Raw genomic sequence first — 72089 nt, 5'->3', positions numbered from 1 at the left:
CTTATTCACAAACCTATACTAAAAACATGAGTTCAAGCAAGCTTCTAAGTCAAAAAGGGTTGATTTAATATCAAAATTGAATCACAGATAATTGTATTTTCAACCGTTATCAACCACCAACTTTGCTTAAAAGCTAAATCAATCATTAACTCCACATGAATCTCAAAACAATAAAGCAAACACAAGAATATTACTCATCACAAATAACAATTTATCACATCATATTGTCGCAACCGGAAATCGCGACGGGACGACGATCCAAAAAAAGAAACGGGGTGATAGAAAAAGAGATTTGGAGTCGCCACCATAGTTTATTCTGGAAAACTACGGAAAAACCATAAAATGATAAGACACGGTCCACGAAAACCAGATTCTGGGTTCGGGAGTCGGTTACGCGTAGGGAAGGTGTTAGCACCCTACAACGCCTGCCCTAAGGCAGTACCTTTAACTAAATACGTGAATATGATGTGGTTTTCAAAATGTTTAACTATCCCCTAAAATAAAATTCTAAATAAACAAAATATATTTTTTAGTTTTTTGGGCCCGACAAGGATTGACCTTGCTCCTACGTATTCTCATTCAAAATGAGAAATCAGGGTTACGTAGTTCTTTTGAAAACTGTTTGAGAAGTTTGTTTGGAAATTGTTTGAAAATTTGTTGTGAAATGATTTTGGATTTTTGGGAAGTGAACCTGACAAGGACTAGCCTTGCTCCTACGTATCTCCACTTTTGATAGAGAATCAAGGGTAACGTAGTTCTAGCAGAGAGATTACTCGTGGTTTGGGAATATTTTAGTATTTTTAATGAAGAAGGAAAAGGTTTTCTAGCACAAGGCCTACGCGAGCGGTCGCACGTGTACTTAAACCTTTTCAAAATATTTTATTTGATTTTTGTAAGAAGAGAAAGAAAAGATTTTCAGCACAAGGCCTACGCGAGCGGTCGCACGTGTGCTTAAACCTTTTCAAAATATTTTTATTTGATTTTTAATTTTTGTAAAAAAAGGAAAGGATTTTCAGCACAAGGCCTACGCGAGCGGTCGCACGTGTGCTTAAACCTTTTCAAAATATTTTTATTTGATTTTTAATTGTTGTAAAAGAAAAGGAAAAGATTTTCAGCACAAGGCCTACGCGAGCGGTCGCACGTGTGCTTAAACCTTTTCAAAATATTTTTATTTGATTTTTAATTGTTGTAAAAGAAAAGGAAAGGATTTTCAGCACAAGGCCTACGCGAGCGGTCGCACGTGTGCTTAAACCTTTAAAATATATTTTTGTAATTTTATATATATTTTTTATTCTTATGTATTATTATATTTTTTTTTAAAAGGTAGATATTTAAAATAGAGAACAAATTAAATAAGATACAATAGGAAACAAAACAAATTAAATAAAAGTAAATAAATAAATAAAATACAAAATTATGGAGGTGCCTAAATGAAAAAATGGGATGTCCAAATCCTTTTTCCTTTTGTAAACAAACTGGGCCTAAACCCAAAATGAAAGGGGGTGTGGAAGTGAGAACAGGGATGTCTAAACCAGGTTTATTTCGAATAACGGACTCGGCCAAGCCCAAACGGAAAAGGGTGTGAAAAGGAAAACAGGGGGTGCAAAGGGAGAAACAAAAGACTCCAGGCCCAATTGAAAGAAAATGCGAAGGGGTGCGAACAGGAATGCAGCGCGTCGGGAAGAAGATTCAGCCCACCAGCTAGGCCCAAAACTCCTTCTAACCTAGAAACCTGTAGGGGTTCAAACAATTTCAACTCATTCCACCATTCACAATCAGCACATAAGAGACCTAGGGTCTCTTTCTCTGATCGAACTAGCCTAGGGCTGGGATTGCCTCCCTTGAACACTTGCGCCACTACTTCTTCGAACCAGACCCCCGCGCCACCACCTTCTACCAGTCTCGGAATCGGCGGCGACCCCAAGCGCTACCGGAACTACTGCCGGCCGCGGCGTCACTGCCTTCTCCCTCTTCTCCCTTCGAAAACGGCAACCCTGGGAGGGTCTTCCTCCGCCGCACACGCACCAACGCTTCTTCAAATCGACTGCCGCGAACCGCCGTCTATGGCGTCGCCAGTAACGACGCATGCCGCCGAAGCCGTCGTCCGCCAAGGCACCAGGTCGCCTCCTTCTCCTTCCGCGTGGCGACAGCCGTCCGTCGAGCTAACGCCGCTGCTCCCGGGACACGTTCTCTCCGACACCGACGAGGTCTACTGCCGTTGATGCAGGGATGGTTTCTGTGAGCAAGTTGTTTTGTAAACTGAGGATTCAGAGCTGGTCCAGTCGCGTGAGCGTATTTGGGGAAGAAGCAGTGGTCGTCGAGAAAAATGATAGGTGGGAAGGCCTGGCCGAAGAGTAAGAACTCGTAGAAGGGCGCGACAAGGAGCGGCTCGCGGTGGCTGGCGAGGGGATCGGTGGATTGGATGTCTTGGAGCTTGGAGGCCACGAGCGGTGGCTCCCTCTTCGTCTCTCTCTGTGATTTGTTTTGTACTTGTTTTGTTTGGGAATGAGGTGTGTTGTAATGGTGATAGGAAGCACGGCAGGGGTTATGAAGTGAGTGAATTCTTCCTTATTTTTCCAATTGTTGAAGAAGAGGAAGGTGTTTCTCTATGCGATAAAATAGAGGAGTTGAGAGTTGTGGCGTGTGGCCAATGATGGATGATGGGTGTTGGAGGTGAGGAACTTGGAGTGAAAAGGAATTGTGGTTGGGATGGTTACGGGTGAGGGGAGTCAAGGAGTTTGAGGTTAGGCCGTGGTATAAGGTGTTGGAGATGAAAATGAAGAGGAAAGGGATGAAGATGATGGACCGTGGTCATGAGGTTATGATGGATGATGATTCAGTGAGTGTGGGGAGGGTGACGGTGGTGTTTGGTAACAATGGCCCGTATACAAATAACCATGACACAATCATATGCAAATTTAACAACAACTTAACAGAGGTATATTCATGGGAAAGTAACCAACTCAGTAGAACATGGAGTGCAAGGCATTACTTACCTCCTGAAGATCCGATTGCTACTGCCAACCTTGCGCCTCCAATGAATCTCTCCTTTCCCTTTGACTGGCTTCTTCCTCCATTTCCTTGTTGAATGATGTCTCTTATTTTGCTTTGCAGGTGCCAATGTCTCCTTCTCGGCAATGGATGATGATCCAGTGAAGATGAAAATCCCTGGAGCTCTCCAAAATCTCCCTTTCTCAATGCTTCTCTGTGCTTTTTGTGCCACTCTGCAATTCCGTATGCCCAAATCGTGTATGTGCCAATTACAAAACGTCTCTGCCACCACCCGCGGACTCTACAGACACGGTTTTCTGCTCCCCTTCATTCCAACATCACGACCTTGTCCCCCAATCAGAAACCTTCTTTTCCCTTTTTCATCATTTTTACTAAAAGACAAAAATGTCTTTTTCTCTTTTTTTTTTTTTAGTTATATAATATTAGAACAAAATAGAATATAAATGGAATAAAACTAAAAAAAACAAAAATAAAAATACAAATAAAAATAAAATAAAATAATAATAATAATAATAAAAAGAGAAGAAAAGAAAAAGAATAAGTAAAGTGAGAAATAAAAATAAAAATAAAAATAAAAATAAAAATAAAAATAGGAACATAAACTACAGTAAAAGCCAAAAAATCAATCTGGACGAAATTTGGTATTGACACATATCAAACCATTGCAGCACAATTCATTAAACAAAGTACATAAGCAAGCTAAAATAAAAAAAATAATAAAGTTCAAAAAAACATAAACTAAAGAAACAAAAATTTCCTGATCTAGTAGCATAGCATCCGTCAGTAGATGCTTTAATCTAGTAGCATCCATCAGTAGATGATCTCATCTGAATCTTCATCATCATAGCATCCATCAGTAGATGCTTTAATCTAGTAGCATCCATCAGGAGATGCTCCTCTTCATAGTAGCATCCATCAGTAGATGCTATCATTTGATTCGTCCTAGCATCCTTCAATAAATGTTGTCCAACATCCATCAATAGATGTTATCATTACTACAAAGCAAAATCAAATCCAAACCACACAAATAATCAATTAAAAAGAAAAAGTCAGAAATTGGGTTTCCTTCCAGCAAGCGCTTGTTTAACGTCACGAACCTGACACTAATGTCTCAATCCGGATTTTTGACGTTGGTGTTGTTATCTCCTTCATCACACCATCATAACTTCAACAACTTTCTTTTCACCAACTTGACTCTTCTAGAATATGGAGCTTCAATCTCAATAACTCCATTCGCTTTAATCTCCTTCACAACCTATAGCTTGTCCCTGTATATGACTGGTTTTCCAGGTTTGAGCCCTTCATCTTCACGCACCGAGTCTTGGTGAACTATTTTCTCTTTAATCTCTTTCTCCTCTTCCTTTACCTGTGACAAGAAACAATTTTTACCTCCCTTGACTAACTCAACAACTTGGTTAGATACACTAGTCTTTGGTAGATCTTCATCTACTGCTTTTGGACTGCTTCTTTACTGGAATCGGCTGCTCATCATTAAAAACATTGAAAATCACCTCCTCTTCTTGGTCTTTAAGCATCAGAACTTCATCATCTACATTGATGACCACGTTAGTTGTCTTCATGAATGCCCTTCCAAGAATGATAGGAATCTTCAAATCTTCCCCCATCTCCATCACTACAAAGTCCACCGGGAACTTCAGTTTATCAATTTGAATCACTACATCCTCCACTACACCATAGGGATTTTTGGTTGATCTGTCCGCCATTTGTAACATCATCTTTGTGGGTTTAACCTCAAGACCATCAATCTTCTTAAGCACAGATAGGGGCATCATAATTCCCAATAGTGCAAGGAATAGTAAAACTTCCCGGATCTTTTACTTTAGGAGGAAGTGTCTTCTGTAGAATAACACTACAATTTTCCTGTACTTCAATTGTTTCCTCATCTAAATATTTCTTCTTTTTTAGGAACTTTTTCAAATATTTCGCATACATAGGGGTTTTTTGCAATGCCTCAATCAATGGAATAGTAATCTCCAATTTCTTGAAGATCTCCTTGAAACACCCTAATTGTTTCTCTTTTTCTTTTCTAGAATACACTTTAGGATAAGGAAGAGATTTCTCAATTTTCTCTCTTTTCTCTCGCCCTCTTCTTCTTCTTCTCTCTCCCTCTCAACCTCACTTTCTCTCTCTTCAATTTCTTCTTCTTTTTCACTCAACTCAAATTTTTCTTTTCTCTCAATTTTTCTCTCATATAACCTCTCACTACTTATGCTCATAATAGCATTACACTCCTCTTTAGGGTTAACATTAGTATTAGCCCCAAACTGCTTTTCAGATTTATCCTGCAACGTGTTAGCCAGTTAGTCAACCTATATCTCCAAATTCCTTATGGCAGCTTTAGTGCTTTTATGATTAGAGATAGAAACTTGCATGAACTGTTGGAGTGTCTCTTCTAGCTTTGTAGTTCTGTCTGATAAGGAAGGTTGTTGTTGCCATTGTTGTTGTGGTGGTCTATTGAATTGCCCAGCTTGCCCTTGACCCATACTTGGGTGAGGTTTCTACCCTTGGTTGTAATTACCTGGACGGAACTGATTACCTTGACCCATAAACTTGACTTCCTCTTGGGTATCTTCTGGCATAGCACATTGACCATTAATATGATCTCCACCTCATAACTCACAAAGTTGTTGTTGAACTTGTGAAACATTCTACAACTCCTTTGGCAATTGAGAGATTTTCTTCATCAGAGTCACCAATTGTTGAGTCATAATTTTATTTTGCGCCAACAGAGCATCTTGAGATTGTAGTTGTAGAACTCCTTTCTGTTGAAGTTGAGTTCTTTCACTGTGCATCTCATTATCATTCGTAGCCATATTTTCAATCAACTCATAGGCTTCCTTTGGAGTCTTGCACTTGATATTACCTCTAGCTGAGACATCCAACATCAATTTAGTCTGCGAGCTTAGACCTCCAAGGAATAGAATGACTACTGTAGGATCATCAAAGCCATGTGTGGGTGTCTTCCGCAATAAACCTTTGAATCAATCCCACGCTTGACCTAATGTTTCATCCATGCCTTGCCTGAAAGAAGAAATTTCTTGTTTACCTTTGTTCACCTTTGATTGTGGGAAATATTTGTTCAGAAATTTTGCAACCACTACTTCCCACTAAGTAAAACTATTCTCTAGAAAAAAGTTCAACCATATCTTAGCATTGCCTCCCAAACAGAAAGGGAACAAGCTAAGTCTAATAGTTTCATCTGGCATGCCATTGATCTTCACAGTATTGCATATCTCATTGAATGTGGTCAGATGCTCATATGGATTTTCATGTGATAATCCATTGAATTAGTTTCTCTTCACCAATTGAATCAAAGCAGGCTTCATCTCCATATTTGCAGCATTAACCCTCGACCTTGAAATACTATTAAAATGACGAGGGCCAATAACAGTTGCATAATCTGCTAGGGTACATCTACCATTATGCTCTTCAACTATATTTTATGTTTCCTGGTCAGATCTTTGAGGTGAAGGTTGTTGAAGAGTCTTAGGAGAAGGGAAAAGTTCTCTGGATGTCCTGTTCCTCCTTCTTTTTCTACTATTGTCCAAACCTATAAGAAGAGGTTTAGAAATTTTCGTGCTTCTAGTCTGAATTGTTCCCTGCATACACTAGAGAACAAAACACTAGAGCACCCAATTAGCACCAAGAGATAAAAACAAAAATTAAAAACAAAAAAATAAAGTCTAATCGGTTAAGAATCACAAAAAAGTATAGTTTAAACCACGAGTCCCCGGCAATGGCCCCAAAAACTTGTTAACACATCGGCAAGTGTACCGAATCGTATCAAGTAATATAAAATGGTAAGATCAAGTATTGTATCCCAGAAGACTCACGACACTAGACAGTCATGTAATACCTTAACTAATTAAGACTTTAGAACAATTTCATTGGTTTAGAATGCAAAATGCAGAAAAAGTAAATATGAATGCAATTTGATCAATTGGGACAAAACACAAAAGTGAATGGATGATTTTAATAATATGAGATGATTATGTTGTTGGGGTTTAGATTCCACCATCCTTACTCTCATGCTTATAAGAATTCATCTTCTTCATTTAATTGTTAACGTTACTATCTAAATTACTTAAAACTCGATCCCTCGGCAAAGAAAGCATATCCTTAATTATTAGACCACAATCCCTTGCATGCCTAATAATTAATTTTGCATTACGAACAGAAGCTTAAGACAACCAAGCCTCCTATCCCCATCCCTGGGCAATATTGCTTTTGGGATAAATTCTCCAGATCGTGGTTTCTAGGTATTTCCCAATAACAAAGAATACCATAAAACCATGCCATGAATTATAAAAACATAACAAGCATAGAGCAAAGGAGAAAATCCCTAACAATTAATGAAAGAAGCATATAATGATTCAGAACAAATTCAAATACATGAGAGTTTAGAGGTTACATCTTCCCCAACAACAGATGAGTTTAGTTCTTCATAATATTAAAGAAACTAAGTGTACAATGGAATGAAAATGATAGAAAAACCCTATAAACTAAAAAGGAGAGCTCCCGCATCCAATTCTGGCTCTAGAAAGTGGAAAAGTGTGTTTCTGCGTCTCTGTTGCCCAAAGATACCAACCCTAGGGCATGCAAGTTCTTAAATAGAGCAAAAATAAAGTCCAAGCCCAATAACACTAGCACTCAGCTCCCCTACTTAGGGAAACCGGGCGAGCTTGCAAGAGAACTAGCGCTCAACGCCCCTCAAAGGGTGCCCAAGCGGTGTGCGGCACAAAGAAGTTGGCGCTCAACACCCTTAATGGGGCGCCCAGGCGTGGAGCGACACTTGAAGGTTGGCGCACAACGCTCTTAATGGGGCGCCCAGGCGATGATGTGTGACATCCTGCACTGAGGGCCCTTTAAAGGAACAACTAGGCGCCCTATGACCTTCTTTAGCCTTATTCTCTGATACTTTATCTGTCCCTCTTGAGTTCCAACTCCTTGATACTTTTTCTCGTCTTCCAAATCATACCAATAACCTACAAAATTAAGGGAATTTAGTGATAAAATCATTAATTATACCCTCTATTCACTTATTCACAAAACTAAACTAAGAACATGAGTTCAAGCAAGCTTCTAAGTCAAAAAGAGATTATTTAATATCAAAATTGCATCACAGATAATGATATTTTCATCCGTTATCAGGGGTAAGGTCCCCAAAGTCACTTGACTGCACTACAACATTTTTGGGGAGTTTTCAGAGTTCTGGATGTCCATTTTGGGCGTTCTTTAAGTCATTTTGGGGGGTTTTGGACCTTTCTGGAGCTGTTGGTGAGGGTTTCAAAGATATTTTCCTTTTCTAAGTATGAGTTTAAAGGTGTTTTATGTTGTTTAGTGGTTCTTCTTAGACTGTTCTTGTGTATTAATGTATATGGAATGATTTCACGTGATTTTTGATGACTTGTTGGGTTGTTTATGATACTTTGATGCATGATAAGTGATGACATATGTTGATATTCAAATGTGAAAGTGTATGGACATACGTATATAGTTTCAAATGGACTCAATGTAAAGGTGGAGAGATATCAATGGTTTCAAAGTTGTGAAAAGAGTTCCAAGGAGGAATTTCTTATTGGGGGTTTCATGTGGAACTAGTATAAATTGTAAGAATCCAATATGGAGGTTATTGATGACAAATTTATGAACACCGAAAACTGCGCCACAAACTTGTTTAACAATCGGCAAGTGTGACCAAATCGTATCAAGTAATAAAACTAGGTAAGACCAAGTATCGTTTTCCCAAAGGACTCACGGCCTAGTTAGTTATCTGATTTGTTGATTATTTAAGACTTGTGAACGATTGATTGTAGGTTTTTAAATGCAAAAGACAGTAATTAAATATGTATGCATGAATGTGATCAATGGCAAAAAGATTAAAACAAACACGTAATGAATGATATGGATGAGTATGTTGTTGGGGATATCAATTTCATCCTATCCACTCTCATATACTTTAGGAATTCATCAATCTTTTCATCAATATTAATGCCACTCTCTAAATTACCTTGTCGAGAAGGCCTATCCTTAATTACGAGTTCATACAATTCCTAGCATTCCTAGTAATTAGTTCTGAAGTGCAGGAGCTTAAAGGCAACCAATATGCTATTGGGAGAAATTCCCCGGATTTAGATCTCCTCGTACGTTCCCATATCGACAAAATCAATGATCATGACAATGAATGAGTTAAACAATGCATGCTTTGAGCAAAGAGGAAAAACCCTAACTAATGATGAAAGAAAGCATGTATCTCAAATAAGATGTTTAAACACTAATTCCATATATGAGAGTTTCACAAGATTACATTGATCCCCCAACAACAGTACAAGGTTTAATTCACCATATTCATGGTGAATCTAGATGAACAATAATGAAAGAATGAAAGATAAAACCCTAGAAAGGTAGAGAGGTAGCCTGAGCATCCAAGATCTTCCTTCAAAGGGGTAGAAAAGAGAGTGTTTGCTTCGTCCCAGCCAAAGATACAAACCCTAGGAATACCTAAAGCTTATATATTGTTCGTAATAATACAGAAAATTAGGCCCAAGCCCAAAATAATTCCGCTCAGCGGTAAACTACCGCTCAGCGGTAAACTACCGCTCAGCGGTAAGTGCGTGAGTTGGTTTCCTCCCCTCAACAGCCTTTGCACCCCTCAGCGGAGCCAACGTAGGTTTCTAAGTGCCGCTCAGCGGTAAACTGCCACTGAGCGGTGGTTGCGGCTTCTCCTTTTGCACTTTTTAATGTCTTTTCTGATTCCATTCCTATCCTTCTTCACTTCTTTCACCAAATTCACCTTAAAACCTGCATAAAACACTGAAATCAAGCATAAACTTGTCCAGCTCTCTTATTTCTAAAAATATAACCAAAAGCATGATTTCAAGATAGTTTCTAAGTGTTAAAGGTTGCTTTTAGTATCAAATTTAAGCATGAAAATAATATTTTTTCAACTGTTATCAGTTATCTTGACACTCTAATGATCATCCATGCTCAATTAGAGAGTTGTGAGTCATGTCGTGAGAGGAGTAGGAGGTCCTAGTCTGGGGGCTTTCTTCATGGTGGCAAAGGACGTATTTCAAGGACTAACCTTGTGTGGCAGCTTTGAATGAGTCAGCTATTTCACCACACAAGTGCAAAACCTTTTCATGGCTCGACATTTATACTAGATTGTAAAGGTTTTGGCCAAGCCTGAGTAAGTGTTGTAAATATGGAGAATGTATAATATTTGTGTAATTGGAATTGTTTGTTAAATTTTGTATTATTATGTATAATTGTTTTATCATTAGCTTACCCTTGTTTTTGTTTTTGTTTGTCTATGTTTTCACTTTTGCAATGATCACCTTGATGAGTGTAAACTTAGGGAGGGCATCTTTTCAGTTGTTTCAACGTAGGGGTTGGTGGTGAAGCAAAACCTCTTTTGCTTTTTAGGTGTATATTTTTTCTTCTCTTGAAATTTCAAATTTGTTGTAAGTTATCTTTTTTGTAACTCTTATTTTAGTGATTTTATATTACTAATGGATGTTACATAATTTTATTTCGTAAATAAGTGATATATATAATTAGTGTAAAAAAATACATAATCAACCAATTATAAATCAATTTTAGTATATGTTTTTTTAAAATGACCATCATAAAGTCAACTAGTTTATTACATATAATTATATAAGTACAAAAAAACTTACATATTAACATATAATTAAGTTGATTTTAACATAATTATGTTTAGATTCTTTTTTTTATAACTATATTACTGGAATAAATATTTTTTCGATAATTAACCTCCTTCAAAGAATTTAAATATTTTTTCGATAATTTTTATAATATTTTAACATGAAATTTTACTAAAACAGAGCAATTTTAACACCATCAAGAGGAATTATTTTTTCGTAAGTATTAGTTTATTTCTTAGATAATTATTTACATAAAAACAAAATTGAGGTGTTGTTATTTTATTCTCCTATTAGAAACCAAACATAGTCATATTTTCCAAATCCCTCTTAACATTTTTTCCTTCTTAATGTGTTTATAGTTGGCACCAATGTTATAAAGGCGACATTGAAGCTGTCAGATAGTAACACTTTGTTACAGAAAACGTACAAAAAAGACATTACCAGACTTCAGGTGCTTTCTCTCAAATCACATTTCTCATACTATTCAATTTCACTCACATATATATGTAATGTCTCACGGTGCAATCAATGATAAAAGTTTTTCTTGTTTTTAAAGCTATGATTCACTCACATTTAAGTTTTCTTTTTCCCATACTGAATCCACATATACTTATTATTTTCAGGGTAATGTATCATCCATATAACCTTTTAGTTTTCGGGGTAAAATTTGTTTTGGTTTTTGGGTAAAATTTCTTTTATGCCACTAATGTTTCAAATATTAAAAAAGGATAAAGATACATTTTTTTTACTGTGTTACAATTATTTTTTCATAAATTAAATTTGTAAAATATTTAATTTTTGTATTTATAAAACTAATGTAAACATTATTTCTAATAAATGATATATGAAGTGTCTTCTAATACTAGCTACATATCTTTAAAAGGTTGTAGGAGTTTTGATTATGTGACTCTTCCTTCTTATATCTTAGTTACTAACACAAAAACACTTTTAAGATCTATTATTTTGAGTATTTGACTTTTGTTAAAGGTTTGAAGTTACAATAAGAAATGTTAAATTGATATTTGTTTTCTTTGAACATATGTTAATTAATGTTAATTAATGTTTATTACATACAAACAACATATGTAAATTTGTGAGTTTATTTTTTAATTTTTTTTAATTTTTTATCAATATTTTTCTACACTAAAATTATGGAAAATCAATATACATTACAAAAATACACCACAAAAATGGATATCTAAAATAAAAGTATAAAGTATAGAAAAATGGTTGAAAAATACTAATAAAAAACCTATAAATTTTTGACAATTCCATAACATTTCAGGAAAAAAAAATATCTTAAACGATTGTCAGCACGTTCACTATAAGAACCTAGAAAATAGAGTATTAGAGTTGATAGATGTATTAAAATAATGAGACTGAATATTTTATTATAAAATAACTCTATAATATAAATATAAATTTCTAAAGCTCGGTTCATTATATAAAATACTTCTATCTCTCTAAAACATTGTTCTCTTCTCTTTCTCTTACTTCTCTCTACAATTTTTACTCCTCAATCATCTGTTCAACGATCAGGAAGTGTCCAAGTGATCCCTGCATCAAGGGCTACCAATTTAACCAATCAATTGGTTGAATCGAGCAGATAAGTGGTAAACCTTTTTTTTCCTTAGTGTTTAGGGTTCTTGATCATGTAAATTGGTTCTGTTTTGCATGGGTTAAGAATCCCTCTCCTTTGATTCTTAGTTTGTTTGTGGTTCTAAGGTTGGTCTCCAATGACCAATTGATGATTTGTAGGTTTTCTAGAAGATCCTTGTGTCGCAAGAAATCTGTGGAGCGTTTAGAGATTTTGGAGTTGTTGAGTCGAGGTAAGGAAAGCTAGATAATTGCTTTTAATTGAAGTGTGTAGTATAAGTTTAATGGTATGTGAGTACTAAACTATTTGGATGAAAAAATGTTATTATGTGTTAGTGATAGTTGAACTAATTTGGTGATATTGATGATTTGAGTAACAATGAATGTTGTATAACATGTTGAATCTGTTGTATGTATGTTTGTGAGATCGGATTGGATGTTGATGAAGTAAATTGTGTTGATTGAACTGTTAGAGGAAAAAGAGTAGTCTTGGTTGTAATTTTGTTAGGTTTAAGTGGAGGTTTAAGGTATTGAAATGGTGAGAAATGGTTGGTGAACTGAATTGTTGAAGTTGGGGTGTTTATGAACTAGTTTGGGTTATGTTCAACACTTTAATTGGGAGAGATTTCAGTTTGGGGTGAGTGGTGCTAATTGTGTAGAGTTCAACTTGGTTTAGAACTCAAATGGAGGAAGTGAAATAGTGAAAACTTAGTTTTGGGGTTCTGTATGTAAATGATCATTTTGAAGAGCTTTGGTAAGTTGTTTGGGACTTGTTTGAGTCCCTAAGTTGCTTGAAATTGTGCCACAAGTGATAGAATTCAATTTGAGTCTCTAAGTTGAGTTTTTGGTTGAGATCTTGTAGCCATTTGTTAAAAATAGGTTTAGACACACTTATTTAAGTATAATTGGGTATATAACATGATTTAGGAGGATTAGAAGTTGGGAAAAATATGTTCATTTGGTCAAGAGTGGTTTGGGGGTAATAATTATGCAATTTTCGTGCTGCAAAATTATGCAGACTCGTTGAGCGACGACTCGACTCGCTCAGAAAGAGGTCAAGGAGTCTAGGTCACTGTCTCATATTTTTCGTATAGCTAGAGGGGTCGCTGAGCGAGTGGTTGGAGTGTGGGACCACTGTCTTTTTATTTGCTCAACGAGTGGGGTCGTTGAGCGAGAGGACTTTGTGATCGCTCAACGCGCTTGGTCGTTGAGTGACTAGTCTAGGGGGTGTTTTATTCTTTCTATTCTTGTTTTCTTATGGAGTGGAGTTACATTTCTATTCACTGTGAATGATGTATAAATATGTATGAGATTATATGATCAAAGATGTAATGTGATGATGATGATCAAGTAATGTGTGAGGTGTGGATTTCAAGTATCATGTGAGAAAGGAATTCCAAGGAGGAATATCCTAAGTTGGTTATGTAGTGTTATGTATTGATGTAGGGGCTTCTGGATTGGGGAATGATCCTGACACCCTCAATAACCCTATTTCATGTAGAGATAGGTGATTATGTCGTGGAGAGTAGTAAGAGGTCCTAGTCTATGGTCACTGTTTATGGCCATAGATATTTGACAGATTAACCTTGGTGTATGGTATTGTTGGTGGTGGTTGAGGATGTGGTTATTATTATTATTTCTGAGCTAGGTTGCTCCACCATACACGGGTGTAGGTTCCCCATGAGTCCGATATCAATGCATCTATCCGGATAGTAACAAGTGTTTCAAGTGGATTGGACAAGTTGTTGTGTTGTTTGATTCATCATTTGCATGTATATTGTTGTTGTTTTAAATAGTATGCAAAATCTTTTGATACTCTAGCTTACCCTTGCTTTTCTGTGGTTTGTCTTTGTATGTTGTTTCTCTTTCGCGATGAGTACCTTAATGGTGTGAGCTTAGAGATGAAGTCTTTTCAGTTGGTGCAGCTGAAGGTGGGGGAGTGTAGCTTATAGTATAGGTAGTTATTTTTGTTCTTCAGGTGAAAAATTTTATTCACCTAATCTATAGTTCTTGTTCTATCATTATACATGTAGTGTTCAGTTTAGTAGTTTTATATTACTAAATTTGGGATGTTACATTCATCACCCATTTCCAACAATTATTATTTTTGGAGTATCTTCATTCGAGGTTTAATATCAAAAGTTGTGACAATTTGAAGCTTAAAAATTCAAAATTAAACTAAAAACGTAAAAACACAACCCTTTTGACGTAAAAAATAGCTAGTGAATAAAAACACCAATCAATGAAAAATGTAATCGAGGATAATGAAAGCTTGAGTCCAAACAAGCACCACAATGGAAAGATAAAGTGAACTTGATTAAAGAACTTCTACAAATTTAGCGTCGTTGTTGAACTTTGGAGGAAGCTTTTACACAAACATGTTTAAGAAATTTTAAAAGGAAAATTGACGTTAAACACCCTCACAACAATGTCAATTTGCAAAAATTAACCCTAAGTTCGACGTTAAATATCAAATTGACGTGTGTTGTGAATGAGTCTGACATTAATTTAGATAAAATATTTACAAAAATATTAGTGCACATTTGTGTCAAAACTTACTACTTAGACACGGTGACATTATAAACTTTTTTTATACTAGTGTGCATCCCAAAATTTTTGCACATTTATCTTGATTTCCAACCAAATATTTTCTAAAGATTACTACTATAAGATAAACAAAATTTCACAATATATTATAATATAGTCTCCACGTGTCATTTGTTGGATATGATATATTTCATATTACTTTTATAAAATGTAAAACTAAAATGCTTTATAAATTTAGTTTATAAATAAAATACAATTTTTTTTATAGAGAACAAATTTAACTTTATATTAAACATAAATAAAATATGTTGGATATATTAAATATGATATTTTACTTTACATTTACATTTCTGGGGTTATATATTAGTTTATTTTTCTAAAGATAAACACATATTTAAAGTATAGTAATAGTAGCCAGTTTACGATTTTATATATTACTCTTATAATTTAAAGCGGTTTTTTTTGTTATATGCATAATTGATGCTATGTTACGATAATAATATATCATAAACATAAGGTTTCTTTTATTTATTTATTTTTTGTTGAAAAGTTTATAAATTATATTACATTTTAAAGAATTAAAAACTATGTTTAAATTTTAGAAAGACCAAAAATGATATCAAAGATTTTTCTGGAGATGCATTTAATATTTTAAGAACTTTACCTGGATGCAAAACATAATTTTCATTTTCTTCGAATAACAAACATCAACTTTTTAATCAAAATCCTTAGTATCGGTTTATATTTTATCACTTTTAACTGTCTTTTCTTCATTTAGTTCCAATTTCAATGTCTTCTCCTTATTGATATAGCTGTTTCTTCACCTACTTTATTCACTTCTATCCATTAATATTTAAGATATTGTGCATAGAATAATAGTGTGTTTGCTTTACTCTATTTCACGTTGAAACCAATAATAATGTCTTTGGATTGAACGTACATTTAATACATTTTTAAAAAAATATGTATAAACACAGGCTAAATATTACTTTCTTTTCAACCATTTTATTTTTTCAATGCAAAATATCTATTAATTTTATTAATAACTATTTTACTTGAAAAATACAACTGCTGTTATCTTTTGAATTCTTTTAGTTTACAAAACTGAAACAAAATTTTACTAAAAAACATCTTAGTTTAATTATCCTCAAACTAACTACATGTTGGTGTTGTTTTTGGACTAATACATACTTATTCAAACATCCCATTTCTTATAAAATTAATATTATACATAGTAACTGTATTTTGTAGTCTATTAGATCATTGTAATTGTTAGACAGGGGTAAAATAATTAATGATACTAGATTTGCAAAATATCAATAGTTCTAAAATAAACAAATAATATGTCATGCATATTTATTTTGTTATTTTCTTTTTGCTAATTTCTTTATCAGATCAATATCAACACTACAAAAAGTAATACTTTACATAATGGGTCTACATATATATTATTGAACCATAGATGAAAAATAAAAATGATTCCAGTTTTTTTATTTAACAAATGTTTTTTATTTCAAATTTGTAATTAAGGAGAAAATTTCATAACCAATATCTTAAGCAAGATAAATATTGCAACACTACACAACTAAAGGTTGTAACGTTTTCATTGATAATATAAATTGGCGGAAGAATCAACGTCAAATCTCGAAAATAACTAATATGGAATATGTTATATCTACACTATGTAATTTGTTCTTGATCAAGTAAAACAATGTTTAATTACTTTGAGCATTCTAGTTTAATTTATTTAGTAATTCTATTCTTCATGTGTTTATAATTGAGTTAATCAATTCTCTCAATTTTTAAATTAGACATTTTCTCCTAAACCTTCAAATTCACATTTTGTATTTCAAAGTTTTATCCTTTGAATCAATTAAATTATTTTCTATATCAAAAAAATATAATCCGAAATTACAAATATAATCCCAAATGTATAATAAAGAAATGAATTCTCAAATCTATCATAAAATATCTACACTTAAAAAAATTGTCAGCTACACAAAATATTAGTTACAAAATTAAATTCGTAGATAAATTATGAAGTAATTATTTGAAACTTCACAATTAATTAGGCAATGGAAATGCAGTTTTTTATATTACAATAAATGGCAAAAATTTCAAAGAAAAACAGTAAAGTAGCCAATTCCAGCCAATGCTTTGATGAATTTTGTAAGGATTTAGAAAATAGTTTAAGAGTAGATATAGTTTTATAAATGATATTCAAATATATTATTATTAAAAATTGAACTATAAATATAATTTTATTAAAATGGGTTTTATTTTATAAAAACTTTCACTTTTTTAAAAATTTTTCCATCATCTTTTTAGGATTCTTACTAGATCTTTCATCTCTTCAAAGATCTAAGACTAAGTTTTGGTTCTTGCTGTTAAGGACAACATAACAAATTGATCAAAATTGTGAAAAAAATAATTCATTTTATGGTCATGAGGTACGTTTCCATCATTAATTTGAGCCTTTTCTATATAATTAAAACTACTTATGAGGATTGACTAGTGTTCAGCTTTTGTAAGAGGTAACTCTGTTTTTAGAGGTAAAGGATATTTATGAGGATTGACTGGTGTTGAACTTTTGTAAGTGAACTCTGTTTTTAGAGATAAAAGAAGCTATGTAATTATAATTTACTCTTTTGTAGTGGTTGTGGTGAAGTATTATTGAATTACTAAAAGCTTTAAATCAAAATGGTTTTTGATCTTCATAAAAAAGGGGAGAATGTTAGCAAAATGATGAAGATGAAATTTTGATGATGTCTAAATCAAGTCAAGATATATCAAGATTCAAGAAGATCCTTTGAAGACTTGTTTTGCTATTAAAAGCTTTTGTAATAATTGTAGTTTAATGTTTAGTACTTAGATTTGTAGTAGGTTTTGATTCTTGTACTTTCATACTTTGTATTTGTTGTTCAGAATAAAAAACACACAGTTTTAATAGATTAAATCAAGTATTAATTGATTAAAACGTTGCAAGTGCTGAAAACTCAACTGACACAGAAATAATTGATTAATACCTATTTTAATCGATTAGTTAATCGATTAATCCTTAAAATAATCGATTAAAGGTGACCGTTGGAGTTTTCTGACTTTTGAAAACTAGTTCTTGTACTCGTTTTAATCGATTAACACTTGTATTAATCGATTAAAAGCATTAAATGGCTAGAAACGAAGAACGGAGGAGTATTTGCTTGAGTCTATAAATAGGCTCTCATTTTCCATCAACAGCAACTCTTCCCTTGTGCTTTAGTACTCAGAAATCATTGAGATTTGACTGTTCTTGTTCGGCTTGTGAAACTCGTGTCTGTGGAGTTGGTGAAGTGCTGCCACGGTGACAAGAAATAGCTGGTTCATCCTTGGTGTGTCTGAGGATATGTTCGGAAGAGGAAGTTCAGCCTTCGTGAAGTATTCAAAGGAAGTGTTTCATCCTTTGTGAAGACTCAAAGGAGGTGCAGGTTCATCTCTTGTGGTATCAAGAGATGTGATTTCTAAACTTTTACAAATTGTTTCTTTGTGATTGTAATTTGTAATTGTTTTGTGATTAGTGAACTGTTTATCTTGTTTTGAGATAAGCGACTGGACGTAGGATTGGTAAGATTCGAATCAGGATAAAATCATCTGTGCAAATTTCTCTCAACCTTACTCTCTTTATTTGTTATTATCATTTTCTTGGTAAGTTTAATTGAGTAGAAATTAAAAGGCACATGTTCGTATTAAAAATCCTCTTGGTTTGTTATTCCACGCTAACCATTCCGCTGCAGCCGCTCTGACAATTGGCATCAGAGCTTGATTTGATAGTTATTCAAATGGTAGGATATCAAACTTTTGCAGAGGGTGCTTCTATCAATAGACCACCTCTATTCACAGGTGAAAATTATGCATTCTGGAAGGTTAAAATGCAAATATTTATTGAGTTTATTGATTGTGATATTTGGGAAGTTATTGCATTTGGTCCTTCTATTCCTATTGACAATATGCAAGAACCAAAGCCCCGTGTTCAGTGAACTGCTGAAGAAAAGGTTTGAAAATGATGTGAAAGCTCAAAATATTATTTCATCTGCTTTAACTGTTGACGAGTTTTACAAGATCTCAGTTTGTAAGATCGCTCAAGAGATGTGGGAAGTGTTGAGAGTGACCCACGAAGGTACAGATGACGTAAAGAGAGCGAGAAAGAATATCTTAATCCAAGAATACGAAATGTTCAGGATGAAGCAAGGAGAAACAATCTCAGACATTCAGAAACGTTTCACCAACATCATTAACCATCTCATTGGACTAGGTAAGTGTTTCGAAAATGATGAGCTTAACATAAAAATATTAAAATCTTTAGACAGGTCGTGGCAACCAAAAGTGACTGCAATTTCTGAGTCACAAAACCTCAACACAATGACTATGGCAGCACTATTTGGAAAGTTGAGAGAGCATGAGCTTGACCTCGGAAGACTAGATGAAGAAGAAGCAAAAGCAAAAACTAAGAAAAAGAGTCTAGCCATAAAATCTGAGGTAGAAAGGAGCAAGAGCAAAATAGAAGGTGAGGACTCAGAAGATGAAGAAAATTTGAGACTCATGATTAAAAAGCTCACGGGTTCATGAAGTCAAAAGATAAAGGAAGAGTCAAATACGAAAAGAGAGAAAATCAAGGATCTTCCTCAAACTATAGATGCTATGGTTACGGAGAAAGGGGGCATTTAAAAGTTGACTGCCCAAATCAAAAGAAGGATGAAGAAATAAAAGAAAAGAAGTTCTTCAAGAAGAAGAAAGCCTACATCGCATGGGATGATGACAACGAAACAATTTCTGACTTAAGCAATTCTGATGAAGAAGCAAACATCTGTTTAGTGGTGAACGACGACGCTGGAAGCCAAGTAAGTACATCTAGCGATTCTGATAATTATAGTCAAATTAGTGAAGATGAATTGCATGAAACTTATGCTGCTTTAATAGTAGAATCGGAAAAATTAGATAAGGCTCATAAGACACTGAAAAAGAATTTCAAAGAATTAAAATTGAATTTTGAAAATATTTCTAAAGAAGATAAAAATATAAAATTAGACTTTGAAAATATTCTTGAAGAAAATAAAAATTTGAAAAATAAAATTTTATTTTATGAAAAGGGTAAATTTACTAGTAGTGATGAATGTGCATCTTGTGAAAATTTTAAGAAACTACTAGAACAAACAATCTTAGAAGAATGTAGTAAAATAATGAAAATAAGGTTGTTAAAAATAAGTATGTTCCTAAAATTAAAAATAAACATAATAATAGAACTCGTAGAACGTGGGTAGAAACGGAACAACTTATAGGAACATAAACGTTGTATCATGCTTTTATTGTATGAAAAAGGGTCATACTTCAAATAAATGTAAAATTAAGCATTATGGTGTTCCAAGTGGTAGATATGTTTGGGTTCTAAAATGATTTCATTTTTTCTAAATCTAACCCAAAGGACCCATACAAGTAGTTGGGTACCTATTGTTAATTTTTAAGAATTTATTTTTAAAACAAAATTTAAGAAAATTTTATTCCAAGGTCGATGAAACAATTTTTTTTTTGGATATGTTCTAACATCCAAAACATATATAGTTTTCAATCGGAAAACATTTGAAATAGAAGAATCTGTGCATGTTGTCTTTGATGAAATTGTAGACGTCGAGGCAAAACCTCTTAAGTTAGTTGAATCAAATGCAGGTAATGATGAAGACTTGTAAAAGACAACAAATGAAGCGAAGAATGATGACAATCCTCAAGATGAAGATCTAAACAAAATGTGGAAACAACCTAGAGGATTATCATTACACAACGAAAATGGAGACATATCTAAAGGGGCAAACATTAGAAAAGATCTAGGAATTTTAGAAATCTCTTAGGATTGCATTTTGATCCATTTTGCGCATTTTTAAGTGTTTTACGAAAAATAGCGTTTTTAATCGATTAATCTTCAAAATAATCGATTAAAGCTAATCGATTAAACCTAGCTTTAATCGATTAAATGCGTTCCAATTTTGCAATTTTGCAAAACTAGCCATATTTTTTGTATGCTTTAAAATTCTTATCTTGTATGGTTCAATGTATGTTTAAACAATGATTTTTAAGTTCTTTATCCTAAAATTATATGCTTAAAATCTCCTATTGTGTATGTTTGAATGAATCTTTAAATTTGAAATATATTGAGCTCATATGCATACATGCTTTTATTATAGGGGAGTATTATCTTAGGGGGAGAACATTAAACACAACTTTTTAATTATGATCAAAAAGGGGGAGAAAATGTTTAAAGCTTATTTGCTTATTTGTATTTATTCACTAATGAGCTTTTCTTCCATAAGTTGTGTTTCTATCCAGATTATTACTAAAAGCTTTAAATCAAAATGGTTTTTGATCATCATCAAAAAGGGCAAGAATGTTAGCAAAATGATGAAGATGAAGTTTTGATGATGTCCAAATCAAGTCAAGATATATCCAGATTCAAGAAGATCCTTTGAAGACTTGTTTTGCTATTAAAAGCTTTTGTAATAATTGTAGTTTAATGTTTAGGACTTAGATTTGTAGTAGGTTTTGATTCTTGTACTTTCATACTTTGTATTTGCTGTTCAGAATAAAAAACACACGGTTTTAATCAATTAAATCAAGTATTAATCGATTAAAACGTTGCAGGTGCTGAAAACTCAACTGGCACGAAAATAATTGATCAATACCTATTTTAATTGATTAGTTAATCGATTAATCCTTAAAATAATCGATTAAAGGTGACCGTTGGAGTTTTCTTACTTTTGAAAACTAGCCGTTGTACTCATTTTAATCGATTAAAACTTGTATTAATCGATTAAAAGCGTTAAATGGCTGGAAACGAAGAACGGAGGAGTATTTGCTTGAGTCTATAAATAGGCTCTCATTTTCAATCAACAACAACTCTTCCCTTGTGATTTAGTACTCAGAAATCGTTGAGATTTGAGTGTTCTTGTTCGACTTGTGCAACTCGTGTCTGTGAAGTTGGTGAAGTGCTGCTACGGTGACAGAGGAAATAGTCGGTTCATCCTTAGTGTGTCTGAGGAGGTGTTCCGAAGAGGAAGTTCATCCTTCGTAAAGTATTCGAAGGAAGTGTTTCATCCTTTGTGAAGACTCAAAGGAGGTGCAGGTTCATCTCTTGTGGTATCAAGAGAGGTGGTTTCCAAACTTTTACAAATTGTTTCTTTGTGATTGTAATTTGTAATTGTTTTGTGATTAGTGAACTATTTATCTTGTTTTGAGATAAGCGATTGGACGCAGAATTGGTAAGATCCGAACCAGGATAAAATCATCTGTGCTAATTTCTCTCAACCTTACTCTCTTTATTTGTTATTATCATTTGCTTGGTAAGTTTAATTGAGTAGAAATTAAAAGGCACACGCTCGTATTAAAAACCCTCTTGGTTTGTTATTCCACGCTAACCATTCCGCTGCAGCCGCTTTGACATTATCTTCTTAATTGCATCCTCTGGTAGGAGATGTACTCTTGAAGCGCTGCAAAATGAAGAAAGATTCATTATGTTTGCATATGTTCAAAGATGAATTTTATTTTTGATGTATTGAAGGTAAGAAGCATGATCTCATTCCAGTCATCTGTAATGGTAGCTCGAATGATGATCTTAATCCAAGACATCACATAATAGCCACATTTCCATGAATCTAGCTCCTTGTTACACTAAAATGAAAAACTAAATAGTCAAACATTTAGATCATTCAATAACATAAAAAATGAATTATAACTATGAATGACTTACAACCTTTGGATACAAGATTTAAATTAGCTGACCTCGAACTTTACCCACAACTCTGTTTACATTGAAAACACAGGGTAATATTAATATAACTATATTTCATAAATATTGAAGGTCAACATGAATTTGAAATATAAAAAGAGAAACACTTACCCTTGAAGCATGTTTTTCAAGTCAACTTTCCTCTTCCTGTGCAACAAACAAAACCATATAATTTTGCATTGTTTGGGAATGATGACCATCATCAGCTGCTAGTGAGACCTATCATGAATCATAAATAGTTAGTAAACTAATTAAGTAAACTTTAATGAACTTTTAGATAAATCAACTCATACCCACCAATGTATGACACAAGGTATACGTCTCTATTTGACTCAACCATCCATGTTTGCAAATAATTTTGTTTGGTCTCAATTGTGTTACCAAAAGGTTGAATGGTCTGAGGTACAACAAATCCGTACATGGAAGACCGACCTTGGTCCACAATGACTGTGTCCATGTACATAAAAAAACAAAGTTAAGTTATTTGAAACTAAGTGATAACAGTTGATTTCAACGTTATTTGTGATTCAATTTTGATACTAAATGAGTCATTTTTTACTTAGAAACTTGCTTGAGCTCTTGTTTTTAGTTAAGTGTGAATAAAGAGAATAGAACTTATGACTTTTATCACTAAATTCCTTTGATTTTGTAGGAAATTGGAATGATTTGGAAGAGGAGTTAAAGTACCAAGGAGTTGGAATCCAAAAAGGACAGAAAAAGCACTAGAAAAGAAGGCTACAAAAAGTCACAGAATGCCTGGTTGCCCATTTCTAGGGCCCTCAACGCAGGATGTCTCGTATGGGCGCCTGCCTGCCCTTACTAGGGCCCTCACCACAGGATGTCTCGTAGCAACGCCTGGGCGCCCTTTCTAGGGCGCCGAGCGCCAGCTTCCTTGCACCTTAGAGCATCTGGTTGCCTCTTTCAGGGCCCTCAGCGCCACTCTTCTCGTACCAGCGCCTGGCTGCCCTAAGTAGGGGCGTTGAGCGCTAGCGTGTTGGGCTTGGACTCTGTTTCCTGATCTATTTAAGGATTTGTTCGTCCTAGGGTTTGTATCTTTTGGGTAGTAGAGACGCAGAAACACACTTTTCCACTCTCTAGAGGCAGAATTGTATGCGGGAGCTCTCCTCTTCAGTTTCTAGGGTTTTTCTATCACTTTCATTCCATTGTATATCTAGTTTCTCCATGATTATGGAGAACTAAACTCATTTGTTGTTGGGGAAGATGTAACAACCTCTAAACTCTCATGTATTTGAATTTGTTCTTAATTATTATATGCTTCTTTCATTAATTGTTAGGGATTTTCACCTTTGCTCTATGCTTGTTATGTTTTGATCATTCATGGCATGCTTTTGTGGTCTTCTTTGTTATTGGGAAATACCTAGAAACCACGATCTGGAGAATTTATCCCAAAAGCAATATTGCCCAATGATGGGGATAGGAGGTTTGGTTGTCTTAAGCTTCTGCTCGTAATGCAAAATTAATTATTAGGGATGCAAGGGATTGTGGTCTAATAATTAAGGATAGACTTTCTTCGCCGAGGGATCGGGTTTTAAGTAATTTAGATAGTGACGTTAACAATTGAATGAAGAAGATCAATTCTTATATGCATGAGAGTAAGGATGGTGAAATCTAATCCCCAACAACATACTCATCTCCTATTATCAAAATCATCAATTCACTTTTGTGTTTTGCCCCAATTGATCAAATTGCATTCATATTTACTTTTTCTGCATCTTGCATTCTAAACCAATGAAATTGTTCTTACATGACTGTCTAGTGTCGTGAGTCTTCTGGGATACGATACTTGGTCTTACCATTTTATATTACTTGTTACGATTTGGTACACTTGTCAATCTTTTAACACTAAGAATCTATATAAAACTAATATGGAAGACAAAATTAACTATCTTACATGCACCATAGTTGAAAGATGGAAATATTCAACATCATGTCTCCCCCAATGATCTCTAGTGCATCATTGAATGTGATATATACCGGCACATGGGGGGAGGCCAAATACTCTCAAATCCCAGTACACTTCTACTGGTCCTCTGTTCAACCTGGGTAATTTTGTCATGAGCTTTGCTTGAGGATCATCCTCTACTTTAGCCATCTCATCATCTTCATCTGTGACTGACTCATGCATCGGCTGCTTTTGAGGACAAATGAATTGATGATAAAAATTTCAAAGTTATCAATAAATATTTTTAAATTTAACATAGAAATACTAATAATAAAAATATTATACCTGTGGTGTAGCATTGTGTGACATGATCAATGCTTTAGGCCAGACTATAAATGTTCCTATGGCTTCCCCAACAAATTGAATTTCTGAAGTGGGTACAGGCATCTGAGCCTGGGGATCCCGAACCTTGTCAATCGTCACACGCACGTGGTGGGGTAATAGGGGAACACCATCAATAGTGTGGCCTCTCTCAAGTACTCGTTCGACAACCATAATGCGTGGGGGGATCCCCATCAACAAACAACTGATACTGACCACTATACTAAGTAAGGTCTACAGCAGAGCATGATCCTCTAGTGCTGACCCGAGGTGTTGTGGGATCTTCAGTGGTTAACCCCATGGTGCCCTGTGTCATGGAATGTAGCTTGTCTTCAAACGCTCTTTGTATTTCTTTTTGTTCTTATAGTTGCTCCATGAATCGTTGCTCCATTGACCTCATGCTTTGGTTAAGCCTTTCCTCCCACTGAAGATCCATCTTCCTCAGTGCCTCCTGACTCATGGATTGAGTGATTTTTGTGTAGGGCCAAAATAGTCACGAAGACCAATCGTCCCACCAACTCCACGTACACGTCCTGGGTGCTCGGGCTTTCCAATGGTCGTTGTTACAATGTCGTCCCTACATTGGCCAACAAATGTTCCCTGAGTTTGCTGCTCAACCAACTCATCCTACATATAAAAAAACTTTGTTACATAAAATACATGCGATGACAAATGTCGTCCCTACCTTGGCCAACAAATGTTCCCTGAGTTTGCTGCTCAACCAACTCATCCTGCATATAAAAAAAACTTTGTTACATAAAATACATGCGATGATAAATACACAATCAAACAATGCTTTGGTTTGAACTTACAATTCTTTGTGAGATCAAGGCAGTTGAGGAAGATGTCATGTTCCCATCATATTTAGTCCGAGCAGCCTTCCACACTCGTACCTAGCAAGTACAGGTGCTAGGTTTGGGGACTCAAGTCTTAAGGCCTCCGCTCAACTCTTTCTCATCTTCTTCTCAAGTTTTGCATAACCACCTCATGATAACATGTGTGGTGCATCATTTAGCCTTTACCTTTCTTGGGCGGCTAACCTTTTACCTTGTGAAACCATGTATATTCATAAGTGTAAAATCATAATAAAATGCATTAACTAAAGCTCTCTAGATGTTAAGAAACAAACCTGCCAGTCCTCAGACTCTCTAGATGCACGAAACTGCATCCACTCCTCCTTTGTTATTTTGTACTTGTCACATGTATTATCATGTTGTTTGTCTCCAAAGACATATAGATGTGTCAGTCTTGTCTTGAAATCCGTCCATCTGATCGCTACATGGGATAACACTTTTTTTTTCTAATTTGACCAGTGTTTGGAATATCATAATTGTGCTTTTTAAAACAAAGAACATGTTAATGACATAATAAGAACAAAGTAAAAAGTATATCAAATTTCTTGGGTGTAAACATACCTAAATATCTTGCCATAAAAGATTCTTGTCGACCTCTGGGACGTCATCCTAAGATGCAAGAAGGATAAAAACATGGGTTTTTGCTAACACACCTAGATAACTCCTAAACCTATCAACATTTGGCCCTGATGGCACGCCTGATCTCGGGTCAATGTCAACATGTATCCTTTGGCCATCACGCGTCGGGATGTCAAATATGGCAATCATGTGAGAGATCAACCACGTTCGGTCTTTCCTAATCCTAAGGTCGAAATACCTGAAAAATATATACAACGTTAGTACTGCATCAAATATGATGAATAAAACAACATTTAAAGTCACTAAAAAAATATCACAAAAACTATTAAGATATTGTTTTCTCCCACATCCCTTCATTGTCATCACTACAAATTGCGTGGATGAAATCGACTACGTCCTCAACCTTGTCTTCAATGGGTCTTGATGCAACAAATGTTGTCTCAAGTATATGCAACAGATGTTGTCTCAAGTATAGCAAATTATGAAAAATAATTTTCCCAAATTGTCCAATCGTACAATTCAAAATTTAATACAAACGTTTAAAAGATTAATCGTTTGTGTTAAATTTCAAATGGGAACTAAGTTTCACTCAATGATTTCATACTTATAACATGTCAATCATAATAACACAACAAACTTTATCACATGTTTTAACTAACAACACAAAAGCCAATAACATGCAAATCCAAAAGTCAGCTCCTCTGCCAAGCCAACGTTTAAAGCATTTAAAAATTGATTTTGGTGCAAACTTTAGACGTCCAGGATGGGGGGCCCGACGTCTAAGCTCTATTTAGATGTCGAGGCTGACCGACAAACGCCTAATGACAATGGAATAGTCACTTTTGGCAGTCCATTAGGCATGGTGGGAAGGGGGGCCAACATTTATGAGTATTTAGACGTTAGATATAGGCTGACCCTTTAGGCGTCTGATATGGGTGGCCGCTGTCTAAATAGACTATACATGTCGGCCTCCATGCATACCGAAATTTATGAGTAATAAAAATCTAATTTTTTTACTTTTTCTTTTAGTTTTGGCGTCCATTTAGAGGGAGCCGACATATATGAGTATTTAGACGTCGGCTCCCCCAATGGCCAACATCTAAATGGTTATTTTATTTACGAAAATGCCATCAGTCAACCATACAGAATCCCTCAGCAACCTCTAAAATTCATTGACATTCACTATCATTGCTCTGAAAAGGACATACTGTCTTAGTTATCTAACAAACCCAGGTAAAAAAGCCTGCATAATCCCTTTGCAATATATGCAAGTTCTCTAACATGACAAGTCTAATGACATATACTGCCTCAATTCTACAATCGATATCATATGTCTTGCCTAACAATTGACCTCTCTAAAACTAAACGTTTGAAATTCCTTTTATCAACTCTTATGGCTTCAGTTCTATCAGAACCGACACCATAGACCTTTTGTGCCTTGGTTTAACCGTGAACCGAGGCCTATAATTTGAAAATATTTTGAATTTTTTCTTAATAGTTTAGGCATTGGTTGGTAGGATAACCGAGGCGGTAAGTGCCTTATTGCTTTGATTTTTTACTTAATCAACCTAATATCCTTTTCGAGTGTTAAAATTTCAGAATCCTAAAACAGTTTTAAGTAAAAAATTTGAAGATAATGTAAAAAAATTATAAGAAATGGAAACCATACAAAAATATATATTATAAGAATTATAATATATATAGCCATATGAATTGTTTTGAATTAGAAATATAAAAATTAGGGGAATAGAATTTTGAATTGTTTGTATTAAATTTGTTGATTTGTTGATCAAATAAACTTTAAGGTTAGGAATCATGTGATTAAATAATATGTTATTTGTTTTTATCAAGATATTGTATTAGTGGAGAGATTTTATAGCTTCTAAAAAACGAACGTTCTCCATTGTTGACCGTCTTTCATGCTTCCAGGTTCCTATTCTTAAAATTAGGAACATATAATTATTTATTTTGCTTGAATATATTGTAATTATTTGGTTGCTTGAATATATTGTTGTATTGAATTAGCCTTAGTTTTTCATTTGAGATTCAATACTAAATTTATTTACTATCTCCAAATTTTTTAATTAAATGTACTTTTTACAAATGAATAGAGAGGAGATGATAATAATAATTTACATGTAATTAATCTTGAATTGTCCGGTTGAACAGTTTAAGAAGAGTAATAATTTTTTCGTAGTTTATTAATATATATATATATATATATATATATATATATATATATATATATATATATATATATATATATATATATGTTAGCATAAAGCTAAAGAGCAGAAATTTTGATGATGTCTCAAAGTCAAGTCTCAAGTGCTCTTATTGTAGGAAGATCTTCATGAAGACTTGTATTTATATTAAAGCTTTTATAATTTAGTAGATTTATGTATAGGATGTGGTTTATATTTGATTCTATGTATTGTTTGCCTTAGGCTGCGTTAAAATTTATTTTGAATCAGAAAACCTTATTTTATACTCAAGATATTTGATTATCAATTTATAATAATCGATTATCACTAATCAATTATGAGAATTTTTAAATAAGTTTTTTACCGTTGTGCATTCATTAAATTCATAATTAATTACCATAATTGGATAATTGGTTGTCACACGTTAATTAGTTGACAACGGAGGTATCCTTGAGTGAGATCTCTATAAATTAGATATGGACTCTCATTCAAAAATACGAAATGCAAATTATGAAATAAGTGTATTCTGAAAAATATTATCTACAGTGTGCAGTGATAAGTGTTCTAGGGTTTGCTGAACCCTTGTGTTGTGGCTTTGAGAACTTGGCGTTTTGGCATAGAGCGAGAACTTTCACAGGGAGTGTGATTGAGTGTTGTTGTTTTTGCTGAGTTAAAAGCTAATCATCCTTCGTGAAGCATTCGGAGGAGTTGTTCATCCTTTGTGAAGATTTAGAGGAGGTGGTCATCCCTTGTGGGTTATAGGGGAAGTGACTTTCATCTCTTGGGGTAACAAGAGAGGTGGTTTCTAAACTTTTACAAATTGTTTCTTTGTGATTGTAATTCGTAACTGTTTTGTGAGTAGTAAACCCTCTTGGTTTGTTATTCCACGCTAATCATTCCACTACAACCGCTCTAACAATATATATATATACATATATATATATATATATATATGTATATATATATATATATATATATATATATATATATATATATATATATAAATTTTAATACACGTGTCTTAAATTTCATGAAAATTTGTAGTTGTGTTTTGTATTATTCTTCAGGTGCATATTTGATTGTGATTTATAATCACTTTCATTTTGTTTAACCTGAAGACCAATACGAAATGCTAACAAAATTTTGTGAAATTTTAGATATGTTGTTTAAAATTTATATGTTCAATAAAATAAAAAAAAGTTAACTTCTTGAATAGGTCAGGGTCAAACATTGAATACAAAAGCGATCATCATTCAAAATTATTGAAATTGTGTAAACAATTTCAGTACATATGTGTATGGATCGAGATTGGATTAATTCACCACACGTCAATGCTGAGTACGAGAGAGGTAGAAGAATTTATACAATTTACACAACATAATAAGGGTAGAAGTGATGATGAAGTCAAGTTTAGATGTCTTTGTGTCAACTATTTGAATGGGAAGAAGTTGAATGTAACTGAAATTAGGGAACATCTTATCTGCGATAGTTTCCTATGAAGTTATACAACATGGATATTGCATGACGAATTAATAGACTTTGCAATTGTCTCCCCAATTGAAAATGTATTTGATTCCACCATGGAAGATCGATCGGAATAAGACAAAATAGAGGACATGACCCGCAATTTTGGTGCAGAAGCTTTTGCTCAAACGCATGTCTACGAAATGATATCCACTTATGCGAAGACTCCTTTGTCTATCGATTAAATTAAGTTCACACGGTTGTCAACGGTGTTAAGACTCATGAATTTGAATGCAAACAAATGGATGGACTGATAAGAGTTTCACAGACTTGTTGTCGTGGTTGAATGAAATGTTGCCAGATAGAAATCAAGTCAAAATATGGTCTATGGCATTGGTTATGGTCACAGCCGAGGTAGCAAACTAATTGTGTAGCATGGTTGATCTGATTTGGAAACATCTAATCTTTCTGCACTCAAAGGTGTTTTGTACGTGATCTGTTGCGTTTCTTGTTGTAGTACTGCCTATATTTAGATTAGTGGGTTCGAGAGGTGTTTTACATTTTGACGTGAGGTCACTGAAAAGAGCTTTGTAGAAACCTAGATCTTTATAGTGCATTGGCTTCCAACTCAGGTTGATTGGAAGGACACTGGATGTAGGCTTGGCAGAACCAGTATAAAAAGCAGCGTTTGATTTCTCTGATCCCTATCTTTGCATATAATCCATTAATCTGTCATTGCATTCAATTAAGCTTATAGTTGCATTACATACAAACTTACTTGCGTTTCAAGAAAAGTTCAAAGACATCCTTCTTTGCGAAAAACATTTTGAAAGCAAACGTTTTTACGCATCACCAATTCACCCCCCCCCCCCTCTCTTGGTGGGAGAAGCTAAGCACTCTTCTTTTAACAATTGGCACCAGAGTTGGTTTTCATAAGATATTTGAAAAACAAATCGATTAAGATTTTTGTCTAATCGTATCGATCCTGAAAAATGACTTTTGTTTCTCAAACTATGAGGAAGAGTGAATCTGTTTTTGAACTTGTACCTGTTACTTGTAATGCTAGGTGTAATTCCATTACGGATGGCTTTTATGAGTCCCTTGAAACAGGGATCTTGCAATACAAGAAAAAGGGCGCAAATGAACTGAAATCCAGAGCTGAAAGGATAAACTTGCAGGCTAAAAAATTCACCAGATTCCTCAAGAAGAAGAAAGGTGACGAGCATCAAAATTATGACAAAAAGAAGATCAACCAAGAAAATTAGGCTGAGACTGATCTTATCATGATGGCCAAGTATGAACCTATGAAAGTGTGTTTGGAATAAGAAACAAAGGGATCCATGTGGTATCTGGACAGCGGGTGTTCAAGGCACATGATAGGAGATCCAAAAAAATTTACAAGCATATCTTACAAGACTACTGGTCATGTCACATACGGTGATAACAACAAGGGTAAAATCATCAACATTTGTAAAATTCAAACTCATTATGTGTATGAGATTGATAATGTATTACTTGTTGAAGGATTGAAACATAACTTGCTTAGTATCAGTCAATTGTGTGACAAAGGATTGAAAATAGTATTTAAACCAAAATACTGTTTGATAAGCAATGGTTCAACTGATGAGTTGTTATTGATAGGACAGAGATACATCAATATATACATAATCGATTTTAGAAAAACTTCTTTCAAATATGTTGTATGTCTTATGTCTAAAGAAGATGATGCATGGTTATGGCACAAAAGACTAGCTCACATTAACATGGGTCAGTTAAACAAGTTGGTAACTAAAGATCTTGTTATTGGTCTTCCGAATATTAGTTATACTTCTGAAAGATTATGTGATGCTTCTCAAAAAGGAAAGTAAACAAGAATGTCTTTTAAGAATAAAAGAGAAATGTCCACTACCAGACCACTTGAACTATTGCACATGGACTTGTTTAGTCCTTCTAGGGTTAGAAGTCTCGGTGGTAATTTGTATGGTTTAGTAATTGTTGATGACTATTCTCATTACACTTGGACTTTCTTTATTTTTGCCAAGAGTGAGACTTTTAGGGTGTTAAAGAAATTTGCTACTGTAATTCAAAATGAAAAGGAGCTCAGAATAAAATCCATCAGAAGTGATCATGGCAAAGAATTCCAAAATGAAGCGTTTGATGAATATTGCGCGGAAATGGGAATCTCTCACAACTTCTTTGCACCAAGAACACCTCAACAGAATGGAGTTGTGGAAAGGAAGAATAGAGATTTAGAAGAACTGGCAAGAACCATGCTAATCAAAAGGGACTTACCGAAATACTTTTGGGCAGATGCTGTCAGTACAACATGTTATGTACTGAACAGAACTATGATCACGTCATTGTTGAAGTTGACTCCCTATGAGTTGTTCAAAGGAAGGAAGCCTAACATCACATATCTATGAATCTTTGGATGTAAGTGTTTTGTTCTCAATAATGGTTAGGAAAACCTTGGTAAGTTCGACTCCAAAGCCGATGAGGCCATCTTTATTGGTTACTCTCTCACAAGTAAAGCTTATCGAGTATATAATAAAAGAACTATGTGTGTTGAAGAGTCTGTAGATGTTGTGTTTGATGAACATATTGATATTTCTACCAATCAAATGCACTCTAGAAAGTCTATAGATGTAGGTAATTCCTCGGGAGAAGAAGAGGAGAATGAAGAAGTTCCAGAAGAAGAAAATTCTGAGAATGCAGTCAATCCTCCCAGAACTGAATCGATTAAGGAGTGGAAAACACCAAGAAATGTCTCGACAAACAACATCATTGATGATATCACGAGAGGAGTTTCCACCAGGAGGCAACATAATCAATTATGCCTGAATGTAGCTTATGTTTCTAAGATTGAACCCAAAAACATTGAGGCTGCACTTACTGATGAAAAGTGGATGATGGCAATGCAAGAAGAGTTGAATCAATTCAAGAGAATAATGTATGGGAATTAGTCCTGAGAACAGGAATTCAGCAAGTGATAGGCACCAAGTGGGTATTCAGGAACAAGATGGATGACTCAGGAGAAATCATCAAAAACAAGGCAAGATTAGTTGCCAAAGGATACAGTCAAGAAGAGGGAATCGATTATGATGAGACTTACGCTCCAATGGCCAGATTGGAAGCAATAAGGATTCTGCTATCTATAATGAAATTCAAATTGTACCAGATGGATGTTAAAAGTTCCTTCTTAAACGGGTATATCAGGGAAGAAGTATATGTGGAACAACCACCAAGTTTCCAAGACTATGAGCATCCAGATTACGTCTTCAAACTTAAAAAGGCCTTGTATAGACTGAAACAAGCACCAAGGTCATGGTATGAGCATCTAAGTGAATTTCTAGTAAAGAAGGGATTCACTAGGGGTAAAGTTGATTCAACCCTTTTCATTAAAAACTCCAAAAATGATAAACTATATGTACAAATTTATGTTGATGATATAATTTTTTGTTCAACTAATCCTGCTTTATGCAAAGAATTTTCTAAGACAATGTAGGATGAGTTTGAGATGTCTATGATGGGAGAACTCACATACTTTTTGGGGCTCCAAGTTAAGCATAATGAGAATGGTATCTTCATACATCAATCTAAATGTTGTACTGATTTGCTGAAGAAGTACAAAATGTTGGATTGCAAAGAAGCCGCAACACCAATGGAAACCAACTGCTATCTTGACCTTGATGAAAAAGGCAAAGTTGTTGATCAGAAAGTGTATAGAGGTATGATCAGATCCTTATTATACTTGACTTCTAGTAGACTAGATATCATGCATAGTGTCTGTCTCTGTGCTAGGTTTCAATCTCAACCAAAAGAATCACACTTAACTGTTGTAAAAAGAATTTTGAAATATTTAAAAGGAATCAAGAATCTTGGACTGTGGTATCCTAGTGGTTCAAACATGTTTCTTGAAGGATACAATGATTCAAATTTTGGAGGCTATAAGCTAGACAGAAAGAGCACTAGTGGTACATGTCATCTACTAGGATGTTCACTAGTATCTTGGCATTCAAAGAAACAAGTTTGTGTGGCATTATCCACCACAGAAGCCGAGTACATAGATGATGGAAGTTGTTGTGCTCAGTCTCTTTGGATTAAGAGCCAGCTACAAGACTATGGCATTTCATTAGATCATATTCCTTTAAAGTGTAATAACACAAGTGCAGTAAATCTGACTAAGAATCCTATTCTTCATTATAAAACTAAACATATTGAAATAAGGCATCATTTCATAAGAGACCACATCCTCAAGGGTGAAATTAAGGTACAATATGTAGATATCTTACATCAATGGGCGAATATTTTCACAAAACCTTTGAACAAGAAAAGATTTTATACAATTAGAAATGAATTAGGTATTCTAGATGATAGTAGCATAAAGTAGTGAAATTGATTAACCCATGTGTATGTATGCAATTTGATAGATTTTACTGAAACATTCACATCATTGCATATTCATACATTAACTGTGATTGATTACTATACTGCATTGTTACTAAATTTCTTGATCTAGTTGAACCTGAAAGGTTATGCAGGAACAGTACTTGCTGACTAAGCTAGAATGGAAAATCTACAATACTCTGCAGGAAAGAAATCGATTAAGATAAAACTCTAATCGATTGGTCTTCGGAACTGGGTTTGAAGATTCCAAACTTTTGTCTGATATCTTATAACCCTGACTTACTCACTGTTATATGTTTATGCATCTTATATCTCTATGTTTATCCGCTGTGAATATGTTTTGAGATATTAAGTATTTTAAACTGTTTTGGTGATTCAAAATGTATCAATTATTGTATGACATTACTGCTGTAATCTTGCTCTGATGCATTACTTGAATATGCCCTTACACGCTCTGATACAAACTCTGATATTACTGCATTGTGCATCTGTGATTTGAAGTTGAAACATGCTTAATGAAAGGGGGAGCATTGCATATTGCTAAGTTGTTCACATGTTTCCATTAAGGGGAAGAAAATATTAAGTTCATGTGAACATCATTGATAGGGGGAGCATCAAATTAATTCTGTTATCTTAACTTATGCATCTCTATTTGGTTGATTATCTGTGTTTCAATTACAATATACTATGTTTGCCTTTTTCGATAATGCCCAAAGGTGGAGAATTTGATGTAATTGGAGAATTATATATAATTGTGGATTATCTGTGATTCTGATTGTACAACATGATTTTATTAATCATGGTTGTGCATCATCAAAAAAGGGGGAGATTGTTGAGATTGTTGATAGGGGGAGCACTAGTTTAGCTGAACCCACAATCTCAGTGATAACTGTGTTTTTGATGATGACAACACATAATTAATAATAACACATGTGTGTACAGTGTTGTACTTGTCATATGTTTATGCTGACTTTGTTATATCTGTAAAAGCATATATGTGAACTTTACTGTGATGATTATAGCATACCACTGTGATTGATGTGATTTTATCTATGTATGCATAACATATATTTTCGGAAATGAAAAAACCACAAGCACTATTGTTGAACTTTAAAGTGTGGCAAAACAACAGTTTTAAGTCGATTACATTATTGTTCAAATTGATTAAAACTCGTGGGTTTGACAATTTTTTTTTCAAGTGTGTTGTGATGAATTTTGTGAAGAAAAGTTTTCAAAAATGAGCTAAGTGTTTCTACTTAATCAATTGCATGCAACATGTATTCGACTAAGTTTATTATTGATTTGAAAATATTTTAAATGCTTGACATAACTGTCACAACGATCATATTTTTAAATATGCTGACAAGGCATTTATGACAAATCGATTATATTAATTGTGCATTCAATTAATGCATTTAACAGCCTCTATTTTGTTCAAATTGTAAAATGATTGGTTATGATTTATCTAATTGTAGAATATAACAAAAAGATGTCAAAGTTAATTTTGATGGCAAGAAAACAGTTGTTGCAAAAATACAACAACATTATCATTTTAAGGTTGACTCTATTGCTTCCCAAGATTTAGTTCTTATGACTCAATCTAGTATAGTGGTGCAACCTATGATGGAGCCTGTAATGCAACAATGGTGGAGTTTTTGGTTAAGTTTATGGTGTACCCGCTAATGCAGCTTGAGATTCAACCAATAATTGAGTCTGTGGTAGAGCTTGTGATGGAGCTAGTGGTGTAGTCATCAATGCAACTTGAGGTTTAATGATATAGCCTTTGGTGCAACAACTTGTGGTGCAATAACCTGTGATTCAAGTTGCCTATTGTGGTTAAGTCTATTGTGTTGTCACTTGTTGCTCAGTCACAAGTTATTGTTGTGGTTCAACATGTTAATATTTGTATTATGACCTTATTTTATTGATAGTCTAGATGTTTCTAATGGTAGTGAGTAAGTGAAGTTTGATTTCTTAGTTGATATGCCTTTATTGGATGATGTCACTCTCATTGTAAATAGTTTGCAGGGCTTGTAACAACTTGATTTGAATAATAATGATTTTGAGATTGTGATAACGTTTGAATATATCGTTATCTGTGATGCAATTTTGATATTAAATCAACCCTTTTTGGACTTAGAAGCTTGCTTGAACTCATGTTTTTAGTTTAGTTTTGTGAATAAATGAGTAGAGGGTATACTTGATGATTTTATCACTAAATTCCCTTGATTTTGTAGGTTATTGATATGATTTGGAAGAAGAGCAAAAGTATCAATGAGTTGGAATTCAATAGGGACAGTTAAAGCATCAGAAAAGAAGCACAGGAGGTAACGCAAGGTGCCCCATTAAGGGCGCTCGGCGCCAGTTTTTGTGTTGCAGGGCGCCTGGGTGCCCCATTTTGGGCACTTGAGCGCCATCTTTGTACCTTGGTCGCCTGGGCGCCCCAATAAGGGCGTTGAGCGCCAGTGTTTTCCCGCACACTGCCTAGGCACCCCACTTAGGGCGCTGAGCGCCAACGACGTGGGCTTGGACCTATTTTATGTTATTTTTATCTTCTATTTAAGAACTTGGACGTCCTAGGGATTGTATTTCTTGATGGCTTGAGCACAGAAACTTACTTTTCAACCCTTGGAGGCAGATTTAGAGATGTGGGAGCTCTCTTCTTCAATTTCTAGGGTTTTTCTATCTCTTTCATTCCATTGTTAATCTAGTTTCTCCATGACAAGGGGGAACTAAATTCAATTTGTTGTTGGGGGATGATGTAACCTTGTGAACTCTCATGTATTTGAATTGAATTTTATTATATATGCTTATTTCATTAATTGTTAGGGTAATTCTTCTTCGCTCAATGCTTGTTATGTTTAACTCATTCATGGAATGACGTATGATTTGCATGAGTACCGGGAGGTATCTTACAATTCAGGTTCTAGAGAATTGCTCCCAAGAGTAATATTGCCCGGGAATGGGGATAGGAGGATTGGTCGTCTGAAGCTTCTAATCGTAATGCAGAGTTAATAATTAGGGATGCAAAGGATTGTGCTCTAGCAATTAAGGATTGTCTTTAAGTAGTTTAGAAAGCGACGTTAACAATTGAATGAAGAAGATGAATTCTTATATGCATGAGAGTAAACTAGGTGAAATCTAAACCCCAACAACATAACCATCTCATAAGTTCAATATCATTTATCCAACTTTGTGTTTTCTTCAATTGATCAAAATTGCATTCATATTTACTTTCTTGTTCTTGCATTCAAAAAAACTATAAATTGTTCTTCAAAAGTCTTAATTAGTTGAGTAATCACAAGACTGTTTAGTGTCGTGCGTCTCTTGGGAAACGATACTTGGTCTTACCACTTATTATTACTTGATACGATTCGGTACACTTGCCGATATCTTAACATGTTTTTGGCGCCGTTGCCGGGGAATCGTGTTTTAAACTATACTTTTGTGTGATTCTTAACCGATTAGACATTATCTTTAATTTTATCTTTTATCTTTTATCTTTTATCTTTTTATCTTTAATTTTTATTTTATCTTTATTTTTATCTTTTCTATCTGTTAGTGCTAATTGGGTGCTCTAGTGTTTTGTTCTCTAGTGTATGCAGGGTACAATTCAGACTAGAAGCACAAAAGTCTCTGAACCTCTTTTTGCAGGTCTAGATAACAGTAGAAGAAAAAGGAGAAATAGGACGTCCAGAGAACTTTTCCCTTCTCCTGAGACTCTTTTATAGCCTTAACCTAAAACATTTGACCAGGGAACAGACAATATGGTTGAAGAGCAGAATGGTAGACGTACCCTGGCAGATTATGCAACAGTCATTGGCCCTCATCATTTTAATAGCATTGCAAGGCCGAGGGTTAATGCTGCAAATATGGAGATGAAGCCTGCTTTGATTCAATTGGTGAAGAGCAACCAATTCAATGGATTATCACATGAAAATCCATATGAGCATCTGACCACATTCAATGAGATATGTAATACTGTGAAGATAAATGGCGTGCCAAATGAGCCATTAAGCTTAGCTTGTTCCCTTTCTCTTTGGGAGGCAATGCTAAGATGTGGTTGAACTCTTTTCTAGAGAATAGCTTTACTGAGTGGGATGCCATGGTTGCAAAGTTTCTGAACAAATACTTCCCACAATCAAAAGTAAACAAAGGTAAACAAGAAATTTCTTCTTTCAAGCAGGGCATGGATACATTAGGTCAAGCATGGGACCGATTTAAAGGCTTATTGAGAAAGACGCCTACTCATGGTTTTGATGAACCTGCAGTAGTCATTCTATTCCTTGGAGGTCTAAGCTCACAGACTAAATTGATGCTAGATGCCTCAGCTGGAGGTAATATCAAGTGCAAGACTCCAGAGGAAGCTTATGGTTTGATTGAAAATATGGCTACTAATGATAATGAGAGGCATAGTGAAAGAACTTAACTTCAACAAAAAGGAGTTCTACAACTACAATCTCAAGATGCTCTGTTGGCACAGAATAAGATTATGACTCAACAATTGGAGACTCTAATGAAGAAAATATCTCAATTGCCAAGGGAGTTGTAGAACATTTCTCAAGTTCAACAACAACTTTGTGAGTTGTGTGGTGGAGATCATATTAAAGGTCAATGTGCTATGCCGGAAGTTACCCAAGAGGAAGTCAATTTTATGGGTTAAGGTAATCAATTTCGTTCAGGTAATAACAACCAAGGATGGAAACCTCACCCAAGTATGGGTCAAGGGCAAGTTGGGCAATTCAACAGACCACAACAACAACAATGTCAACCACAACCCTCTTTATATGAAAGAACTCCAAGTTAGAAGAGACACTCCAATAATTTATGCAAGTGTCAATCTCCAACCATAAAAGCACTAAAGCTGCCATTAGAAATTTGGAGATGCAGGTTGGTCAACTAGCTAAGAAGTTGGAGGAGATGCCTAACAGGAGTTTTGGGGCTAATACTAAAGTTAATCCTAAGGAGAAGTGCAATGCCATTATGACTAGAAGTGGCACGTTTCTAGATGAGAGAAAAGTTGAGAGCAAAGAAAAACCTGAGTTGAGTGAAAAAAAAAGATGAATAAAGAGAGAAAAGAAAAGGATGAGAGAAAAGAAGGCGAGAAAGATGAGAGGAAAAAGAAAGGAGAAGAGGATGAGAGAAAAAAAGAAAAAATAATTGAGAAGCCCCTTCCTTATCCAAAAAGTTTTTCAAAGACTGAAAAAGAGAAACAATTTGGGCATTTCATGGAGATCTTCAAGCAATTGGAGATTACTATGCCCTTGACTGAAGCACTGCAGCAAATTCCTGCTTATGCGAAGTACATGAAGCAACTCCTCAATAAGAAGAAGAAATATCTAGATGAGGAAATAATTGAAGTGTAGGGCAATTGTAGTGTTATTATGCAGAAGACTCTCCCTCCAAAATTTAAAGATCCGGGGAGTTTCATCATTCCTTGTACCATTGGAAACCATGATATAGGGAAGGCTCTTATTGATTTAGGGGCTAGCATCAACCTGATGCCCCTATTTATACTTAAAAAGATTGGTGGTCTTGAAGTCAAGCCAACAAGAATAATGCTTCTGTTGGTAGATAGGTCCATCAAATACCCTTATGGTGTGGTAGAAGACGTGGTGGTGAAGATTGATAAACTCCAATTTTCGGTGGACTTTGTAGTGATGGAGATGGAGGAAAATGCAGAGGTACCACTCATCCTTGGACGACCATTCATGAAGACAGCTAAGGTTGTCATTCATGTAGATGATGGAGTTTTAACATTGAACGACCAAGAGAGAGAGGTAACTTTCAATGTGTTTGAAGCTAGGCAGCCAATTCAAGAAAAGCATACTAATCTTAAAACAACAGATCAAAAAGCTGCCAAGTTGGTCAAAAAGGGCCTTAGCTGCTTCTCTATAAAAGTGGAAGGAGAGGACAAGGAGAAGGAAGAAAGACTGGTTCACCAATACCTTGATGTGAAAAGTGATGAAGCCAAACCTGGCACACCAGTGAAATTCAAGAACAGGTTATGGGTTATCAAGGATATTAAAGCAAAGGGAGTTTTTCAGATTGAGAATCCTTACTCTAGGAGAGTCAAGTTGGTGACAAGAAAATTGATGAGATTTTTTTGGTGTCATGAAGGAAGGAGGAACGCCAACATCAAAGATCCAGATTGAGCTTAATGGTGTCAGGCTTGTGACGTTAAACAAGCGCTTATTGGGAGGCAACCCAATTTCTGACTTTTTCTTTTTAATTGATTATTTGTGTGGTTTGGATTTGATTTTGCTTTGTAGGAATGACAACATCTACTAATGGATGCCGGACAACATCTACTGAGGGATGCTAGGAGGACTCAGATGATGGCCTCTACTGATGGATGCTAAGATGATTTAGATGAGAGAATCTACTGATGGATGCTACTAGATTAAGCATCTACTGATGGATGACATGTGATTAAGCATCTACTGATGGATGTTGATGAGAAAGATTCCCATCTACTAATGGTAATGGAGAATGGTTCAAGTTTTGGGTTGTGAGAAACCGGAAAGAACTTTGTGAAAGTCATTAAAAAGCATTGAGCTAAAGCAAAAAGCAAAAGAAAAGAAAACAAAGAAAAGAAAAGGTTAAGCTCAATGCAAGTAAAGTTGGGAATAAGTTAAAAATTGGTTTCTCATATAAAAGAAGAAAGAAAGTTGATTGTTAATGAGAATAAATGAATTATGCACTCTCTTAACTCAAGGATTTTGTTGTCTAGAAAAATAAATTTTCATCTTAGCCCAGCCTCAATACAAGCCTCAAAAAGTCCTTGTGATGATAACTTACTTGTGAGTGTGTTTCAATTGTGGTTAAATGAAGGCAAAGTTGATTCATGTGACATTGTGATGGTAGAGTGTAAGAGTGTCACCTCACTATACACCTTTGAGTTTGAGTGAAACACTTTTGAGTGCTTGAGTGAAACATTGTCTTTGGTGAGGAATTATTTTGTTGAGATTGTTGATAAGGGGAGCACTGGTTTAGCGAAACCTTACAATCTGAAAGAACTTCTGGTTTTTGATGATGACAACATTATGAATAACAACATGTGTTGTCATGTGTTGTTAAATGTGTTACATGTTCATAACTTTCATGTTTATGATTATTTGAGAACATGTTTGTGTTGATTCTGTCATATTTGCAATTCACGGTGTTTTACATGAGATCTTATCTATGAATGCATGACATATGTTTTAGAAAAGGAAAACCACATGCACTTTTGACTTTAATTCATACGGAATATAAGTTATTCATTTTGGCTTTAATTCATACGGAACAACAATATAAGTGGTTTCCATATATTTATTTAGAATATTTTTCATAATAGGTCAAATTTGCCTATGTTTCATGGGGTGTTTTTTAATTTATTATGGGTTTGGTATCGTCACATATGTGTTGTTTTCATTTTTTTAATAATTTTGTCACATAATGACTATTGTTGGGGTGTGATCATAGTTGAGATGTCAACGTTAAGTGATACCTAGCGTAAACTTAGTTGAAAACTAGGCATTTTTTTTTACCAATATGATCATAACAAAATAATCAAAATGAGTAACAATTGATAAACCATGTTTGACGTTTAAAATTTCATGTTGAAGAAATCATGTTTAGAGAATATATCTTTAACTTTAATTTTGAAATTACACTAAAGTTAATAGATAACAAAAATATTGTTGAAGACTACTTTAATCTAACTAATTTTCTATTTATATATTAAGGTTTTACATGAAAAAAATGATTTTTAATCATCATTATACTTTGAGGTGTCAATTTGGTTCAATCTAAAAGACTTAGTCCTGGTTATGAGTTGACACCAAAAAAGTCTAAAAAAAAAAAAAAACTCCTTATAAAGAAAACTCATAGAACCTCACTCAAATTTTGTAGGTAGGAGTAGTCTATTAAACGTCGGTCTGTCTCGAATTTAAACCAAGATTGACTTGTCTCTAACTTCAGCCTAGGTCGTCTCGAGTCAATCTTTGGCCTGAGTTGAGCCGACTAGTCTCAACCTTCAACCTGGATCGTACCAGTCTCAACCTTTGACTTAGATCGTACTAGTCTCAACCTTTGACTTGGACTAGATTGTCTCGGCATTTGACCCTAACGAACTTGTCTTGACCTTCGACTAAGGGTGCGGCCAAATTTAAGTTGGGCTGACTCAAACGAACTTGATCGAATTTAACAAAAGCCGAAATTTTATTAAAAGAAAAAGTTAAAAGGTCATAAAAGTTTATTAAAGGGTAAAAAAATCAATCTTTAGTTAAAAAAAATTAAGTTAAAAACTAAAAAAACCACATATAAAAATCAAATTCTATAAGTTTAGTTTCATTTTATCTAAATTTAATTTTATGTTCAATTTTGAACCATGTGATATTGGAATCTATATAATATTATTCAAACATGAATCATTTAGATGAAACTTAAATGGTTGGACTAACATTCTCACACCATTTACTGAGGGGCATGTGAGACTTTGGAAAGGAAAACTAAACTATATCAGTTTGCAGTTCTCCCTGCACTAACCTTTCTCTTTTTTTCCAAAACATGCTCATCAAGGGCATCAATGCAATCACCACTTTGCTGTTAGATACTATATATAGTCTTCGGATTCTGGCACCAGATATGCACTTTTGGAAAAAAGCTCTTTAACTTGCTTTTCCTCACTCTTTAAATGCCACCATTTTCAACCAAAAAAATCTTGCATTTTCCTCATCTTCTCAGTTTCAAGCTAAGGCCATTTTCTCACCCTTTTGACCATGTGGTTTTCTGGAATGATGCAAGCAACAACAAGGTGTAAGGAGCTTCTTTCCGTGTGGGTTTTGGCTGCCAGTGGCAGTTATGAACTTCACCAATTCATGAAACTTGTGGAGAGACTTGTTTTTGCTGAATTTACTTGCATTTTGGCAATAGGTAATGTGTTAAATTGCTAACTTTCTCTCTGTCCTCATGAAAATTATTTTCTACCGAATTTTGAGTGTTGTTCCGATATTAAATCTTTAAAATATACTGATAGACTTTGATATTTTAAAATATATTAAAATTTTTGATAGATATCAATTTGTTTTAAAAATTCAAACAGAAGTACAGTAGTAAAAACTTAGTCGAGAATGTGAACTCTTGTCCTCATATACTAGTTACTAGGTTAGTGCACATGGCTAAATAAAACATGTTACATTATATTATGTTGCACATTTCATAGTTTAGGAATTTGAGTCTAAGGCAAACATTCGTCATTAACAACCTCGCAACCTGAACTAATGTCTCTTAATTAATGTCTCTGTCTTTGCAACATTAACCAAAACATCCGGGATATTCTATGATGCTTTGTAAGCAATGTTTGATGATTTGCACAGGAGGGTCTATAATGGGGATAATTGCAGGAGGCATCACTGGGCAGACCACAGAAGCTGGTTTTGTTGATGGTGCTTGCAAAGGAGCTGTGACAGGGGCAATTGCTGCATTAGAATTTCTAAATAATGATGCAGATGCTGAAGCTCTGTCTAAGGTAACACTTGAAGTTTCATATAATGATATTGTTTGAAATCTGAACTCTTAAATTTGATGTTGATTTGCAGTTTTCCCTATTAAGGAGTTTGTTAAATGGAAAGCTATTTATGGAATGGATATGTCCAGTTGTTGCACAGGTCTATCAATGTCATGTAAGGATTAATATACAAAACAAATATAAATTTGAAAACAGCAGCCCATAGAGTTTTTTTTATATGAATTCTTTTATGAAATTAGTACTTGCAGATGATTGCACATGGAACAAGTTACAGAGAAGAATCATCAGATATAAACAATGTCATTGTGAGGGGAATCACAGTCATCCAAGAGCTTCCTGTTCAACAGTTCAATTCCAGTGAAATGTTCAATCTTTACAATGAGTCATGCTGTTCAATTTGCTTCCAGGTCACAAAATGTTTCAGAGTCTCTGAAAATTAATGAGCTTTAAAGAATATAAATTTAAATGTAATTTGAATAGAAATTGTATTGTGCAGGAATTTGAGGATGAAGAATTTGTGAGGACACTTCCAAACTGTAGCCACTTTTTTCACTTGGTCTGCATAGACAAATGGCTAGTTCAACAAGGATCATGCCCCATCTGTAGAATTTATGTTCCACATTTATGAATTTGCAGCTGAATTATAGTTGGAGAATCTCTTTATAGTGTTTTTTTCTTTTTAATAATCCATTGTCTTGTGGTACACGAATAAATATAAATAATGATGTAATTAATTTTAGGGTGAAAGAAATTTAAATTTATTTATATTTGAGTTTCAAGTTTTCTTTTGTTGTCACATTTTTAATAATTTTTAATTGACTGATAATATATACAAATTTACAGTGCATGTTATTAAAAGATCAGATTCAGTATTTTAAAAATTTTCTATACGCGAGCTAAATCTTGGCCCAAGATAAATAAATTAATTAATAATTGAATCATTCAATATCTATATTTATATATAAAAAGGATACCATCTATATAATTTTTATTTTTATTTTATCTTTTATAATTAATATTTTTTAATTCAATAATTTATATTTTTTAATTTATAATTTTATATTTTATAATTAATATTATATTTTATATTTTTTAATTGAAAAATTGAGTTAAAATGTGTTTAGGTTGGTTTAGATGCATTTATTTAGATACATTTGAGTCTACAATACAATCTAGGAGTGTTACAAGTTGGGAAAGATTTCTAGAATAGGTCAAGATTGGTTAAGGGTGCAAATTCTGCAGTTTTGATGTTGTAGAATTATGCAGTCTCGCTGAATGAGTTGGGTCGCTGAGCGAGAAGTTAGGGAGTTTGGACCATTATTTATGTATTCGCACAATGAGTTAGGTCGCTGAGCGAGAGGATTGGGAGCTTGCACCACTGTCTATGTATTTGCACAGCAAGTTGGGTCGTTGAGTGAGAGGTTAGGGAGCTTGGATCATTGTCTCTGTATTCGCACGAGTTGGGTCGTTGAACGAGAGGTTAGGGAGCTCGGACCACTGGTTTTGTTGTCGCACAACGAGAGTGGTCGTTGAACTAGAGGCGAAGGAGCTTGGCTCACTGTCTCTGTGGTTGCCTAACGACCGTGGTCGCTGAGCGACTAGTCCAGGATATGTTTTTATTCTATTTTAGCCTAATTCTCTGATAATCTTGGGACATGTTTTAATTCTTTTAATGGTGTAAAAGTTTCTCTGTTATTATATACTCTATAATATTATTAGTTGGGATTCAATGTGAAAGTTTATGGTTCTAAGTATGGTTTCAAGTTATGAAAGTAAGTTCCAAGGTGGAACTTCTTGGTGAGATTCAAGTATGTTTAGAATGAATGAAGGGAGCTTAGTCTTGGGATTTATCCTAAAACTCTAATGGTCTTTTATTCTCAAGTAGAGAAGATTAACACATGTGGTGAAGAGTAGCAGGAGGTCTTAGTCTTGGGTGCTTCCAGTTTGATGCAAGGCGTGGAACAAACTAACCTTGTGACTGTGGTAGGGTGAAACCCATTGACAATGACTTTGCAAAGCAGTAGAGGCCACCACAAATGCACAACCCGTCATAGCTCGACAATCATTCTAAGTTCGGATAGTCTAGTCTAAGTCTTGGCTTGTTTAGGATGTTTTGAGTTGGTCGTTATTTGTGATTTACTTATGGCGTTTGATATATTAGAATATTGTATGAACCTTTTTATATCTAGCTTATCCTTTTGTTTGTGATTTTGTTGTATGTGTTATGTTTCTCTTCTTGGCGATGATCATCTGGTGGGTGTTAGCAGAGGGTGATGAGGTCTCTATTGAGCAGACATTAGACCGAGGAGCATCTGACGTGTAGCATCATTAGATAATTATCGGGTCTATATATTTGTGTGTTACCACCATTTTGTAAATAAAGTGGGCTTTATAGTTATGTTGGAAGACTGTAAACCTTACTTTATTTTCCTATCTTTCTAACTGTTCTTATTAATATCGGACTTGTGATAACTCTTTTATATAGTACACTACAAGATTTTTGGGATGCTACAAAAATTTTGTAACTTTGTAATTCTATAATTCAATATTATATATTTTTAATTTAATAATTTATATTTTTTTTATTTATAATTTTATATTTCATATTTTAATTAACTTTAAAAATAATTTTACTTAAATACAATAAATTTCTAAAATACATTTAAACAAGGGTAGGTTACAACACCCAAGACAAAATAGTTATCACCTCACGTATTTAACAGAGAAATATATTAAGGGAGATTCAGTTGAAAGAAAAATTAAATTTTGAAAAGTCAAGACCACAAAATTTTAATCAGGACTCGGATTGAAAATTCACAAATTTATCAGGAATTAGAACTTAATAAAACCTTTAAAATTATAGGTTTAATCCTTTTCGACATCCCTATTTATGTACGAATGTCTCAGATGGGTCCTCGTTTTCTAAAGTGTATCAAAATGGTCCTTAATTTTCAAAATTGATATCAATTGAGTCCTTTCCGTTAAGTTGGCTAGACGGCGTTAAAAAAATTGATGAGTGGATGCTGAGATGACGAACGAACGCTCGTCCACCAGCGAACGAACGCTCGTCCACCAGCGAACGAACGCTCGTCGACCTCCAAACGAACGGTCGTCCAGTGTGGAACGAACGGTCGTCCAGCAGTAAGAGGTCGACGAGCGTTCGTTCGCTGGTGGACGAGCGTTCGTTCGTCATCTCAGCATCCACTCATCAATTTTTTTAACGCCGTCCAGCCAACTTAACGGAAAGGACTCAATTGATATCAATTTTGAAAATTAAGGACAATTTTGATACACTTTAGAAAACGAGGACCCATCTGAGACATTCGTACATAAATAGGGATGTCGAAAAGGATTAAACCAAAATTATATTATAAAATATCATTTATAAATTTTGGACATTCTGCTTAAATTTAAATTTTCACAATAAAATTCCTTGCATTTGCATACATATTCAATGACAAGAAATATTTGAAGAAATAGGATCAAATGAAAATGGAGTATTCCAAGCATAGCTAAATTCAACAGCACCCTCTAATATAGGTTTTCCACCATTAACAAGACAAACATTGCCAGAAACTTTCAAAATTGAAGGGTCTATTGGTTTCGTGGATTGAAATCCTCTGCAATCAAGTTTCAGATTTGATTGAGCACAAGAACACCAATTTGCAATAGTCACATTCAGTTCTTGCTTCCCCTTCACTGTAAGTCCAGTTATTGTTTGGCTTACATGAATATCTTCCAAAGAGCATTTGCTATAACCTATGAACATATGCAATAAAGAAATTATGAAAATTAATTATAAAACTTTTTCATGTTTCATACAATATTGGGAGAAATAATCACCTTGAGAAAAGAAGACACATAAGAGAATTGTGATGAAAAGCTTCATAGTTGAGGTGGCCATTTATCTATGACACAAATTTAAGGTTTAATTCTTGATTTGTTTAGGTAAAGAACAACATTGCATCTTGTGTTATTTATAGATCAATTTGTAGATTGTATTTTGAACTGTTCAAAACTTATTAATTATATTATATTTCAGTCAAACTTGAATAACATGTTAAAAAAGAAGAAATTAAAACTATTCAATTATTAAATGAATATTAGCATAATCATCACAATTTTATTTTGAATATTTAATTGTTTGAATAAATATTTTCTATTAAATGATGATTACTCTTGATTGATATGACTTGCATTAATCAAAGAAATAAAAGGTACATTAAAACAATGAATATTATTAAGTAAAATATAATAAAATGCATTAAAAAATAAAAATATTAAAAATTCATAATTTTTTGTTAAAACGAATACGGTTAATAGTCACAACTCAAGTGGATGAATGGATTTGTTAATACTTTTAATCTTTTTAATTAATTTACAAATTATTTTGAGACATTGACCTAAAAGACCTTTAACGTCATCCTTTAGATGTTCGACATTCGAATATCCAGCATAAAAAATGACCAGTGACATTTTCTATAAATAAAACAATCATATAGACGTATGTTCTGGAGGAAACAGACATCTAAAGCCATATAAACGTCTGATATGGAGAACAGACTTCTATATACTCATTTTTGGAATTTAAAAAGTCACTTTTTGACTCCATTTAGACGTCAAATCCCGTCAATCCGACTTCTACAGCCATATAGACGTCCGATGTGGGGGGGACCGACTTTTATATACTCATTTTTGAAATCTAAAAAGTCACTTTTTAACTCCATTTACACGTCTGATCCCGCCAATTCGGCTTCTACAGCCATATAGACGCCCGATGTGGGGGGAACCGACTTCTATATACTCATTTTTGAAATCTAAAAAGTCACTTTTTAACTCCATTTAGACGTCCAATCCCGCCAATCCGACTTCTACAGCCATATAGACATCCAATGTGGACTCATTTTTGAAATCTAAAAAGTTACTTTTTAACTCCATTTAGACGTCCGATCCCGCCAATCCGACTTCTATAACCATATAGACGTCCGATGTGGGGGGAACCGACTTCTATATACTCATTTTTGAAATCTAAAAAGTCACTTTTTAACTCCATTTAGACGTCTGATCCCGCCAATTCGACTTCTACAGTCATATAGACGTCTAATGTGGGCGAAACCGACTTCTATATACTCACTTTTGAACTCTAAAAAGTCACTTTTTAACTCCATTTAAACGTCTGATCTTGCCAATCCGGCTTCTACTCCCATATAGACGTCTGATGTGGGGGGGACCGACTTCTATATGGCTACATTTAAACACTGTGAACGCGAGGCAGCAGTTACGCGCACTTAATGTTCATTATCTTCCTCACGTTTTCTCTCTACGGGTTACTCTTTTCAGGTTCGTTTTCTCACTTTTGCACCGTTTTAAATTAATTTTACTCCGATTACATCACTCTTTGATGCATTATCTTTCATTTGAACCAATTAAAATGCATTTTCGTTGGGTTTTGGTAAATTTTTGCTCGTGTCCTTGGGCGGCGTTCTTGGGCGGCGATTTCTTGCGTTTTGCACTCCTCCAACTCTCTCCACTACGTTTTTAAAACCATCCAATACAAAAATAACGTACAATACATTCTCTTCATTTAAAATATAAAGTTCTAAACTCGAATCACCATGAGCCAGGAGTAACCCGAGAGGCCTCAAGCGGAAAAAGATCCAATCAAATACGACAACATTTTATACGTCTGATCTATAGTGTCAGACGTCTGAGCTGTATGGATCGGACGTCTATATAGATGTCTGACCTATTGAGTCTAACGTCTCATTAACGTCACTCATATAGACGTTGCACAGAGATCAGACGTTAAAAGCCCAAAATAATAGACGTCTAAAACCCTTTCTGTACTAGTGAGGGTTGAATAGTGTTATAAGAATTTTTTTCTAAAAGATAGTTTAATAACCTTGTTAAAGGTTAAACGGTTTGTATAAGTTGTCAATCACTTGAGTTGGAAAGTTATGTTCAAACTGCAAGTTCAAAGATAAATATTTTTCAATTTTTTAGCTAAATATATTGTAGCGTTTTGAGAAAGATAGCTCTTGATAAGAATAACGTTTGAGAAAGAGCTTTTAAAAATGATTGAGATAATAAGCAACTGTAGAGTTTGTAAGAAAAGTGTTTAGCAAAACTGAAGAAATAATTACACACTTATTTTATATCAGTTCACTCCCCCAAGCTACGTCTAGTTCTTTTCTAAGACTTCTTAGAGGGTTCCACTATAATCTTCAACAAGATTACAATTAAGTATTCACACCACTCCTGGTATCACTTAGTCAAACTTAGTAACCCCTGTTACTCTGACTAGAACTGAGTTTCACTCATTCCTGGTTGTGCAGTATTCTCCACTACTCCTGGTATCCCTAGACACTCCCAATATCTTCCCTGATATGCTATCTAGTTGAGTTTCACCCACTCTTGGTTTTCACTAGACAAACTCGTTTAGCTATTATTTAACCCTATCGAGTTAAACATTAAGTGTTTGTATTCTCTTCAGAATATGCAATCAATCAGATTGTTTACAAGTCCTTAGACGATTACTCTCGCAAAGAGGATGTGTTTACAATACAAATCAATCTAACTAATTGTTGCAGTTTCCTCTTTTCTTACAACTGTAAGCTTATGATTCTATGAACTTGGAGAGTATTTTCTTTTCTTTTGAGCTTGCTTTTCTTCTTAGATAATTTCTTTCGTATTCGTATGCTTATTCACTTGCTCTTCTCTTTATAGATCTTCAACTTATAGGCTTCAAGAAAATGTTCCTTAGATAGTACGTGCTTTGATCTTCAGATCTTCTTAGCCTTTTCGTAGGTAGCAGCCGTAGTAAAGTCAAGTTTTCAGAGCAGGAATGCTTTTTCAGTACTTAATCAAAAGTAGATTGTACAAACTCTTTGGCACGACTTTTGATAGTGAAAACATTCCGTGAATGTATTCTTTGTCTTTAAGATCCACTTCTGACTTATATTTGATAGAGTTAACATTGTTAGTACCTTCATGTGTTACTCGAAAGACCTCCTACATCTCCTGAGTGGTTTTACACACTGATATCTTGTAAAATTAATTTAATACAACAACAGAGGAAATTATGTTTCGAGCTTTTATATCAAATTGAGCTCGGCTATTTTCCCCTGTAGTCCATGACAAATAAGGTTTTTCTTGCTCAATACCATCAACAATTCTAGTGGGAATATTATAGGACCATTTTCCACTACTTCCCAAATGCCTCTATCTACAACCCTATGAGTATTTACATTCTGACTTTCCAAAAGGCACAGTTATCACCGATAAAAAGAGGAGGCTTGTTGATGGAAGCACCCTCAGCATACACTTGGTTATGTCCGACCATTTTCGAAAAATTTGAAAGAATATCAAAGCAAACTCTAATACCAATTGTCGGGATTGGTATCATGTAGTGGAATGTTTAAAAGCGTGTTCGGACACAAAAGCAAGAGGGAAGCGATGAATTTGTTCTATTAAAATTTTTGTTTTCCCTTTAAAATTTTCTTTTTACAGAATAAAGTAAAGAGGAGAAAGGATAGAGAAAACACAGATAATTTTTATACTGGTTCGAATCAAAAGATTCTACGTCCAATTGTTAATCACTTTAAAATAAGTGATTAACCTTTCACTAAAATTAGTTTAATGATACAATCTAGGTAAAGAACAATGTGAAGTAGAAAACACCTCTCTTAACCGATAAGAGATGATAACAACACCTTCCTTCGACACATGATGGAATGAAGAACAACTTGAAACAGCTTGGTAGAGAACCATTTATGTAAGACCCGAATAAAATAAAAATATCTTTTATTTTTATTTTTATATTTATAATATTAAATAATTATTTATGGTATGAAATTGAGAAATAAAAGTATTTACGAGTAGTATAAAAATTTAATTAGCAGAATTAGTAATTTTAGTTTAGGCTTTTAAAGTGAAAGAATGAGTAAGTTTATTTTTCCTTTTATATTTGAGCTTGGGTTGTTTTTCTTTCTACTGGATGAGTACACTAGTGTAGAAAGGGCTTAAGACGTCCGTTAATTTGGCCTTTTAACGTCAGATCCACATCCGACGTCTTTATGGGTGACGTTAATAAGACGTCAGATAGTGTATACCCGACGTGTATATAGACGTCGGATTTAGGCATATCCGACGTCTATAGGCCCTTAAACGTTTTGTTCACTATAACTCATTGGACGTCGGTTTGTGCATTGACAGACGTCTATAGACGTCGGTCATCGCATTAACCGACGTCTACTAGGTGTTTTTTTAAAAAATTAATTTATTGTTGCAATAAAACCACACCTGAAAAACAGAAAATTGTCGCAGAACAATATACTATAATATATATATATATATATATGTGTGTGTGTGTGTGTGTGTTTCATATAAAAAAAGTTCTACTTAATGTAAAAAATAATCCAATACCAAAACTATCAAAATATAAACTTAAACTAAACCAATGTAATGTTCAACAAGAAATATAAGTGTTCCTAGCTCCATTTTTGTAGAAGATAAGTTGTCCACTCCTGCCTTATCTACCTAATTGTGTCCTCTAGTATAAGAGATGTACTCTTGAAGCGTTGCAAAATGAAGAAAGATTCATTATGATTTCATATATGTTTAAAAATGAATTTGATTTGTAAATGAGGCACTTTGACATTCAACCGAGCAAATTGCAATTTAAAGAACAAACATGTTTCGAAATCTAAGGAAAGGAAAATGCCAAGGAGATAAAAAGCATGAATCCTAATATGTTCAATACGGAAACAGGAAGAAGGGGATTACGTGATGGATGCAATATTTATAGATGAACCGATGACGTACATCATGTAATTATGCTTACTGACTATCTTGTCTGAACGTCGAGGCCCCTCCGAATTCGACCTTCAAACAACAACAGTCTTTCGCATCGAATGCAATCAACATTCGACGTCAACATTATAAATTTAATTTGTTTTGGAGTTGTTTCCACCATAAGAAATCAAATAGCTCTGAAATCTAATGGTAGAAGACAAGTCCAAGACAATTTAAAAAATGATTCATACATAGTTGAATGTTGAAGTTGAACATCTTCTTTATATAATTATTTTAGATCATAAAATTGTTTCAGCATTAAACATATTGTGAACCATATTTCTTTTTCCCAAGCACTTTCCTTTCAGTAAGATAACTTAATCATTTCTTTACTGTAAAAAGCATTTTGTTCACTTGAATATCAAAGGCCACCTTCGTATGAACTGAGACATGAATGAGGCACTTTGACATTCAACCGAGCAAATTGCAATTTAAAGAACATAAATGTTTAGATATCTAAGGAAAAGAAAATGCAAAGGAGATAAAAAAACATGAATCCTAATATGTTCAATACGAAAACAAGAGGCAGGGATTATGTGAAATGCAAGTTATATTTATAGATGAACTGATGACGTACATCGTGTAATTATGCTTAGTAATTGCCACACTTCACCTTCTTGTATGAACGTCGAAGTCCCGCCGAATTCGACGTTCAAACATCATTCAATAAATTTCGTTTGATTCATTTAAAAACAAAATGACGTTCCGCTCCCCAAAAATTGTCTACTTTTGAATCACCCACGACGAAGGTGAGATTTGGCGGGCTTGAAGTTAAAAAGTTTGATGTGCCCCTCTATATTCATATAATTCCACTCTCAATTTTGCTAAGTTAATATAATCGATTCTAAGTAATAAAGAATCAATTCAAAGCGTTATAAATTAAGAAATGCAAATAATGTTATTCATAGTATTTTTTTTATATCATAATCATTTATACTAATAACTAATTATAATTATTAAATTATTCAAAATAATTTATCTCAATGTGCAAATAAAAGTTGTTTTGAGAGTTCGTTTGATCTTTGATCGTCGTTAACTTTTTAAATTCGAGTTTTTTATAAATGCTTATGTGGTAGTCGTGATCACTCCGTTTCAAATGTACACACCAATAAAATAGTGACATAGTATATTATCAAAAAAGTTGTTAACATATAGTTGGTTCCTAAAAAAAATTTTGTTTTTCCTAGAATTCTGACAAATGTCTTTCATGACCTTGCTCGTCCGTCTCGACTTTTTTAAATTTTACTTATGGTTCATAAGACAAAGATAGAAACGACACAGTATAGGTATAAATGTTTAAGGCACCTAATTAAGCAACCCTAAAAGAAATATTTTCCACAAAGATGTTTAATCTTTGATAAGAATCAGAGAACCAAGAACCAAAAGAATCCTCTCTCAACATTGCAAATGCAAATTTATGACTTCCAAAATGTCTGCATATGTATTTGGTGTCCCTATATATAGGTATAAAAATTTAAGGCACCTAAGAAACCCTAAAAGAAAGATTCGCCACAAAGATGTTAATCTTTGATAAGAAAAATACAATTTATTTTTGTTAACATATCGTTGGTCTCTAAGAAAATTTTTGTTGTTCCTAGAATTCTAACAAATCTCTTTGATGACCTTGCCCGTCTGTCTCGAATTTTTTAAATTTTACTTATGGTTCATAAGACAAAGATGGAAAGGCCACAGTATAGGTATAAATGTTTAAGGCACCTCAAAGACCCTAAATTAGATATTTGCCACAAAGATGTGAATCTTTGATAAGAATCAGAGAACCAAGAACCAAAAGAATCCTCTCTCAACATTTCCAAGTCCCTAAGAAATCCTAAATGTTTAAGGCACCTTTAGTCTTATTCTCCAAACATTGATTTTGGGTCAACCAGTCTTCACCGTCAAATTTAATCTGCCTTAATTTTCGACCCAACCCATTCTACTTAATTTTTGGTCTAGATATGTCTGATTATTCCCCATACACGCGATCTCTTCTCGATATTTGACCTGGTATGATGCATCTCTGTTGTTAACTTGTCTAAATATTTTTGGATAATTATACTTTGACAACATTTTTTTAACAACATTTTTTTCTAACTGACCTATCTTCATTTTTGTCCAAAATATTCTATCTTAACACGTTTAGTTTATAAGTCAACTTATTTTTTTCTCAAACTTAAGGTATTATAATTTAAAAATGAATCAAAGTCTTTTAGTATAATCATACTTATATTTAGCCTAAAACATTCCTTTCAAATTACTTTAAATAATACAATAATATTTATTACGATTTTAATTATTGTGATCTATAACTAAATTCAATTCTCATAAAATATGATTATTATTATTTTCCATATGAAATTAAATTAATATTTTCAACAAATAAAATTTTATTCTCTTTAAATTTCACCAACGAAAGCACAGAAAAAGAAGAAAACCTCAAATATCGATAACGTTGCACTTCTAATGGGAGGTTATCTTAAAATGTAAATATTATATTGAAATATAATGGTAATGGGAGGTTATGAGCGGTTTTATAAAGGAAAAAAGAAAATTAGGATGGCGGGAGGATGAAGAAGAAAACGTCGAATACCCTAAACTTTGACGTCTTTTTCTAACTCTTTGTCTTCTTGTTGACAATTAGTACGTCGATGACCTCTATAATTGGACGTCTCCTTTTTATTTTTTAAGCAGAGAAGTTATGAGGTTAAGAAGTCGAGATTGTGAAAGACGTTCCTAGAATTCTATTCAGAAATGGCTTCTCCATCGTCATCATTAAGAGGAAAAGGGAAGGTTGCCCGGGTTGCAAGAAACGCAAGCCCATCTGGATGGATAAGTGATTGAGACACGCGAGCAAAGTTTTTATACTGGTCACATATCAAAAATGTAGTTCCTCACAAGTATCTGGACCTGCAATTGTTCAGGAACGAAGGGTTCCTTTTTCAAGAATGGATTGCATATCAAGGGCTTACTGATTTTGTGCAGATGAAAGGACATTACTATCCATATTTGGTAAAGGTTTTCTACACAAACCTTAGGGATGTAAATGGGGTCATTCACTCAAGGGTCAAAGGTGTTAACATTACTATTGACGATAATGTTTGGTCAGATATTGCTGAACTGAAAGCTGAAGGTTTGGATTCTCATTTTCGTGATTCTGAGTCAAATAGATTTTTAACAAAGAGACCTATATATATAAGCTTCTTAAGATATCCAGGAAGGTACAGGGTTGATAAGAAGTACCTACATGATGGCTTAAACAAGGAGGAGAAAATGATTGCTTATGTCCTCACTTGGCTAATATTGCCTGGAAGATTGAACGAGGACAGAATGTCAATAGAAGATGTATTTATGTTGAATGCTATGAGGACTAGAATCCCAACCAACTTCGTTGCAGTACTAAAACACCACATGATCGTTGTAGGAGATGATTATTCACGCAAATTGCCATATGGAGTATTTATCAGCAAGGGGTTGGAACTCCAAGGAGTAGATGTATCTCAAGAAGAAAGAATTGTGTGCAAAAGGTCAAAAGAAATTGGTATCCTAAGTCTATCATCTATTGGGTTGAAAAAGACTGTGAATGAATGGTTCTTCATTGATGAGCAAACTGTTGGAAGTCCACCTACTCTTGATCAAGATCATACTGAAGATTCTTATGATGAAGATTCAATAGAATCTTCTTGATAATTATTTTAGACCCTAATTTTCTATGTTTTTGTTTTTTATCATGTAATCATGCTAGTAAGCCACCTATGGTTTTTGTATTTCTTTCGGTCTTAGATTGAAATTAAATGAATATTTTAATTTAGTAAACGATCTGTGAATTGTGAATGTTGATTGTGATGTATGTGGATTAACCCTTCACGTCATTAATTTGAAGTTAAGAGCTCCCCATCAATCCTCTCATTATACTTCAATTCCCTTCACGTCACTGCCCCGCTGCCTTCGACGTTCTAGGAGAGGGGAAAAACAAAATATATCCAAATGTACGGTACATTTTGATCCAGTGAAATGTACTTCATCGAAATGTACATTTTGATCCCAATGTACGTCAATTCCAAGACGCATTCGACGTTAAAACATCACTAAGTGAAAAAGTAATAAATATCTTTAGATTCATTTTAGATGTTGTGTTTTAAGGGGGTATAGGACATCGATTATCACATAAAATGGATGTGAACAATGAATAAACTCCAGATCTTTGCATCAAGGGTACTCAACATTTGACTTCAACTGTGTAAATTGATTCCAAATTTAAATTCTCCATAAGTTGCATCCTCTCTTAGAAAAAAGATAGCTCTGAAATCTAATAGAGGAGTGCAACTTATGGACAATTTAAAAAAGAATCATACAATTTTAAATGATGAAGTTGAACATTTTTATATAATTATTTTAGATCTCCAAATTGTTTCAGCATTAAACATATTGTTAACCATATTTCTTTTTCCTAAGCACTTCCCTTTCAATAAGATATGTTAACCATTTATGTACTACAAAAACATTTTGTTAACTTGAACATGAAAGGGCTCCTTCATAAGAAATCACGATGAATGAACCACTTTCAAGTTCAAGTTATCAAATTGCAATATGAAGAAAAAAAATCCTTAGATCTCTAAGGAAAAGAAAATGCAAAGGAGATAAAAAACATGAATCCTAATATGTTCAATACGGAAACAGGAGGTAGGGATTATGTGAAATGCAAGCTATATTTATAGATGAACTGATGACGTACATCTTGTAATTATGCTTAGTAACTACCACACCCCACCTTCTTGTATGAAGGTCGAAGCCCCGCCGAATTCGACGTTCAAACATCATTCAGAAAAAAAAAATCAATAAATTTCGTTTGATTCATTTAAAAACAAAATGACGTCTCACTCCCCAAAAATTGTTTACTTTTCAATCTCCCGCGAAGAAGGGGAGATTTGGAGGGCTTGCAGTTAAAGAGTTTGATGTGTCACTCTATATTCATCTAATTCCACTCTCAATTTTGCTAAGTTAATATAATCGATTCTAAGTAATAAAGAATCGATTCAAAGCTTTATAAATTAAGAAATGCAAATGAGTTTTTAATGATTATTTATGGTCATATTAATGACAACATGGTTGGATATTGATCACACATTTGTTAAAATACTAAAAAGCGAAGAAATAATGCATGAGAGGGGTCAAATTTGTTTTTGTAATAATGTTAATCATAGTATTTTTTTGATACCATAATCATTTATACTAATATAACTAATTATAATTATTAAATTGTTCAAAATAATTTATTTCAATGTGACCAATAAAAGTGTTTCTAAGAGTTCGTGTGATCTTTGATCGTCGTCGACTTTTTAAATTTGAGTTTTTTTATAAACGCTGATGTGGTAGTTGTGATCGGTCCGTTTTAAATATACATATCCATTTCTTTCATGTCCTGGAACGTCCGTCTCGACTTTTTTAAATTTTTTCTGGAGGTTCATTAGACAAAGATGGAAACACCATAATATAGGTATAAATGTTTAAGGCAACCTAAGAAACCCTAAAAGAAATATTTGCCATAAAGATGTTAATCTTTGATAAGAATCAGAGTTGTAAACCAAGAACCAAAAGAATCCTCTCTCAACGTTGCAAATGCATATTTATGACTTCCAAAATGTCTACATATGTATTTGGTGTCCCTATATAAAAGTATATGTATAAATGTTTAAGGCACCTTAGAAACCCTAAAAGAAACATTCGCCACAAAGATGTTAATCTTTGATAAGAAAAATACAACTTATTTTATTTTCTATACTAATTATTAATTTGCAACAAAGATGTTAATCTTTGATAAGAATCAGAGTTGTAAACCAAGAACCAAGAGAATCCTCTCTCAACGTTGCAAATGCATATTTATGACTTCCAAAATGTCTACATATGTATTTGGTGTCCCTATATACAGGTATAAATGTTTAAGGCACCTGAAAAACTCTAAAAGAAATATTTGCCACAAAGATGTTAATCTTTGATAAGAAAAATACAATTTATTTTATTTCCTATACTAATTATTAATCAGGAGATAGTCCTCTTTCCTACCTTTTGCTCGGGTCAGCCCATCCCGACCTTCAACTTATGTTAGTTTGTCTGGACCTTTGGTCTTAATCTCCGAACATTCATTTTGGGTTAACCAGTCTCCACCGTCAAACCTAATCTGCCTTAATCTTCGACCCAACCCATTCTCCTTAATTTTTGTTCTAGATCTGGCTGACTATTCCCCATACACGCTGTCTCTTCTCGATATTTGACCTGGTGTGATGCATCTCTATTGTTAACTTGTCAAAATATTTTTGGATAAATATACTTTGACTACATTTTTTTGACATTTTTTTCTAAGAGTTCGTTTGATCTTTGATCATCGTCGACTTTTTAAATTCGAGTTTTTTATAAACGCTTATGTGGTAGTCGTGATCAGTCCATTTCAAATATACAGATCCATCGACTTTTTTTAAATTTTTTCTGCAGGTTCATAAGACAAAGATGGAAACACCACAATATAGGTATAAATGTTTAAGGCAACCTAAGAATCCCTACAAGAAATATTTGCCACAAAGATGTTAATCTTTGATAAGAATCAAAGTTGTAAACCAAGAACCAAAAGAATCCTTCCTCAACGTTGCAAATGCATATTTATGACTTCCAAAATGTCTACATATGTATTTGGTTTCCCTATATAGAGGTATAAATGTTTAAGGCACCTAAAAAACTCTAAAAGAAATATTCGCCACAAAGATGTTAATCTTTGATAAGAAAAATACAATTTATTTTATTCCCTATACAAATTATTATTCAGGAGATGGTCCTCTATCCTACCTTTGGCTCGGGTTAGCCCATCCCAACTAGTCTCCACCGTCAAACTTAACCTGCCTTAATCTTCGACCCAACCCATTATGTCTTAATTTTTGGTCTAGATCTATCTGACTATTCTCCATACACATTGTCTCTTCTCGATCTTTGACTTGGTGTGATGCATCTCTGTTGTTAACTTGTCTAAATATTTTTTTTCTAAGTGAGCTATGTCAAGTTTTGTCCACGATATTCTATCTTAACCTTTAGTTTATCACTCAACTTAATTTTTATAATCAATCAAAGTCTTTTAGTATAATCATACCTTTCTTTAGCCTAAAACAGTCATTTCAAATTACTTTTAATAATATAAAAATATTTATTATTAATTATTGTGATCTATAACTAAAACACAATTCTCATAAAATATTATTATTATTATTTTCCATATGAATAAAATTAATATTTTAAAGAAATAAAATTTTATTCTCTTTAAATTTCACCCACAAATCATTCTTATATTTTATAATATGTAAATATTACAAGATAAATTTAAACAAATTTATATAATATAAAAATAAAAATAAATTGTAAATCTTATCTTAAAATATAAAGGTAATGGTGGGTTATGGGAGGTTTATAAAGGAAAAAAGCATAGAAAAGGGTAGAGGCTAAAGAAGAAAACCTCGAATATCTGTAACGTTGCATTTCTAATAGGAGGTTATCTTAAAATGTAAATATTATATTAAAATATAATGGTACTGAGAGGATATGAGAGGTTTTAAAAAGGAAAAAAGAGGCGTGAGGATGAAGAAGAAAACGTCGTATATCCGCAGAATACGATTATCCAGACATGGCTTCTTCATCATCATCATCTAGAAGAAAATAGAAGGTTGCCCGGGTTACAAGAAACACAAACCCATCTGGATGGATAAGTGATGAAGAGATCCGAGGAAAGCTTTTATTCTGGAGATTTATAAAATATGTAGTTCATCACAAGTATCTGGACCTGCAATTGTTCACAAAAGAAGGGTTTCTTTTTCAAGAGTGGATTGCATATCAAGGGCTTACTGATTTTGTCGAGATAAAAGGAGATTGCTATCCAGATTTGGTAGAGGTTTTTTACACAAACCTGAGGGTTGTAAATGGGGTCATTCACTCTCAAGGGTCAAAGGTGTTAACATTACTATTGACGATAATGTTTGGTCACATATTGCAGGACTGAAAGTTGAAGGTTTGGATTCTTATATCCGTGATTATGAGTCAAACAGATGGCTAACAAAGAAACCTATATATGTAAACTGCTTAAGATATCCACAAAGGTACACGGTGGATAAGCAGTACCTACATGATGGCTTAAACAAGGAGGAGAAACTGATTATTTATGTCTGATGGACAAATTTATTAACACCGAAATACGGCGTCACAAACTTGTTTTACAATCGGCAAGTATGATCGAATCGTTTCAAGTAATAAACTTGGTAAGACCAAGTATCGTTCTCCCAAAGGACTCACGGCCTAGTTTAGTTATGTGATTCGTTGATTAGCTAAGACTTAAGAACGAAATAATTTGATTTTACTATGCAAAAGACGAAAATAAACATGTATGCATGAGGTTGATCAATGGCTAAAACAAAAATACAAATACTTTCAATGGAATATATGGATGAGTATGTTGTTGGGGTTTATCAATTTCATCTTATCCACTCTCATATATTTTAAGAATTCAACATTCAATTCATCATTGTTAATGTCACTCTCTAAATTACCTTTCAAGAAGGCTTCTCCCTAATTACGAGTTCATACGATTCCTAGCATTCCTAATAATTAGTTCATTCAGCGCAGGAGCTTAAGGCAACCAATATACTATTGGGAGAAATTCCCCAGATCTAGACTTCCCCGTACGTTTCCGTATCGACAAAATCAATAATCATGCAGTGAATGAGTTAAACAAAGCAAGCATTGAGCAAAGAAGAAAAACCCTAACTAATGATGAAAGAAAGCATAGGTCTTAAATATAAGATGTAAAAACAAATTCCATATATGAGAGTTTCACAAGACTACATTGATTCCCCAACAACAATACAAGGTTTAGTTCACCATATTCATGGTGAAACTAGATGAACAATAATGAAATAAGGAAAGATAAAACCCTAAAAAGGTGAAGAGGTAGCCTGAGCATCCAAGATCCTCCTTCAAAGGGGTGGAAGAGAGAGTATTTGCTTCGTCACAGCCAAAGATACCAACCCTAGGAAACCCTAAAGCTTATATACTATTCGTAAATTACAGAAAAATTAGGCCCAAGCCCATAAAAGTACCGCTCAACGGTAAAGTACCGCTCAGCGGTGAGTGCGTGAGTTATTTTCTCCCCTCAGCGGCCATTTTGCCCCTCAGCGGCCATTTTGCCCCTCAGCGGATCCAAAGTGACTTCCTGAGTGCCGCTCAGCGGTAAACTGCCGTTGAGCGGCAGTTGCGGCTTCTCCTTTTGCACTTTTTGATGTCTTCTCTGATTTCATCTCTCTCCTACTTCACTTCTTTCACCAAATTCACCTTAAAACCTGTACAAAAACACTGAAATCAAGCATAAACCTGTCCAGCTCTCTTATTTCTGAAAATATGAATAAAAGCATGATTTCAAGCTAGTTTCTAAGTATAAAGGTTGCTTTTAGTATCAATTTTAAGCATGAAAATAACAGTTTTTCAACGGTTATCAATGTCCTGACTTGGCTACTGCTGCTTGGAAGATTTGTCGAGGACAGAATGTCAACAGAAGATGTATTTTTGTTGAATGCTATCAAGACTAGAATCTTAACCAACTGGGTTGCGGTACTAAAAGACCGTATGATCGCTGCATGTCATAAATATGCACACAAATTGCCATATGGAGTATTTATCAGCCAGGTGCTGATACTCCAAGGAGTAGATGTATCTCAAGAAGTCATACTTATGTGCAACAAGTCACAAGAAAGTGGTATATTAAGTCTGTTTTCTATTGAGCTGGAAAGGACTGTGAATGGATGGTTCTTCAAAGATGAGCTAACTATCTGAAGTACACCTATTCCTGCTGTAGATCATACTGCTTTCATTCCACAAACTGATTTTGAGAAATATGTTGTTGATCAATTTTGGAGAAGTCTGAAAGGGATGAGAGAGTTGAAGATACTCTTTTCAGATGGGAGAAGAAGGGAAACAAGAATGGCATTGGCTTTGAAACTGAAGATTCTGATGATGACTCAACTGATGAAGATTGAATGGAATCTTCTTCGTAAGAATAGGGACTACTTTTCTATGTGGATTTTTTTTTTTATATTTTGTAATCATGGCATTAAGTCACCTCTGGTTTTATGTACTGCTTTGGTTTTATTTTGAAATGAAATGAAGATTTATTTTAGTAAATAATATGTGAATTGTGAATGTTGATTGCATTGTTTAGTGGACTAACCCTCAATCTAATTGAAAAGAGAAGATTATGCTGTTTTGATATTGATCAAAAATTGATCACTAGTTTAAAAGTGCAAATTTCAGTACACTGCTAACTTGAATCGATTAAGGAAGAAGTAAAAAGAAAAAATTTCATGTCTGATTTTAAAGAAAAAAGAATCATAAGCGCGCCACATTTTGCTATTGTTAGAAGAATAAAACGTCGAAGCCCCATCGAATACGACGTTCTATTAAGCACATAATTAATGCTCCCAAGTACTTCAATTCCCTTCACGTCCCAACCTTGCAGCCTACGACGTTCTATGGGAGGGTAGAAAAGAAAAAAGATCCGAAAGTATGGTACTTTTTGGCGGAAGAACAAAACATCGAATTCCAACAGAACTCGACGTTCTATTAATGCTCTCGTGTTTAAAAGAAAAAACTAAAAAGAAATAAAAAGGTAGAAACTTGTGGCTTCCAATACTACGTCCAAGCCCCTTCAAATTTGGCGTAACCTTTGCAATTTATAAGAAACAATTAATAAAAAAGGCGTGCTGTTTTAAGAGAAAACGTCGAATGGTTTGGGACTTCGACGTTGTTTTTAAACATAACGTCAAAATTTTGTTGTATACGATGTGAAAGTTTTTTATTGAATGTAAAAAAAAAACACAGTCTCACTATTTGTTCGCGGTTCCATTTCTGCTTGAACTTTCTTCTTGGTGGACGACTGCGATAAAGAAAGAAGGTTATTTTTAAGTCGTTTCTGTCTTTGTAATGTCATTTGGTTCTCATTATTAAGGTTGCCCGATTGTTTTTCTTTTATATTTAGGCTGTTTTTCGTACGGGGTCAGCGAACTTCATCATCTTCTCCAGTGACACCATTTGAAGTATGTTTTTTTCTCTTAAAATACTCTTACATATGATGTATGTGCTCGTGTTTGTGTTGTGTTTTTCGATTCTGGACGTATGATATCTATACGTATAACGATACTATGATAGTTTTTTTTTCCTTCAACCTATGATATTTGTGTACGTTCGTTGTCAGCGAACTTCGTCATCTTCTCTAGTGACACCATTTCAAGTTTGGCTTTTTTTTCCTTCAATATCTCTTACGTATGATATATGTGTTCGTGTTTGTCGATTTTGGACGTATGATATATGTATAACGATAGATATTTATGTTCATGTACGTATACTATGATACTTTATTTTTTTCCTTCAACGTATGATAGGTATTTATTTTTGTTTCTCTACGTAAGTTAGTTTTTTTTTTTCTTGGATTCTTTTTGTTTAGTGTAGTAGTATGGATCGAAGCTGGATTCATCAGCGTCATATTAGTGAAGAGTATGAGCGAGGGGTTTCTGAGTTAATACAATATGTTAAAGAACACACAAAACCAATGACGGGGCATGTTTTTGCCCTTGTGTTCGTTGTCTCAATCAAGTATATGAAGACTTGGACAACATCCGTGATCATTTGTTCATCTATGGAATAATGAGAAGTTATACAGTTTGGACTTGGCATGGGGAAGTATTATATAAGCCAACAACTTTAAGAGGTTCGGATTACATCGACGAATGGATGAGTGATCATTAAGATGAAATGGTACGTGACGTTGGCGAAGAAAATTTTGGAAGAGCTCATTTATACGATAATCTTAAGAAAAAGATTTATGTGACCCTGAATGTTTCTAAAAATCTATTAAGACTAGCTCGTGGACCTAACATTGATGTGATCACTTTCAGCGGCTATTACATAGACAATTACTTGTTCTATTCAAAGGAGGAAGACTATAAAAGTAGAGTTCAAAATAGTGGAGTTACCCTACAAGTTGAGGTTGTACATTTTTCCAGTTCCAAGGATAAGAATCCAATTACAGCATAAATCAGTTATTTTGGAATAATACAAGAAATTTGGGAAATTGATTATGTCACTTTTAGAGTTCCTGTTTTCAAGTGTAAATGGGTTGGTAGTAATTCCGGTGTGGTGACAGAAGACCTCGGATTCACTTTAGTGGATCTTAACAAAATGAGTTACACGGATGAACCATTTATTATGGCTAGTCAAGCAAGAGAAATATTCTATGTCACTGACCTAGTGAATCATAAATGGTCAGTGGTATTGGAAGGCAGAGCCATGCACACAACTGATGATGAAGACTCTCTAGATATACTTGAAACAAGCTCCTTCTCATCAAGAACCATTGAAAATAAGGTTGATGATGTACCCGATGAAATACATGCAACTCGATGTGATCATAACGAAGGCATATGGGAGAAATAGGTGTCTTAACATTGTTTTAATTACTTGTACAATTTATTTATCTTGTCTGTTCTAACTATAATTTACTAACACTTTGTAAACAAGTATGACAAGCTCTGGATTAGGTCTGACGGGAGGAGGTGGTAGATCTGTGACTCGGATGCCTGATGTCACATCCCATTGGGTTAATGATAAACCAGTGGTGGTGGAGTTTGATCCCCGAACATTTGTGCCTATTAGGGCACATGCAGCATCATTTAGGAGTTACTTGGGCGTGATGGCAAAATATCATGTCCTTATTGTCACTACCTGTTGGGATGATGTCCCACAGGTTGACAAAAATCTACTATGGCAGGATATTTTGGTTTGTTTAAGATGTTTTACTTCCATCATTGACTTATTTTTGTTGAACATGCTTTAACATTAATTTTGTTTTCAACAAGAAAATTGGGATATTCCTAATGATGAGAGGATACGGAAGAAGATTTTATCCCAAATTGCAGTCTGATGGAGGGACTTCAAGACGAGAATGACACGTCAATATGTCTTTGTCTCTAAACAGAACGAAACTCCTTGTACAAAATATAAAATAACTGAGGAGGAGTGGGTGTAGTTTAAAGAATCTAGACTTACTCCTGAGTGGCAGGTATGTTTTTTAATATTTTGCTCTAGTCACACAAGATGTTAATTTGTGATTTATGCTTAATGATTTTCATTTTTTCATAGGTGAAAAGGATAGCTGCCCAGTAGAGGCAGAAGCTTAATGATACACCACACGTACTGTCACATGGTGGTTATGCGTTATTAGAGAAAAAGATGAGAAAACGTTGTGCTGAGGAGTTAGGTCTTTTTTTCACTTGATCTCGCACCTCCACCAGCTAGACATGAATTGTGGAAGGCTGCACGGACAAAGTCCAATGGCCAGTTTACATCCCAGTCTGCTCAGGAGATATCCGAGAGAATTGTAAGTGGAAACTTTTAACTAATTAGCATAGTTCATAAAAAAATTATGTAACAAACTTTTTAATGTGTTTAACTTCATTATTATATGTAGGATGACTTGGTTGACCAACAAACTCAAGGCACATTTGTGGCACAAGGTAGGGAGGACCTCCTAGTAGCAGCCACAGGGTAGCTAGACCGTCCAGGTCGTGTGCGTGCTGTTGGAGGAGCTACTGGATTAAGGCACTACTTTGGCCCTAAACCAAGAAGCACAGAAGTTGTGACTCAGGAAATGGTTAGTAGCATCAGGTAACAGGTGCAAGTCGAATTAGAGGAACACAGGGGTGAACGCTTAAGAACACTCGAAGAAAAACTTGCAATGATCACCCAACAACAACAGCAACAACAACAACAACAACAACAACAGCAACAACAACAACAACAACAACAACAACAGTCACAAGAGGCGGATGCCCCTACAGATGATCCTACTGCAGCTCGTGTGGTTTGGGCCATTCATAATTAAGGACGTCAAACCACATGGAGTAATTGAGTTGGTAGATCTGGCTGCCAGTGATCAATGGATCAATAGCTGGGTGGTTAATGGGGAACGCCTCAAGCATTATCTGGGTGGAGAGATTGAGCGTATTTCCATAGTTATGAAGTTGGTGGATCCGTGAGCATAATGGTGTCAAGCTAGTGACGTTAAAGAAGCGCTTACTGGGAGGCAACCCAAATATCTGAACTTATCTCATTAGAAGTTTTAAAATTTTGTTTAATATGTACTCTACTTGGCCTCATGAACTATGCTTGAATGGTTTGGTTAATGTGTTTGTGATGAGTAATGTATCTTGTGCTGCTTTATTGTGTTGATTGATGTTGAGATGATGCATGGTCTAGTCTTATAGACAGGTGGTTGCTCATTGTTGTTAAAAATTGATGCATGATTTCAATTGTGATTAATTTACTGGGCATGATGTTACTAAATTGTGGAATTTGATTTAGCCTGTTAGAGATTGGGCTCTAGAGTTTATGATTGATTGAATGTTATTGCTTTGGAAGCATGATTGATTTTGCCTAATTTTCTATGATTAAACCACTTGTTTGCTTGTTACATATGATCAAGGCCATGTTTTCTTCTCCCTTAGAGCCAATGCTAATGGTGAACCCAACAAAGAACAATGTTTCTCTTTACCCTTTGAACCTTAAGCCTAAAGTTGAAAGTTGAAAAATCCTTTTTGAAATCCTTACCTTGAGTTAAGTAGAGTATGTGTATGTGGTAATGAAGAATGGTTCAAGTTTGGGGTTGTGAGAAACCAGAAAGAACTTTGTGAAATTCATTAAAGAGCATTAAGCAAAAGCAAAAAGCGAAAGAAAAGAAAAGAAAGAAAAGAAAAGCTTAAGCTCAATGACAGGAAAGTTGGGAATAAGTTCAAGATTGGTTTCTCACATAAAAGAAGAAAGAGAGTTGATTGTTAATGTGAATAAATGAATTGTGCACTCTCTTAACTCAAGGATTTTGTTGTTTAGAAAAACCAATTTTCTTCTTAGCCCGGCCTCAATACAAGCCACAAAAAGTCCTTGTGATGATAACCTGCTTGTGAGTGTGTTTGATATGTGGTTGAATGAAAGGCAAAGTTGATTCATGTGACATTGTGATAGTAGAGTGTAAGAGTGTCACCTCATTATACACCTGGAAGTTTGAGTGAAACACTTTTGAGTGTTTGAGTGAAACATTATCCTTGGTGAGGAATTGTTCCATGCACTATAGGATCACATTCTTGCTTGGTTGTTGATCATTCATGAGTTTGCATATGTTATATATTGTGAATATGTGAGCACCATAGTTTAGCTTGTTAGGCTAAAGCACCATAGTTTGCTAAAAGTCACCTCTTTATCTTGGTCTTTCAATGTTAGAACTCCGTCATCTACATGAATTACAACCTTGGTTGTCTTCATGAATGGTCTTCCAAGAATGAGAGGGATATCTACATCTTCCCCTACTTCCATCACTACAAAGTCAATTGGGAATTTGAGTTTGTCAATCTGGATCACAACATCTTCTACTACACCATAAGGATGCTTGATGGATCTGTCTACCATTTGCAAGATCATTCTTATAGGTTTGACCTCAAGACCACCAATCTTCTTGAGCATAGATAGGGACATCAGATTGGTGCTAGCCCCTAGGTCAACTAGAGCCTTCCCTATATCATGATTCCCAATGGTGCAAGGGATATTGAAACTTCCTGGATCTTTGAATTTTGGAGGGAGACTCTTCTGCAAAATGGCACTGCAATTACCCTGCACTTCAATTGTTTCTTCATCTGCATTTTTCTTCTTTTTAGTCAGAAATTGCTTCAAGTGTTTTGCATAAGCAGGAATTTGTTGCAGTGCTTCGGTCAAGGGTATAGTATTCTCCAATTGCTTGAAGATATCCATGAACCGCCCAAATTGCTTTTCTTTTTCCTTCCTTGAATGGACTTTAGGATAAGGAAGGGGCTTCTCAATTGATTTTCCTTTTTCTCTCTCTTCTCTCTCATTCTCTTTTAGCTCAACCTCTTCATTCTCTTTTTCTTTCTTTTTCTCATCCTCTTCTTTTTCACTCAACTCATCTTTCTCTTTTCTCTCAATTTTTCTCTCATCTAACATCTTTCCACTTCTAGTCAAAATGGCATTACACTCCTCCTTAGGGTTAACTTCAGTATTAGCCCCAAAATTCTTCTCAGACTTATCCTCCAACATCTTAGCTAGTTGACCAACATGTATCTCTAAATTTCTGATGGTAGCTTCTGTGCTTTTATGATTGGAGATGGACACTTGCATGAACTGTTGAAGTGTGTCCTCTAGCTTTGCAGTCTGATAACGGTTGAAAATATTGTTATCTGTGATATAATTTTGATATTAAATGCATCCTTTTTTGACTTAGAAGCTGGCTTGAACTCATGTTTTTGCTTTAGTTTTGTGAATAAGTGAGTAGAGGTTATACTTTATGATTTTATCACTAAATTCCCTTTATTTTGTAGTTAATAATATGCTTGGAAGAATCTCCAACAATATATAGAGCTGTATAGAGCTTAATAAGCCAAAACAACAAAAAAGGTGAGTTTTGGAATGCTACCGCCAGAGCTAAGCGCCAGCGAAGTGGGCTTGGACCTGTTTTCTATTATTATTTTGTTCTATTTAAGGACTTGGACCTCCTAGTGATTGTATCTTTTGATGGCTTGAGCACAAAAACACATTTTTCACCCCTTGGGGGTAGATTTGGGGATGTGACAGCTCTCCTCTTCTCTTTCTAGGGTTTTTATATCTCTTTCATTCTTTCATTCCATTGTTGATCTAGTTTCTCCATGTTAATGGGGAACTAAATTCAATTTGTTGTCGGGGAAGATGTAACCTCTAAACTCTCATGTATTTTTGTTTTAATTGCATATGCTTCTTTCATTAATTGTTAGGGTAATTCTTCTTCACTTAATGCTTGTTATGTTTAACTCATTCATGGCATGATGTATGATTTGCATGAGTACCAGAAGGTATCTTACAATTCAGGTTCTGGAGAATTTCTCCCAAAAGCAGTATTGTTGAAGGATGGGGATATGAGTTTTGGTTATCTTAAGCTTCTAATCATAATGCAGAATTAATTATTAGGGATGCAAGAGATTGTGGTCTAGTAATTAAGGATAAGCTTTCTTCGCCAAGGGATCGGGTTTTAAGTAATTTAGAAATGGATGTTAACAATTGAATGAAGAAGAAGAATTCATACATGCATGAGAGTGATTAGGTGAAATCTAAACCCCAACAACATTATCATCTCATATCATCAACTTCATCCATCCATTATAGTGTTTAGCCTCAATTGATCAAATTGCATTCATGTTTATTTTATTGCATTTGCATTCAAAAACCCAAAAATTTGTTCTTCAAAATCTTAATTAGTTAAGTAATTACATCACAGTCTAGTGTCGTGAGTCTCTTGGGAAATGATACTTAGTCTTATCATTTATTATTATTTGATACGATTCGGTATACTTTTGTGTGATTCTTAACCGATTAGAGTTTATCTTTTATTTTTATCTTTTTATCTTATATCTTTATCTTTTTATCTTTTTATCTTTTTATCTTATATTTTTATCTTTTAATTCTTTTTTTATCTTTTAGTGCTAATTGAGTGTTCTAGTGCAGTGATCTTTAGTGTTTGCAGGGTAAAATCCAAAAATATGTACTAGCAGCACAAGATCATCAAGAGAAGAAGGTTGAAGAAGGCCGTAGGGCACCTGGCTGCCCCTTTAAGCGCTCTCAGCGCAGGATGTCACGCATCACCGCTGGGCACCCCATTGAGGGCGCTGAGCGCCAGCCTTCAAGTGCCATCAGAATCTTTGTTTTTAGGTCTGAAAGTAGAGAAAACTGCCAATTATAGATGAAGAAGGCAGATAATGAAGAGAAACTAGTTCACCAACACCCTGATGTAAACAGTGATGAACCCAAACCTGGCACACCAATGAAATTCAAGAAATGGTTATGGATTATCAAGGATATTAAAGCAAAGGGAGTTTTTGAGATTGAGGATCCTTATTCTAGGAAAGTAAAGGGGGTGACTAGGAATCTGCTAAGATTTTGTTGGTGTCATGAAAGAAAGAAGAACGCCAACATCAAAGATCCAGATTGAGCTTAATGGTGTCAAGCTCGTGACGTTAAACAAGCGCTTATTGGGAGGTAACCCATTTTCTGATTTTTTTTTCATTAATTATTTGTGTGGTTTGGATTTTATTTTGCTTTGCAGGAATGACAGAATCTACTGATGGGTGCTGGATAGCATCTACTGAGGGATGCTAGGAGAACTCAGATGATAGCATTTACTGATGGATGCTAGGATGATTTAGATGAGAGCATCTACTGATGGATGCTGATATGAAGAGGAGCATCTACTGATGGATGCTACTAGATTAAGCATCTACTAATGGATGTTATGTGATTAAGCATCTACTGAGGGATGCCGAGGAAGAGGAGAAAGATCAGCATCTACTGATGGTTGCTAATGAGAAGGGTTTGCATCTACTGATGGATGTTGGAAGATTCAAATGAAAGCATCTACTGATGGATGCCGATGAAGATGAGAAAGATCAGCATCTACTGATGGATGCTGATGAGAAGGATTCGCATCTACTGATAGATGTTGGAAGATTCAGATGAAAGCATCTACTGATGGATGCTGTTGGATCAGGATTTTTATGCTTATTTGAATTGTGTTGTTATGTACTTGGTTTAATGAATTGTGCTGCAATGGTTTGGTATGATGTGATAAACTATTGTTGTGATGAGTAATATTCTTGTGTTTGCTCTATTGTTCTATGATGCATGTTGAGTTAATGATTGGTAAGGCTTTTAATATAAATGGTGGTTGCTCATAATTGTTAAAAACATATGCATGCACTAGTGGAAAAATAGTCTATTATGACTAACCTATTATAACTGGTAAAAATAATCCATCATAATAGGTTGATCGGTGGCAAACTTGTAATAAAAATTAAATATATTATAACGTAGTTTTGTAAATCAGTTATAATATAAAATGCGGTGGCAAACTTGTAAATAAGTTTAAAACATATTATAACGTAGTTATGAAAATCAGTTATAATATAAAACGCGGTGGCAAATTTGTAAATAAGTTCAAAACTTATTATTACGAAGTTATGGACACCTTAAAATTTTTTTTAATGTATTATAACTTATTTTTAGAAACCAGTCGTAATATCCAATCTGATTTTCACTTTTTACCCCCTAATTTCTCTTCCCTCTCTTCCTCACTTTCGTTCCCCGTAATACACCACTGCCATTGAACCACTCTTCCTCTC

The 72089-nt window shown here is 34.3% G+C and overlaps 4 protein-coding genes across 7 annotated transcripts in view; 2 read left to right on the top strand and 2 right to left on the bottom strand.

The window, feature by feature from the left end:
• Positions 1-43061: 43061 nt before the first annotated feature.
• On the top strand, positions 43062-44645 carry LOC128197469 (NEP1-interacting protein-like 1). Its single transcript, XM_052879513.1, has 5 exons — positions 43062-43361; positions 43805-43956; positions 44027-44110; positions 44205-44363; positions 44453-44645. Exons 1-5 carry the CDS (start codon positions 43208-43210, stop codon positions 44582-44584), a joined length of 681 nt encoding a protein of 226 aa, XP_052735473.1. The 5' UTR covers positions 43062-43207; the 3' UTR covers positions 44585-44645.
• A 2762-nt stretch (positions 44646-47407) lies between these two features.
• On the bottom strand, positions 47408-47860 carry LOC108330298 (uncharacterized). The gene is made up of 2 exons (XM_017564789.1): positions 47800-47860; positions 47408-47715 (listed from the first exon to the last, which is right to left on the bottom strand). Exons 1-2 carry the CDS (start codon positions 47858-47860, stop codon positions 47408-47410), a joined length of 369 nt encoding a protein of 122 aa, XP_017420278.1.
• A 20225-nt stretch (positions 47861-68085) lies between these two features.
• On the bottom strand, positions 68086-68679 carry LOC108330297 (uncharacterized). The gene has a single exon (XM_017564787.1). The coding sequence runs from the start codon at positions 68677-68679 to the stop codon at positions 68086-68088; it is 594 nt and encodes a 197-aa protein (XP_017420276.1).
• Positions 68680-71992: 3313 nt separating this feature from the next.
• LOC108330859 (ubiquitin carboxyl-terminal hydrolase 7) overlaps positions 71993-72089 on the top strand; it is a 2638-nt gene continuing 2541 nt past the window's right edge. For 3 of the 4 annotated variants that reach the window (XR_008250200.1, XR_001832327.2, XR_008250198.1), the window contains exon 1: positions 71994-72089. This exon is cut by the window's right edge and continues 174 nt beyond it. The gene's annotated coding sequence lies outside the window, so the exon portion shown is untranslated. The other variant, XR_008250199.1, reaches the window with a different exon arrangement.

The sequence above is a fragment of the Vigna angularis genome, chromosome 6 (genome assembly GCF_016808095.1).
Source record: "Vigna angularis cultivar LongXiaoDou No.4 chromosome 6, ASM1680809v1, whole genome shotgun sequence".
NCBI classification, from domain to species: Eukaryota; Viridiplantae; Streptophyta; class Magnoliopsida; order Fabales; family Fabaceae; genus Vigna; species Vigna angularis.
Note: the sequence above shows the minus strand (reverse complement) of the source record. Positions and strands in the feature narration are given on the sequence as shown.

Coding starts and splice junctions, on each gene's coding strand:
- LOC108330298 (XM_017564789.1), bottom strand. CDS start 47,860: ATGGCCACCTCAACTATGAAGCTTTTCATCACAATTCTCTTATGTGTC. Junction 47,716..47,799: donor ATGTGTCTTCTTTTCTCAAG/GTGATTATTTCT, acceptor ATATGTTCATAG/GTTATAGCAAATGCTCTTTG.
- LOC108330297 (XM_017564787.1), bottom strand. CDS start 68,679: ATGGATATCTTCAAGCAATTGGAGAATACTATACCCTTGACCGAAGCA.
- LOC128197469 (XM_052879513.1), top strand. CDS start 43,208: ATGTGGTTTTCTGGAATGATGCAAGCAACAACAAGGTGTAAGGAGCTT. Junction 43,957..44,026: donor ATGCTGAAGCTCTGTCTAAG/GTAACACTTGAA, acceptor GTTGATTTGCAG/TTTTCCCTATTAAGGAGTTT. Junction 44,111..44,204: donor CACAGGTCTATCAATGTCAT/GTAAGGATTAAT, acceptor TAGTACTTGCAG/ATGATTGCACATGGAACAAG.